We start from the raw sequence: 60948 nt of genomic DNA on the forward strand, positions 1-60948 counted from the left end.
TTGTGTGTGCCCGTGAGTCTATGCGCTGAGATGAGGAAATGCCTCCCCGTGAGTAAATATCCAATCACTATGCACTAAAGTTAGGGGGTGCTTAACCATGCTTGCAATGCTGGTGTCAGATTTCACTATTTCACACTTTGACATGGCGAGCAGTGAAGTGAGGCTGCAGTACAAGGAAGCATCACCGTCTTTCAAATCTGTGTTGTGGGGACATTTTGGTTTTGCCGTTGAGTATAATGCCGAGGAATAAAAAACGGTAAACAAAAAAATGACTGTGCGCAAGCATTGTTTTACACGTGTCGCCTACTCAAATGGAAACACTTCCAACATGACTGCACATCTGTGGCGCCATCACCCAGTGATATCACTGTCTGAAAGCAGGATAGCAGAGCAGGTAATACATTCATCTAAAAAGCAACAGTCCCTCACTGATTCCTTCCAGCATACATACCCAACTGGTTCCGAGAGACACAAAAAAATAAAAAAGGCAGTGCTTTGCCAGGTAAGTGCTTTTATGTCCCTGGACTCAGCATGGCCACGGGGCTTGAGTCCCCTCGACGTGGCACCTCGAGCTCTGCCCCGCCGCGAGGCCCCACCCGCCGGTATGTCCGACGTGATCATTCCTTTGGTCCCCCTCGCCTGGAGTTTGGGCGCATCCATGATTTCCAGCATCCAGAAGACCTGACCCAGCATGATGCTGTTAAAAGGTTGGAGCTGTCCATGGTGCTAGAGCAGCTAGAAAGAGGCAAGTTATGCCTGTTCGCATTTGCCCTTGTCGCCAGGCATGCCGTGGTACATGATGTTTGAGCAACATCTGGAGAGGTCTCGTGTGTAAAAGACCTTACGATGTGTTGGCGGATGCTGCCGCCATGAAACCCAGCACTTTGAATGACTTTAGTGGAAGTGATTTCCCCAGTTTGAACTGAGATAGAAACTGAAGAATGGTCTGGACACGCCTATTTCTGAGATGTGCATGCATGCTAGTGTGCTTTTTGCCCAGTTTGACATTGAGTCCCAGGCTGTACAAATGGCTGAGTAGTAAATTCCCATGCTTGCACAACAGAGCCTCTGATTGGGCTATTAATAGCCCATCATAGAGGTAGTTCTTCAATGGAGCGAGCGCTGCATCGATACACTTCAAGCGTGGGAGCCAGGGAATAACTCTGAGTTGATAAGCTGTTCCTTCGAACGTGAATCTCAAAAATAGCCTGTGACGAGGTGCAGCTTGTCCATGTTTGTGTTTATTGACACAAACCAGCCCGAGGGCGAATGCTCAATAAGATCTGTTTCTGAGATACCGCTTTGAATAGGTGCTTTGCGAGCACATTATTCAAGTGTCTCAGATTTAAAATGGGCTGAAGCCTGCCATCTTACTCCGGAATGATAGAACAGTGGCTGTAGAACACTTATGGGCACCACTGTTCGGAACAATCTCTATCGCATTCTTTGCAAGGAGATTGCGAGTTCCTGTGCACAACATGCGCGCATCCCATGACAGGGACCATAGATGACAGAACGCTGTAAGCAGGATAACGGGCGCACCAGCTCACTCACTAGAGGACATACTGTAGATCGCCGCTCGCAACCGGGAAGTGGTTGTGCACAGAGTGTGGGATAAGAGAAGCTTGAAGATCTTCTTCGGGAGTATGTGCACCTCCTGCAGCGCAACGAGAACTCCCTTATTCAAACACAACACACAGAAACAACATTCTCTGTAATATCCCTGTCCCAATGATCTCGGGTGGGGAGGGGAGTGAAATGGCATGTGAATGTGCGTGCGTCTCTTGAAGGCATCAAAAGCGGATTCCTCTTTTTTTGTAATAATCATTCTTATTGAACACATCTTATGGAAACAACATACCGTGTAACATCCCGGCAAACTCCGGTGGGAAGTGAACAGCGTCTCGGTGAGCGTGTGCGTCTCGTGTAACAAGCGCTTCTCTCTTTTATGTGAGAACATTCTTATGTGAACACAACACACAAAAATACATTTGCATATTATCCTGGCAAACTCTGGTGGGGAAAGTGTTGCATGTAAATTTGTGTGCGTCTTTTGCAACAAGCACTTTCTCGTTTATGTGAGAACATTCTGATGAAAACACAACACACATTTGTGAATAATCCCAGCAAACTCCAGCGAGGAAAGAGTTGCATTTAAATGTGTGCGCGTCTCTTTCAACGAGCGCTTTCTCTTTTATGTGAGAACATTCTGATGTGAACAACACAGAGAAGCCCATTTGTGAATCATCCCGGTGAACTCCGGTGGGGAATGAGTAGCGTGTAAATGTGTCTCGATGAGGTGCAATAAGCAGATTTCTGATATATGAGATGTTTATATGAACACAATCACACAGAAACTACATATATGAGACCTCCTGGTGAACATCGGTGGGGGAGGGGGAGCGAACAGTGTGAATGTGTTTGCATCTCAAGCAGGTGCAATGAGCATTTTCTCTTTTGTGTGAGAACATTCTGATGTGAACAACACACAGAAACACATTTGTCTACCATATCGGCGAACTCCGGCAGGGAAAAATTAGTGTGAGAATGTGTGTGCTTTTTGCGCAACAAGAGCCTCCTCTTTTGTGTGAGAACAATGTTTATGTGAATTCAACACCTAGAAACACATTTGCGAATCATCCTGGCGAACTCTGGTGAGGAATGCGCAGTGTGTGAATGTGTGCGTCTCGAAAAGGTGCAACAACCACATTTCTGATTTCTGAAAGCATTGTATGTGAACACAATCACCCAAAAACAACACATAAGATCTCCTGACGAACTACGGTGGGGAGGTGAAATAAACAGCGTGAATGTGTTTGCATCTCAAGCAGGTGCAATGAGCGGCTCGAAGGGCCTGCGCCAGCACGAAATCCTACTCAACTTCATCCATCTCAACCATGCGGCTCTTTTTTGATATATATTAATACATATATATGAAAAGGATGCAAAATCTCCTGCCCGAACACTGCAGGAAGCGGGTGGTGTCTTGCTGAAGCACTTTGTGGTTCAACAGCGAGCATCTGAAGGGAAGAATCAGTTTACCGAGAAGCATTTTCGATGGCGAGGTGGAGAGAATCTTCACCGGAACACTGCAGGGGAGAGTCTTCTCACTGCAGGTGCCGAGTAGTACAGGTGAGAGTCATCCTGTCTGCATCTGCAGAGAAGATCCCATCTGCTGAAGAAGTGTATTTCAACAGCGAAGCACAGAGGGCTTCGACAAGAGATGATGTCGCTGTCTTGAAGGAAGAAAATTCTGAAGAAATGGTGATTTCTTACTCGCTTATATAGGCCAATTGCGTGCCTAAAGGGACGGAGCTTAATCACCATTGCCAATCACAAGATTGCCATTATTGCAAGTCATCGAAGGAATTTCCCAGTACTGTTTGTCGCAATGTTGAGTGAACTGAATCGGAAGGGAACAGCATTTACCAGCGAGTCTGGTGCCTTCCTTATATGGTGTTTTCATGGGTGAGGATTATGATAATTGTGAATGAACATGCACACGCACCCTTTTTACAAATGTTTGGAATTCACTAACATACACACGTTTTACTAACAAATCTGGGGAGTATGAAGCTTTTGTGAATTTGCGGAAAGTTTTCAGGAAGGTCCGTTTTACGAGCAAATGACTCAAAATTATGATGAGGCAGGTTGCCAGTACGGCTGGCACGCTGACTGCCCCTACTGCATAAAGGTGGTACATCAAGCTTGTATCACTCTGATAGTAGAAACATTCCTTATTACGGAATTTATACAGGTCGGTGGCATGATTAATTGCATTCATTTTTTTAGCACGTTATTTTTCATATAATTAATCGCACTAAATTAACGCGTTAAATCGACTACCCTATTTATAAGATACCAATTATGCAGCTAATTACACAGATAACGCAGGTGACTTTTTGTGTCACTTTTCTTTTTATCCTTTCATCTTTGTGTCTGCATCCACATCTGCTCACTCAAGATATTAAGATATCAGTTTTAAGTTATGCTGTACATTAAAGTTTAAAGTATTATGTGTTTGTGCAAAGTCACATTCAGCAGTAACAGCTCTCTTTGTCTCTCTCTTTTTATAATCCATTTTTAAAAAACCAGTAAATACAGAAATGTTTGGCATAATTTTTGTCCAAAGATATACAAAGAAGAAATGTGATGAAACTATCTGAAAAGCATTTTTTACATGGAGCAAAACTACACCGGAAATTACATGGGTAACGCATAACCAAAAAGTTCCTCCACCTAGAAAAGTAGTCCCAAATGGAAATTTAGACGACTGAAGAGCTCAAATAATAATTTTATTTCACAGAATAAAACCCTCTGGTGCCCATAGACTTCACTGTAACTGCATTTCTGTAAACACATTTCAAGTTGAAATGATTTTTTTATTGTAATTGACAGCATGCCACAGATGCTGTCCATAGAGCTTAAATTGTATTGAACCCAAAACATTTATTTAAAGGTGAAGGCTTCTACAGTTTACATCTTATTTACATTCCATCTTTGTCCACACATGAACTCAGCGATGTCACCCATACTTATAAACGGATCAGCAAACACATACCAGTGGCTGCGTTTAAGCATGAGTCTCGTGTCTGGATCTGTGCCAACTCACCACGAGAACAAAGGGATTCGGAGACAGTAATATGAGCATGCCAGAGACACTGTCATTATCACGTTACACCAAATGTAGGAGACAGCCAGATGGACAGAAGAGTTTTTGCACAATAATGTGGGAAGACTAATTGATAAAGTGAAAAATAAAGAATAAGGCAAGGAATAAAACAATAAGCCATGAGAGGTTGTGTCATACAGTGTTTGTACAGTGTTTGTACTGCAGTTAAAACAGCCTTCCATGGCTTATTGTTTTGACTTACATTTACATTTCAGAAGTGCTTTAGCTTCACATATACAAGTACAAATAAGTATACTAATATAAATAAATCTAGTATGCCTAATAATATTATTTTTTTTATAATTTTATTTATTTATCACACATTATACATTTGCACATATACAGTGAAATTCTTTTTTTTTAACATATCCCAGCTAATGCCATGATACGGCGCCCCTGGAGCAGATAGGGTCAAGGGTCTTGCTCAAGGGCCCAACAGTGGCATCTTGGCAGTGCTGGGGCTTGAGCCCCCAACCTTCTGATCAGTAACCCAGAGCCTTAAGGCTTAAAATAACAACAACTAAATGTTTACACTTTCTGAAAAAAAAAAATGTAAGAGATGCTTGTTAATGCCTGGTGTGCTGCAATATTGTTTAGAAAGAGTCAGAAAAATAGTAATAGTGCTGCTTGCCTTAGCAATTATCACTGATAATTAGTTTATTTAACCCTTTAAGCTTGAATGGGCCCGCCAAGAAAACAATAATAATCAAAATACTAATAACTAAAGTCTTGACCAACACAAAATAGGTATCATTTTAAAGCTTTGAAGCTCTACTTTCCAATGCAAAAATATAGCGTGTAATAGCTAAGTGTATTTCTTTGACATACATGTTACATGTAAACAGGTGTTTCTTATATGCCATGTTTTGGCTTATAACTTAACAAAAAAATAAAAAGAACATAAAATATCACTTACCATTACTTAAAGGGATTATCTTTCAAACGAGCCCACACACAACACAATCAGATGCATAGATCATTAGAGAGTCCACATGAAGCACAATGTGCACACAGCACACACGTTAGCTTTCCTGGATCATATGACTTCATCGGAAATTATGTAGCACTTTGTCCAGCATCATGGAATGCTAAACCAATTGAATTAGGATTCAGATCGCAACTAAAGGTGGAAGTCATCCAAATATGGGCAGAGAGGATAATTTACTCTAATTACATATGACCACCAGGAGATAGAGCCAAGTACATGACACAGACTCAATGATGACTCAAATGACACAGAATGGAACTAAATGAGATCTCGTTACTCATGCCTGCATGCTTTGGAGAGAGAGCATACCTTTAGTCATTGTTGTATTTGCATGTGTAATTATTTCTTATGTACAATTATTATGTTTTATTTGTTTGGAGAGGCTTTTGGACACTTGGAGATATTTTGCGGACAATAGGATAAATTATATTTGTAATGCTATAGCTTTTGATTGCTTTGTCGTATCAACACAAAATTTTACTCAGTGGTCACACTTTATAATAGGTGGCCTTAACTACTATGTACTAACATTAAATACATACAAGACTATGTATTTACTGTGTAACTACATATTGTTCTGCAAAATTCCCACATTTGCTGCTACTGAGGTTGAGGTATGGGTAAGTTTAGGAGTAAGGGTAGGGTTAGGGTTAGGATAAGGGGTTAGAGTTAGGTTTTGGGGTAAGAGTTGGGTTGGGGTAAAGTTAACAGTGTAACTACAAATATAATTAAATGCAAGTACTTTAAATGTAATTACAATGCAACAACATGTATGTACATAATAATTACATAGTAGTTAAGGCCACCTAATATAAAGTGTGTCCATATATAGTATAAAAACATTTTTATTTTTTGTTATAAGCCTTTAAAGGTGCAATATTGAATATATTTACTATACTAAAGCATAAAATTATCATAATATGTTATCAGAGATTTAGGAAACATGCTAAGTTTAAATACTGGCTTCTCCGAAAACAATGCTACAGCCAGTATATTCTACTTTGAAATGTCCATTCTGGGCCGGAATTTCTGTTTGTGTTTTGGCCTGTGAGATCCCACCCACTGCCCATTTCCCTATAGTATTTCGACACCCCGGGTTCCCAGATTTGAAACAAGTTAGCGGGCAAACACAGCGCACCATGGAAGCCATGGAAGCCAGCAGTACATCTAGCTAATATTGACAAAGTTACAAACAATAAAAACATTTCAAACGTATACATTAGCTGATAAACTTGCAGTGTAAGACTCGTTGCTTGCTATTGTCACTTTGCTCATTCCTGTTGCGTGTCCTCAACCTGGCAACCCACGTGAGATTCTAGTCTGCGGAGGAGGGTGCGGGGGAGACAAATCTCTCCAATATTTTTAATTTGGACTGCAGTACCCATTTAAACACTTGATGTCAATGTTACATATTGCTCCTTTAATTTTGGGTATGCCACTGAAATTTATAAAAACACCCTCAGAGCTTAAAGGGTTAATGTAATAATCACAATATACAATTCTTTCACCATGTGATATAGTTTATTTGCCTAATGTTTTGAAGCAACTACTCCCATTAATAATGAATTTAATTGATGTTCTCTATTTTACTTTTACTTTAGCGCCAGATCTTCACACTAAAAGGGTTTATTTTGTGATAATGACCGGTTAGCTGTACATTATCCTGCTTATAACATGGCTACCAAATAAATAACTACATGGACATGAAATATTAATTTGAGTTGAAATTATTTTATTTGCTGACTTGTAGAGACTCCAGAGAGACACGAGATACAGAATGTGAGCAAAGCTATGTTACACAGTACTGCACAGCTATAACGGTCATTATTGATGTTCAAAATCATTGACCAATCAGAAGCAAGTATTCTAGAAAGCTGTGCAATAATTTGGAACAAATGGATGAAAATAAAGGTGCTTTTTTTCATGTTTCTCTGTGTATTGAGATATGGAGTAGGACGGTCACTGGTGGTCATGACAGCATAGCCATGTCTCAGTCAGTGTTGAGTCATTATCACTGTCGTGTTGACCCTTGCTGTGAAGAGATTTGTCAAGTCCAAGATCTACTCAAAACCCGTGAATGACACTTTCATCTCTTTTGCTCACATTGTTTCTCACATTTTTGCTCTTTCTATCCCTGTCTTTTTCTTTCTCACTCTTTTTGTCAACCCCAATGATGCATCTGATCACTCTACATTTTTTTCTTAGAAATTCAAACTGTATATATGCTAATTTGTGTACGTGTTTCCCCTGTTAACCATAGTTTTTGCCAAAATACTGTAATTACTAGTTTTTTTTTTGTTTTTGTTTTTGTAAATAAATGATAAATGTTTTTATTTTTATTTTTATTTAATTTATTTATTTATTTATGGGTGACAGTGGTGGCTTATTGGGGACATTTTCTTAATCACATTTTTGCAGTGCAGTTCTGTGGAAATTTTGGTTGACATGGTAATTTTTTGTTAGGGTCATGTGTGAAAGAGACATGTGGAGAAAGCTTATTAATGTTTGTTGGTATTTTTTCTCTCTCCGCTGCTGCTGTCTGTTTCTCTCTATTCTCTCCTCTTCAGAAATCATAGAGTGTGTGGTGGAGGGCCGGTGGCCATACTTGCGTCCGCTGCTGTGTCCTCAAAGTCACAGTGATGAGATAGGTCAGCTCATGCAGCGCTGCTGGTCAGAAGACTTCAATGAGAGACCGGACTTCAGCCAGATTAAAGTTCTGCTCCTCAAGAATAACCGGTATCTGACACACATCCATACTAATCACCTCACAATACAAAGGAGTTCAAAAATGCTTTGTGTAGTGGATGCATAAGTTAGATTTTTGTATCAACATCAAGATTTTAGGTTGAAATGTAGGTAGAAGAGAACATGTATATTTTAAATTCATCATTTCTTTTTCATGATTTTCACAATTTGAGTTATATTCAGTGTAGTTACTGAATTGTAAATTAATTAGAATTGGTTAAATGCTAATCCAGTTTTTAAAAATACCCAGTGGGCTTTAGTTCACAGCCACACAAAAATACCCCTTTCCACTATGCTTCTCATGTCAGATCCGCTTACTGGGGAAACTTGAGATGCGATCTCAATACCGGTCAGCCTTTCTAATGACTTGAGAACCGAATGATGATCTAACAGCTGACAACATTAATCTATAATCTGAACATTAACTGAAGCTCCTGGCCTGTGTCTGCATGATTTTATGCATTACATTGCTGCCACACGATTGAGTGATTAGATAATCGCATGAATAAGTAGGTGTACAGGTGTTCCTAATAAAGTGTTCAGTGGGTGTATACTGTATATACATGTGCATCTCAATAAATTAGAATGTCGTGGAAAAGTTCATTTATTTCAGTAATTCAACTCAAATTGTGAAACTTGTGTATTAAATAAATTCAATGCACACAGACTGAAGTAGTTTAAGTCTTTGGTTCTTTTAATTGTGATGATTTTGGCTCACATTTAACAAAAACCCACCAATTCACTATCTCAAAAAATTAGAATACATCATAAGACCAATAAAAAAAACATTTTTAGTGAATTGTTGGCCTTCTGGAAAGTATGTTCATTTACTGTATATGTACTCAATACTTGGTAGGGGCTCCTTTTGCTATAATTACTGCCTCAATTCGGCGTGGCATGGAGGTGATCAGTTTGTGGCACTGCTGAGGTGGTATGGAAGCCCAGGTTTCTTTGACAGTAGCCTTCAGCTCATCTGCATTTTTTGGTCTCTTGTTTCTCATTTTCCTCTTGACAATACCCCATAGATTCTCTATGGGGTTCAGGTCTGGTGAGTTTGCTGGCCAGTCAAGCACACCAACACCATGGTCATTTAACCAACTTTTGGTGCTTTTGGCAGTGTGGGCAGGTGCCAAATCCTGCTGGAAAATGAAATCAGCATCTTTAAAAAGCTGGTCAGCAGAAGGAAGCATGAAGTGCTCCAAAATTTCTTGGTAAACGGGTGCAGTGACTTTGGTTTTCAAAAAACACAATGGACCAACACCAGCAGATGACATTGCACCCCAAATCATCACAGACTGTGGAAACTTAACACTGGACTTCAAGCAACTTGGGCTATGAGCTTCTCCACCCTTCCTCCAGACTCTAGGACCTTGGTTTCCAAATGAAATACAAAACTTGCTCTCATCTGAAAAGAGGACTTTGGACCACTGGGCAACAGTCCAGTTCTTCTTCTCCTTAGCCCAGGTAAGACGCCTCTGACGTTGTCTGTGGTTCAGGAGTGGCTTAACTAGAGGAATACGACAACTGTAGCCAAATTCCTTGACACGTCTGTGTGTGGTGGCTCTTGATGCCTTGACCCCAGCCTCAGTCCATTCCTTGTGAAGTTCACCCAAATTCTTGAATCGATTTTGCTTGACAATCCTCATAACGCTGCGGTTCTCTCGGTTGGTTGTGCATCTTTTTCTTCCACACTTTTTCCTTCCACTCAACTTTCTGTTAACATGCTTGGATACAGCACTCTGTGAACAGCTAGCTTCTTTGGCAATGAATGTTTGTGGCTTACCCTCCTTGTGAAGGGTGTCAATGATTGTCGTCTGGACAACTGTCAGATCAGCAGTCTTCCCCATGATTGTGTAGCCTAGTGAACCAAACTGAGAGACCATTTTGAAGGTTCAGGAAACCTTTGCAGGTGTTTTGAGTTGATTAGCTGATTGGCATGTCACCATATTCAAATTTTTTGAGATAGTGAATTGGTGGGTTTTTGTTAAATGTGAGCCAAAATCATCACAATTAAAAGAACCAAAGACTTAAACTACTTCAGTCTGTGTGCACTGAATTTATTTAATACACGAGTTTCACAATTTGAGTTGAATTACTGAAATAAATGAACTTTTCCACGACATTCTAATTTATTGAGATGCACCTGTATATATATATATATATATATATATATATATATATATATATATATATATATATATATATATATATATATATTAGGGCTGCATAATTATGACAAAAATTATAGTTGTTGATTATTTTCCTTGATATTATAATTGCAATTAATTTCGATTAATAGTACTTATTTGGGGTGGATCAACTGCAAGCCGTATTCTTTATGTTGGCAAATTCTAAACAAGCTGAGAACTGTGTGACTTTATTGCTGTTTTATACATCAGTAAACCTAAATGGTCAACTTTACATTGGCCCTATCAGAAGCATAAAAAAGAAAGCTGTTATGCAAATTTTGAACAAATCATATACAGAAGCAAGCAATGGACATGTCTCTGATTGGTTAAAATGATCAACCTGGACTGCTATAACTGACACTTTTCACAATTAGTTAATTGTGGCAGCTGTAATTGTAATTGTGCAGGCCTGATTTATAAACAGTATATAATGTTAAGGTTAAAAAAAAAATTCAGTGTAGTTTTATACAGCACATAATGTAGCAGAACATGTCAACTTTGCAAAAGTATTTCATGTCAAGTTTTTCACCTTTGCAGTTCACTTAAATAGCCTTTGATGTAACAATACTTTGTAGTCCCTCAGTTAATGTGAGGTTATAAAAACTGCATATAATATAATTATATTTTGTTTTAAGTGGTTTTAGATAAAGTGTAGAAAATCAAACAGCAGGACACTGCAGTCACAGTTTGACATGTTATGTCAACTATGAAAGCCAGTTCCAGAAAAAAACAGATGTCCGAATTCTGCGGAAGTCTGTGGAGATTTTTGTGGCAATCTCTGTGCACGAATTATGTGCTGGCTTATTCATAACCCCAATTTTATTATTTTAACCCCAGCGTGTTTTGCCATAGTGATCAGACAGACACCCATCTCATAACTGCCTTTCCCTCTGTGTGTACCACAGTGGATATGGCTCCAATATCCTGGATAACCTGCTGTCCCGCATGGAACAGTATGCCAATAACCTGGAGGAGCTGGTGGAGGAGAGAACGCAAGCGTACCATGAGGAGAAACGTAAAGCTGAAGCTCTGCTCTATCAGATTCTGCCACAGTGAGTACCAAACTGACCTTTGAAAATGAAGTTCAAATTGAGCATACAGCATTGTGGGGTACAGTACACAGCACAATGTGCTCTGTTGTGTACCGTACTTCACAGTTTGGCACGTGTAATATCTCATCCTGGTATTCTATGCATATCGAAAATTCACATTGTGCGCACAGGATACATTATTGTATCTGTATTGTTTGCTATTCTGAACAAAAATGTGGATCATTTTATTGAACCTGTTCAGTGAAGCGAACAGCCTGAACAAAGCGATTCACTAAAATGAATCAGACTTTCCAAATGTGGGTACAATTTTTTTTTTCTTTTTTTTTTTCATTTGTTGACTAGGAAGATAGACTCGCCGAGTCTTATCTCATTGTGTGTATATGTGTGGTGTTCTAGCTCAGTGGCGGAGCAGCTGAAACGAGGTGAGATGGTGCAGGCAGAAGCCTTTGACTCAGTCACCATCTACTTCAGTGACATTGTGGGCTTCACCGCATTATCAGCCGAGAGCACGCCAATGCAGGTCAGACACTCCACCACAGCAGGGCCCATTTACTAAACATTCCACAAGGACACTCACTGAAATAATTACAAGATAATTTTCTATGTTGTTTAGTGTAAACATCATGACTGGTGCAGTATTGAACTCTACCGTACAATAGATTATGTGTGTTGATTTGTTCTTCCCACAGGTGGTGACGTTGCTGAATGATCTTTACACTTGCTTTGATGCAATCATTGACAATTTTGACGTTTACAAGGTAATGATAGGCAGTCATTCTGTTCTCTTTTGTTCAAAGTCATTAGTGCTTTTGTGGCTAAGACACTTCTCGCAATCTCTTGCTTGTCAGTGTGAAGGCACTTTCCACAAATGGGGCACACATCCCGTGTTTTTTATTATGAGAACTAACATAGCATAAAAAGTGGGTAGTTTTAAACACATCAGACACCAAAAATTGTGAATTTGGCCTGCCCACCTCAGAGGTCTTGACCTTCTCGACTAAATCTAACAATTAAAAACATACAACAGTGTCATAATTTTGACAATCTGTAATTGATAGTAACTTTTAGATTAAATCAACCTACAAATGGCATATATTTGGCATACCTACAAATGGCGTATTTTAGCATCTGAAAAATTGCACACATAAACTACTTTTTGTCAGGGCCTAAAAATAAAATGTTTTTCATTTTGGTTAGTTCTGAGCAGAAACTGTATTTTTTCATTGTGGTTCCAGCATTGCACTGCCTCCTTTCCAAATGGTAACCGGTTAGAACAAAATTAAAGAACGGTTAATAACATTCTTTTTAAAATGAAAGTACTCTGTGCTAAGGGTGGGTGATGTACCAGCTGCAGTGTTGCCAGATCTCTAAAGAGAAACAAGCGACCTGGTGGGGTATTTATCAGCTTAGAAATCATAACAAGCATAGTATACAGTAGCCTAAAATAATTTTTAATAAACGTATTCACGTTAAAACATTCAAATATACATCTGGCCATCTAAAATCAATTAATATCCTAAATCTCTCTCTCCTGCAGGCACACACACACTGTATGGACATGTTTGGACTAAATGTCAACTTATGCAAGCCGATTATTATTATTATTTTAAACCTTGGTGTACCCATGTTCTTCTGGAGCTAATACAATTCTGAATCAACGTTACACTGATTTAATAACTAACACTGAGGTTAAACAGGAGGGAGCACACATCCATTGCTCTTTCACTGTAATAGGCCATACATTAAGGTCTATAACGGTATGGATAATTTAAAGGTGCACCAAGTAATTTTTTACTCATTAAAAAAGTCTTACTCATAAAGAAATCAATAGTAATTTTCATACATATCTATAAAATAATGACCTCTCACATGAGATGAAGACTCCAGTTATCTCAGTAACCAGTAAGCAGTTTATTCTATATTAAGAGGGTCCCCTCATGAGGGCTGCCATGTTAGAATCACATGATCAGTCGAATACTACTTGCTCAATCTCTGTAACCTCCCTGTTAATGGACACTTTCACTTAGGGATTAAATTAATTTTGGCTGACTGTGAATAGTACATTTCTACAATGACATTGGTACCTGAAAACTATTGCTTTTGAATGATGCTGCATCCACGCCTCTAGGTGTCAGTGTAAGTTCAAGATGACATACAAAAAAAAATATATATATATATATATATATTACTGAGTGCACCTTTAATTTTAATTACAGATCCGCTTCTCAGTCAAAACTCTGCAGCAACAAATCTGTATTAATGCGTCATATCTAACAATAATACAGTGAAAAATGACAACCTTTTACTAATATTTTTCCATGGATCTGGATTAACCAAGCATGTAATGTAGTAATGATATATAGTTGTTAAAAATGTCTTCAGCATGTCACGGAAGGCTATATCCATAACAATGATTTACGCAAAGAAATGTGTAATGCAAAGTTATTCTTTCAGGATCAAAACACATGCTTACGTTCTACTAAAAAGAGAAAAGCCTAATTTTATCAGGCAAAAGGAAGTGGTGTAATTCTGAAAATGTACTGTGATAAAACCTTTGGTTTCATGAAAAAATATTGGACCAGAATTTAAAATAATGTTTTCACTCCGGAACAATTTAAATGGACTTCAAACACAATTACCACATAATTTTCCCCATAACAGAAATATTTTTACCAAGTAAAGTGTTAATTTTAATCTTGAAAATTGTCAAGTGAATAATCTCAATCTATTTTCTTAATATTTAAACAAATTGCAGTGTTAACAGCATTCATCATCCCTGTTACTCAAGTTATTGTATCAGAAAAAACAAAAAAATGTATTTCATTTATGGGAAATATAAGATTATCATCAATGCTGACCTAACTACAAACCAGCATTTGGTCCTTAACAGTGTTGGGTGTAATCCAAGTATTTATATCACTGTAATCTAATCACTTTTTAGTAAAAAAAAAAAGAAAAAAGTAGTGTAAAACATTACATGTGTATGACTTGTTTGTAACAATGTACAAGAAAGAAATACAGATATTATTTTAATTTATTTAGCAGAAAAGTGTTTTAGAAATTAACTTAAAAGTAAAGTATTTAGTAAAGTAATCTGATTACAGTTTTAGAGAAATAGAAATTTGTAGAGGAATTCCTGTTATTAAGTAACTTACAACCCTGTTACTGTTGCTTGCAATCATGTTACCCATTCTGGTTCTTTTTTATGTTTAACATAAATTATGTATATTTGATTTTGTTGTTTATTTTATATTTTTTTTATTAAAAACAAATTACAAAATCACACAAATCAGGAGTTTAGACATGCTCCATATTTTAGTAACATGGTTGCAAACATTGCAGACCTCAGAAAATGAATAGAAAATTAAAAAGTTCATTTAATATATGGTTTGACCTCTTGAGTGGGACAAACAACATTTTATGAAGGTTAAGCACCGTTTCACTGACCATTTGTTGAAAAAGTTTGACTTTATTTTTACAAGCATTTCAGGCCCTATCATGGAAAGTGCCATAGAATGATGCCTCTTTGTGTGGTGCCCCCAGGTGGAGACCATTGGTGATGCGTACATGGTAGTATCAGGTCTTCCCGTGAGGAATGGCAAACTGCACTCCCGAGAGATCGCACGCATGTCTCTGGCTCTACTAGAGGCTGTTCACTCCTTTCGAATCCGTCACCGTCCAAACCAACAGCTGCGTCTACGCATAGGCATCCACAGTGGTGAGCAGCATGAGTCATAAGGCAAAGTGAAAGAAAGAGACCCTGTATGACCACAAATCTCAAAGCATTTCTGTTGGTTTGTGACTGACTAATGGGAACTATTGACCGATGATGATGATGTGTGTGTTGGTGTGTATTTTGATGTGTTCAGGCCCCGTGTGTGCAGGGGTGGTTGGTTTGAAGATGCCACGCTATTGTTTGTTTGGAGATACAGTCAACACTGCTTCACGCATGGAGTCCAATGGAGAAGGTGAGATGCCTGTATATAGCATTTTTTCTCAGTACACTGTAAAAAGTAGTGTCCTTTAATTGTTATCTTAAAGAAATATTCCGGGTTCCATACAAGTTAAGTTGAATCAACAGCATCTGTGGCATAATGTTGATTACCACCAAAAATTATTTAGACTTGTCCCTCCTTTCCTTTAAAAAAAAAAGCAGAAATCTTGGTTCCAGTGAGGCACTTACAATAGAAGTGAATGGGGCCAATCCGTAAACGTTAAATTACTCACTGTTTTAAAAGTATAGCCACAAGACGTAAACAGTATGCGTGTTAAAGTAATATCCAATTTTACAACTTTGTTGTAGGCTATACATAATTTCATTTCATTTAAACCAACTGATCTCAGTTCAGGAGACACTAGGCTGTCATGAAAGGGTTAAACTTTCAATGCACCGAGTCATGTGACAAAACAACACGGCACCGATCTCAGTTGAGTTCTGGTAAGAAACCTAATTAAGTTAGTACATTGAAACCTGTTTGAGTCAAAAGAGTAGAGTCTCTAGTTTCATGTGATATGCCATTTTAAAAATGTAACAGATTTATCACGAAATGGCACGCTGTTAAAGACAATGACAACATACATGGAATATAGGCTAATTTTCTTTAAAATATCCTATATTCACTGTGAATCAGTGAGAATCAGTGGATGCATCCAAAAGCTGGAAAATGTTGTTCAGAGGCTTTATATGGAGTTAGGATGAAATAAGGTGCATTTCAAACTGTTCTGAGACCAGTGCAGACAGCACAATGGAGGTTAAGTCATTCCCTAATTAGGGAGCGAGGGAGCATCCTATAGCTTTCCTATGTAGCCAAGTGCATTCACTCTTAACATCCGGTCAAAAGTTCAGTTTCAGGCTGTAGATGATGTTTGGATCACTCATCATGTTTTGGAGACATGGGACAATGATAATCAGGACATAGATTCAGAATTTATAATGTATCATTTTATTTTAACGTGGTTGGCAGTGATTGGATGATACTGGCCATTACTTTGAATCAGAATGAATTATGATCATTTCTAATGTAAGGTCAGTAACATCTCAAAAATATGAATAACAAACACTCCTGGAAACAGAATAAACAATTTGATTTAAAAATTCTACCTTTCTATAGCTCTGTATTATTTAAAATTTCTTAACAACTTAGTCCCGCTGTCCACATATGTGGACATACATTTTTAGGAAAACAATTTGGTCTAAATATATATATATATATATATATAGTGATATGAGTGATTATTCGATTATCAGTTTATATTAGTCAGATATCAAATAGTTTATATATATTATTATTATTATTATTATTATTTTTATTTTTTTTATTTTTTTTTTGGCATGTTTCTTAGGCGCTACTAGTTACAAATCAAAAAGGGGAATCGAAAATGCAAACAGCCTTCACACTCGGGTCTCAGGAGGATAAACTCTCCAAAAATTGACCTCATTCACTTCCATTGTAAGTGCTTCACTGTAACCTCGATTTTTGCTCTTTTTAAAGAAAAAGAGGGACAAGTCGATACTATGTTTGTGTAGTCAACATTATACCACAAATGCTGTCGATTCTACTTGTATTGAACACAGAATATTCCTTAATATTTAAGGTATTTGATATTTAATAATACCTGATCTAACTATTACAATTATTTTTGTTGGTGTAACCTATTGTATATTTCGGTTGATTCAGTGATGTTAAATAATATTTTTAACTTGAATAAAACCAGTTAATTTAAATGTTACTGCATGAAGCACATTTTTAGGTTAACTTTTTTTTTTCAGTGTACTTTTAACAGACTTATTCTACTCTTTTGTGGCATTTATCTTCCCCTGAAGTCCACTTATAATGTTTGTCAAGGTTTCTTGCACCAAAAACAGTTGTGTGCTGTCATAAATTGTGAACCTTAGTGTATGGCTATATTGTAGGCTAAACTAATTGATTTCAAAGGGACAATCATATTTTACATGTTATGTCCCCTTTTAAAGACTCTTTTTTTCTTATATTCTTCCATAAGGTTTAGGAAGGACAAATCTTAACCTCCGAAAGATAGGATTAGTTCGTTAGTATTACTTCTACTGACCAGAAATCATTGCGATTATTTAAGGTTTTGAGAAAAGAATATCTGTTATAATTTTATAATTGACTGTGCACCCATCCCACTTCCATCAGCCCTGAAGATCCATGTGTCAGAAGCCACACAGGCCATACTAGAGGAGTTCAACTGCTTCCAGCTAGAGCTCAGAGGAGATGTGGAGATGAAGGGGAAAGGACGGATGAGGACGTACTGGCTGCTAGGAGAGATCACCTCCAACAATGCCTAGACAACAATAACAGAGAAAGATAGAGAGACAACGCTCATCAGATAAGAGAGAACAAAACAAATACATCTAAACAACAGAGTATTGGAGCTGTGTGATGACAGAAGGGCAGTTTTCAATTGCTAATCTCCCAGAGCTTCAGGTTATTGCCTCCCACTACAACTGATTTTGCCAAGTACATGCAAAAGACACAAAAACAATACTTAAGTAGGATTGTTTGGACAAGCAAATGGAAGATGACATAATAGATCATCAGATCAGTGACTGTTCAGCCGAGTGATTGAGCACAGGGCCATCTGCTGGTGTGACATCATACATGAAGTCTAAAGTTTACAGGTCTTCTAAGAGTTTTGAATTTCATTTGTCGTTACCAGTGGCGTCTCAGGGTCATTATTTAGTGTGGGACACAAACAATCACTTAACAATCAATTATTTGACCGATCTTTGAAACATTGACGAATAATTTCAAATTCATTTTGACAGATAAAAAAGAAACAAAAAAAAACATTTTAACCTAGTGCATCAGTTTTGACTTCACTCTTTGTCCCTCACATTCCCGCTGTGCATGTTCCCTGTTTATTCCCTGGTATTAATACACATATTAGATGCATATTAACTGGCACCATCATCATTTACACCTGGTATTGTGCGTCTCTTTTGTGTTTAGATTTTGAGTAGAGGGTGTCTGATTTCATGACTGCATACATCAATCATTACTTCAGCGTGTTAATGTATGATAATAAATTGCAAACTGCATAATAACAAAAAGAAAACACAAATAAAAGTAGTGCATAATTTCAGCCAATTATGCATGCATTTAACAAGAGCAAACATCACGTTTAGAGCAGAATTGTCTGTTATTTTAGTGGTGCAACTGTGTTAATTGTGTTTCACAGATGTGCTTCTCATGTTACACTTTGTTTAAATCAGGGACTATGAAGATTTGTGAACTTGTGCATGTGTTTAAAAAAAAGTTTAAAAACCTCGTTTTAGTGCAGCGGTTGATTGACAGGTAGAAGTTTCACACTAGAACTCATTGGTTTCACCGGATTTAAACAAGGGAGTCAAAAAATCTATCATCTGATCTACTGTCATTTATGTGCCATTATAATAGATATTACGCCCATCAATGCCCTAGTACTTATAAAATGAAAACAAGTATGACTGATAAAAATAGACCATGACAGAAATGTTACAGATAGTGACGAATAAAGACATTTTTGGGGGCAACCTCTGATCATGATGCCACACAAACATCCCTAATAATTTAATCTCAGCACAAAACCCCACTAAGACGCGCACATCCATGTCAAAAAGCTCAAGTGTCCGTGAAAGTAAACCACAAATAGGCAAGTCGTCAAAGGTTGTGCATATTATCTCACTAACTCAAATAGCATAACAAAACTAATCAAAATGACAGACTCCCAATATTTAGCAGTCATTGATATCTAATACAAACCAATGCATCAACAACACAACAGCTCAACGCAATGGCATACAGTTCAATTAAATGATGAATGGTGCTTAACTAATCCAACCAACATCACATTAGAAAAAAAATAGTTTTTAAAACTTACCAATTAAGTTTATTACACAGGTCTGCAGTCAAGAGGGGTAACTTCCGATGTTTATGTCAACAGCTGACATAATTATGATCAAAGCTTTTGATTGGCTCAGGGGCAAAGGCAAACTAGCCCCTCAGGCCAACGTTGAACGTTCTCCAGATCTCCGTTGATTAACATTGAGGATGAAGGGCTAGCCCCACGCATAGCAAATGAGAACGATTAAATGGCTTTTACGCAACATACCTTAATAATAATAGAATTTCTCAAAAGAATATATACTTTTTTATTGTATAATGGACATAAAACACGTTTAAATTGCGGATCATAAATTTATGATGATGCCATGAAATTTGCACAACAGCGCCACCTCTGGTGGGACTTACCTCACTTGTCCCTAATTTAGAGAAACTGCTGGTCGTTACACTTACTGTGATGATAAGTCTTTGTTCAGAGTTTTTAAAGCCAGCTGTCAGGTATAGTTTTGGCCTGTTTGTGGATTTGTTGTTTATGTTGTTTCTGTTACAGAGACACAGTGCTGTAGTCCATATAGATTTTCTGGACACTTTTCATTAGGTGTCTTTAACTACTATGTACTTAAGAATTTGATACAATGTACTTATTATGTACATACATGTTATTACATTGTACTTACATCTAAAGTACTTGTATATAATTACATTTGTAGTTACACTGTTAACCTTGCCTCTAACCCTAACCCTAATATAACCCCTAACCCTAAACCTAACTGTACTTCAACCTCAATAGCAGCAAATGTGAATTTTCCAGAACAACATGTAGTTACACAATAAGTACATTGTATTGTATGTATTTAATGTTAGTACATAATAATTAAAGACACCTAATATAAAGTGGACTGTTTTTCTAGCTATGAAAAATATTCTCCAGAGTCAAGACCTCCTGGGATATAAGCAAATTTAAAACCTCACAGTAATGAAATGATTAGTTGGGTCTTTTATCTGCCACTTTGAATCCACAGTTATTTGAGAGATTATGAACCACTCATTCACATAAGAAAAATAATAATAAATGTCAAGTATGATTAAGAAAGCATAGAAATTACATAAGTTAATGGTGCTATATGTAAGATTGACAACAAGCGTTTGAAATGAGTACTGCCGTCCAAATTCAAAATATGGGAGAGTTGTCTGCCCCACCCCAGACTCGAAGCTCATCCGGGTTGCCAGAATGTTGACACGCAAATTAGCCAACTCAGCATCAGTTTTAAAGGATTTCTTGGCTTTAAGCTGTCTCCATCTTCCAAAGGCATCTCCAATATTTATCCTTATTTTACTACATCTCTGGCCATGGTGGTTTTTAGACGGATGGTGAGGCTTTTTAGGTCGAGTGGAATCTGTTATCTGTGATCCAGTTTGTTTGCTGGCTTCCATGGATGCAGCACGCAGTGTTGTTTGCCTGCAAACTTGTTCAAATCTGGCAACCCGGCGGTGTCGAAATACTATTGGTGAGTGGGCAGTGGGCGGAATCACACAGGACAAAACATAAACAGAAATTCCGTCCCGGAATGGAAACTTCAAAGTAGAACATACTGGCTGTAGCATTGTTATCAGAGAAGCCAGTATTTCAACTTAGAATATTTCCTAATTCTCTAATGACATATTATGGTCATTTTATGATTTAGTACAGTAAAAATATTACATATAGCACCTTAAATGATGGGTTTTGTTCTCAGAACACAAGATTTCCCTGCAGAACTTTCAGTTGAGAGGTATTCTTATTTTGTTAATTTCACTGCAGAATTTACTTTCCACATAAAGACAACATGAAATGGCATTCACCAACACATTTATCATTTGTAATGTGACTTACAGTGGCCCCAAAAGGTATTTGGACATTGTAGCCATGCTTAAAATAAATGCATTTTGTTGCATTGGATAACAAAACATTAAATAAATCAGATTTTAGTGGATGTATGATGTCAGTTCCCCTTAAATTCATACAGGTGTTCTACCAGAGTAACCACAGGTGTAGGTCATCACATTAACTATGAACATGTTCTACTAACGTTTCCAAATACCTTTTGTCTTCATTTTAATATTGCTTTTTTATATTTGTTTTGTATATATTGTTTTATGTTTTGTAAAATGTGTGTGCCATCTTTCTTTAAAATAAATTTCATTTGGTTATCATTCACACATTTTTAAGTGCAACTTCCGTGTCCAGTTTGTTTTTTGGGCCACAGTATTTTAGAGTGAATCTGAGTATTTGCTTTTAAATTGTTGGTTAAACAACATAGCAACCTAAAGAAAAGTAATTTAAGTGGCAGAGCAAGTTATTACCAGTGTTGGCTAAATTACTCCAAAAAGTAACTCACTACAAGAGATTAATTACTTCTGTAAAATAAAAAAATAAAAAATTGTAATCAGAATATTCTACTGATTACTTCCTTGAAAAGCAATCACATAACTAAGTACTTAACTGCTTTTAAATTACTTTCTAAAACGCTTCACAGAACGTTTTGTTTTTCTGCGCAACTAATTAAAAATAATGTCTATTTTCCTCCTTGTTCATTGTCACACACCCGCACAGACGTCCTTCATATTTTAAATGCATTAAATGAAATTTGTATTATTTAAAAAAATTAGGGCTGTCAGTTGATTAAACTTTTTTATTGAATTAATTACATGGTATGCAGATTAATTAATCTCAATTAATCGCATATAAACATATGTTGAAAAAGCCCCCCAAATAACAATAATTCCATATATAATGATTAAATAACTCTAAATAAAATATAAATATATTATAAACAATTTTTTTAGATAATTAAAATGTATTACATTATTGTGGCACACAAGTAAAGCATTGATAAGTACAAAAAGTGGCTTTATAATGCAATATATTGTTTATTTCCATATTATTGAACATAAGCCAATCATTGCCTACAGTTCACTGCACTCCATTTTGCAATTGAATTCGTCAATCAGTCCAAGACTTATTATAAGGGCTTTTCTAAGGGCGCCTCAATGTACACCTGCTTCAGAAGGAGGCTTTTGGAGCGTCTCACTTTGGTTGCGTTGCATCATAAACATACCCGTCAAGGCAGAGTCTCAAACCCGGGTTGGCGGCGACCCGGAACCTCTAGAGACAACTTTCAACCCAAGGCTTGAACACACATCGACCACAAGAACGGAGTCTGTGTCTGAGGATTGTGCTGCTGTGACCCTTTTGAGCTCCCTCACATAGAGCTTTCAGCGGTTGAGTCTCGATCAGACACCTCTGAGTCTCAGGAGTCCACATTCTCAGAGCCCCAGGTTCCTCTGAGTTCAGGTCCACTGCACCGGTGACCTCAAGTGTGCTTCCTGTCTCTAACAATCCTGTTTTCTTTTTTTTTTATAATATATTTACTGTATTGTAGGAAAACATGAATACACAGCACATACTGTATTCAAGACAAACAATTTTCTTCTTTTTACGCCACTGTTGTCCAAAAATGTTAGGACAGGCCCAGAACATATGGGTCAAATCTGCTTTAGAAGCGTGACATCGATCACATGTGTCATCCATTTGTGAGTATATCTTTGACAATCTGGCTTTACTGTAGTGGAGTCGATGAAGAATTTTAAACTGTATTACGCCGAGCACATGAAGTTGTTCCGTTTACTCTAGCCAGTGCACAATTCCAAGTTTCATCTGACACTTACACTCCTGATTCTTCTGTCCAATTTGATCGAATTTTACCAAGAGCAGTTGTTTTAAAAGACATTATTGTGGAATATATATTAGAAATTATCCCCTTTAAAAGTTGGACCTAAACAGTACCATTTTGTATAAACAGAATCTAATTGAGATGGAAGAGATTATCATTACTTATAGGACCGCATATAGAGAAATCTAAAAAACCAAAATATTGGCTAAATTGGAACCAAATCTTAAGAGTATTTGCTACAATTGGACATTGTGTGTACTGTGAAATGGATAGGGGCACCTTAGATTAAACAAGAGCAGATAGAGACAATGATGAGCAGGAGTTTGCCTCTGACTTACACCATTCATCATTTGGGCTATGAAGCCAACAAAGTACTTTAGATATATTTGATGTCCAATAATAATATCTAAGATTGGGAAGCGCTAACCCCCCTTGAGCCCGTTGTCTCTGAAGAAACTCTTTACATATTCTAGCTGTTTTGCCACCCCAAATAAATGATGAGATCTGTCTATCTATTGATTGGAAAAAGACTTTGGAAGACACTGAAACAGGTACAGATATCTGGGCAATACATTCATTTTTACACAATTCTTCCTACTCAGGATAGGGGAAACAAATTCCATTTCTGGAGATGTGGAGTTTTAATTTATCGACCAGAGGGAGAAATGTACGGGATCAGAAATGTACAATAGCATGCCATCTGCATAAAGGGACACTCTGTGTTCTGTACCCCTCCTGATAATACCCCTGAAATGTTGCGAGTTTCTAATCATAAGTGATAGACACTCAATTGCCAAAGTAAAAGGTAAAGGGCTAAGGGGACAACCTTGTCTCATGCCTCTTGATTGGAAGAAAGGTTTGGAGCATGTTTTATTTGTGATCACTGATGCTTGAGGGGAGGAGTATAATAACTTAATCCAAGAAGTAAAATTGGGTCCAAAGCCAAATTTATCTAACACGCAGTACAAGTACTTCCATTCCACCCTGTCAGATGCTTTTTCAGCATCTAATGAAATGATTACCTCAGGAATCTTTGACAGAGAGGAAGAGTGAATTACCCCAGTATTCTCTGAATATTAGTAAAAGAGTGACAGACATTTAATGAAGCCAGTCTGATCCTTTGAGATCACATCCATCATTACTGTTTCTAGTCGTGACGCAAGGGCTTTGGCCATAATTTTAGCATCTACATTTAAAAGTGAAATAGGCCTATATGAGCTACACTCCAATGGGTCCTTTCCTGGTTTTAACAGAAAAATGATTGATGCTTTGTTGAGAGTTTGTGGCAAGGTTTCCTGTCTCTAGGAGTCCTCAAACATATAAAAAAAGAATAGGGGCTAATTTAGCTGAAAATGTCTTGTAAAATTCAACAAGGTAGCCTTCTGGTCCAGGGGTCTTTCCACTCTGCAATTTATAATTTCTTCTATTTTCAATGAATCATCTAGTTTTGTTTTCTGTTCCAACATTTTACTATTTGATTCAAGAAATTCAGAGGTATACAAATCTGAATAATATATCTTAAAGGTGGCATTAATTTCAACTGGATTCATTATTAGGTCACCTGAGCTATTACAAATTTGAGGTATAAGATGGGAGGCAGCTTTAGATTTTAACTGGTGAGCTAAAAGTTGTCCCAATTTTTTCTCCATGCTTGTATATATAACCCTTAGTTAGAATGTAGCAAATAATGTTCAGTTTGGACTGTTAAAATCAAATTATACAGTGCTTGGAGAGTCAGTCTTTCCTTGTATAATTCAGGTGTTGGGGCTGCACTATATTGCTGGTCTAAAGTTCTGATAGACTCAATTAAATGATCCTGTTTCTGTTTACGAATCTTGTTAAGAGTTGAGCTGTGTGAAATAATTTCTAATAACCACCTGAAGTATCTTCCACAATGTGGAATGCGACACTGAATCTGTCTTGTTATTTAACAAAAATATATCTATTGCCGCAGATATGGCTGTGCAAAATCCTGGATCTGATAATAGAGTTGTGTTTAGTCTCCAAGTGGGGCGATGTCTGTATCTAGAACTACAAAAAAGATCAAGTAACAAGGGGGCATGGTCTGATTCTACAATTGCTAAATATTCTATATTTTCAACAAAAGGGAGAAGAGCTTTATCTATGAAGAAATGATTGATTCTTGAGTAAGAATGATAAATGTGTGAAAAAGGAGTAGGCCCTACTCTGGGGAAATTGGAATTGCCAAGGGTCTATACCACCTACTTGAGTCATAACTGTGGAAAAGGCTTGTGCCATTTTAGAAGCAGAGAGCATTTTGGGCTTAGAATGGTCAAGAGCTGGATTTAAAACTGTTCAAATTGCCACCAAATATCAAAAGAGAAGTATTTAAATCAGGTAGTAGAGAAACAAGCTTATTAATAAAGTTCACATCATCATAATTAGGGGTGTGTACATTAACTAGGAGAACAGGAACATGATACAGAGTCCCAGAGACAACAATAAATCTACACTGAGGGTCTGAAATAGAGGCAGAAGCCTCAAAATGAATATGTTGTATGTATTAATATTGCAGTTCCCTTTGCCCTACAGTTAAAGTTGGAATGAAACAATGGCCCCACCCATGATTTTCTAAGTCTAACTTGATCTGCTATGCGTAAATGTGTCTCTTGCAAATATACTATTTCAAATTTTAATTTTTTAAGATTGGCAAGTATTTTACCTAGTATTGTTGGATCATTTAGGCCTTTAACATTCCAACTGATAAAACAAACTGCAGACCCACCTGCAGTTTTCATCAATTTGGCAGACTTGGACATGTGCACAAAAAGTTCAAGTGATGGGCCCACAATCAACGCTGAAAATATTACCTCACTATCAATTTCTGTAAATAACCCAATAAAAACAAAACAACATCAATAACAACAACATTACTATAATGAAAACCAAACATTTCAAACACTGAATTCCTTATGCTTGCTTCTACAACTGAAGCATGCCACAGGCACCCATCTAATCCGTCGACCATCTGAGTGTCCAGTATGTGTCTTCTTCTGAGAGCTCCCCTGACCTCTGTTTAAATTAACTTCACCTTAGCGATAGTACTTAAAGCTGCTTGCTGCAGTAAACGGATAGAGTTTTTTCCTCATAATAATAATATTAATAAAAATAAAATAAAAACAGTTATACAACTGAGCTACTTGCTCTTTCGCAATTGGCAGCAAGAGTCCAACCATGTAAAGAAAATGAGAATGGAAAAATTATCACTGTCACCTGTACATACAATCCGTCCTCGCGCTTTGACCGTATGCCATCTTCTAATCCTAGGTGAGGACGCGTTTGTTATAAAATGATTCGGCAGCCTCAGGTGTTTCAAAGATGAAAGTTTCATCATCAAGTTTCACCCGAAGGCGAGCATGGTATAACAGCTGAAACCACAATCCTTTCTGATTGAGAGCTTGTTTGACATCCTTGAATGTGGCACGTGTCGTCGAGAGAACTGCACTCATGTCCGGGTACATTCTCAATGTCACGCCGTTGTAGTTCAGTTCATGCTGCCTGGCCCAGCGTATTACCTGTTCCTTTTCCTGGAATCAGTGGAAACACACAATGAATGGCTGTGGAGGCTTTCTTTGCACATGTTTTGGACCAAGGGTGCGATGCACTCATTCTAGTTCCAAAGGTTTCTCGAACAAGCTCCCGGTGATGTCTTTAAGCAACCCAGACACAAACTTGATGGGGTCCTTGCCATCTTCGCTACCCTCGGGAACATTGATGATGTGCAGATTAGCCCTTCGGGATCTGTTCTCTAAATTATCCAACCAGTCAAGGAGGGATGCATTTTGTGTCTGTAGAGTTTTAATTGTCGCTTCAGCCACAACAATTCTTTCGATGTTTTTGCCGGCCAAGGTTTCAGTGAATGTTAGACGATTGTGGAATGAAGTGACGGCCTCGCAAAACGTGTCAACTGAAGATTGTAACGGTTTGATTGAGCCTTGTATAAGCAATGCCATGTCCTCCTTTAAGCTGGCACGTTGCTTTGCCAGTTCAGATATTAGTTGGCTCATGGAAAGATTGTCTGTGGCATCTTTCCCAGACAGGTCTTTGCTGGTGGTTGTATCGCTAGCTGCCATTGTTGCTAACTTACCGGCCAAAGTAGCACCTGAGCATGTTGTTGGTGCTCCACTCTGTTTACTCTTAGAATTACTCATTTCACTTTTTAGAGGGATCTAGTGTTATTATCTATTACATTCTAATGCACTCCGGCACCAAGAGCGAAGTTTCTGTGTGATGTTAAAAAGTTCAGTCAGGAGGCTCTCGCCTGTGCTGCTCTCTGCTACATCACCAAAGTGGACTAACAATCCTGTTTTCAAGTGTCCTGACTCTCTCAGTCATGTCCCTGAATTTCCTGTCCCTGTCTCCTAGGAACTCCATGTCTTGGCCCCTCCAGACCCAAAATTCCACCAATCTGATCCTGCTAATCCTGTCCTGGAAAATCCTGAATCTGTTCCCTATCAGGCCACTTTGTCTGTTCCCCCCTGTCTCTCCCGTCATGATCCTCCACATGCTCCTGACCAGCCTTGTTCAGTCCCTCCTCCGTCTGCCTCGTCGCAATCATCAAGACATCCCAGTTCATACTGTACACCAGGTTCCTGTCCTCCATTTAGGTCTAAGCCCTGTTTTTCACCATGGACTCAAACTCACATCAATCCTCTTGGCAGAACCTTTCCCCTTCATTTACCAAGCGTTCATTTACCTGCCGTTCATCCCTTGTATGTTATTCCTTGGTTGTTGAAAATTCAAAGAGACATTATGTCCCTATCTCAGAGTCTGGTAAGGTTTTGTTTTTGGGCGTCAGGAGCCACCCTTTGGGGGGGGTGGGGGGGGGGGCTGCTATGTAACGTTATGTCTGTTCATGTTTATTTAATGGCTTTATGTATTTTAAGTCTGTTTATGTAAGGATTCGTGGATTTATCTAGTTTACCATTTTGCACCGTGTAGATCTGGACTTTTATTTTGAAGTTTAGTTTATTGCCTCCTGTTCATTGTTTAACATGTGACTTCCTTGTCTTGTCATTTGACCCCTTGTTTCATGTGTTTTGCTTTCATTGGTTTATTGTCTTGTTAACTTGGTATCAGTGCTGTATTGTCATTGGTTCATGTTTTAGTCGTCTTGTTATCGTGTTACTAGTTTAGTTTTGTTATTGGTTGTCTTTTGTCACATGTTTCCCTTGTCTGTGTATGTGTAGCCCTCATGTTCTCTTGTTCCTGGTCGAGTATTGTTTTGCTGTTACCTCTTTCTCTTGTGAATTACTGTGCTCCTGTTTGAGGCTTAGTTTGTCTATTCTTAGTTTCTTAGTCTTTGTCAGTCTAGTTTAGTCATCGTTATGATTCCTGTTCCTTGTTTTGATTCGTAGTTTAGTTTTGCGTTTATTTTAATAAAACTGCTCTTGGGTTCTCTTCTACGTCATTGTCTCCAGTTCTGCCTGTTCTGCCTGCAAAATGTGACATAAACAACAGTGATTGGCCCATCCTTTCCAGCGCTGACAAACAGAACATTTACCACATGACAGCACTATCTACACCTGATTAATGATACTGAAAATCTTTAATAACCATTAAATTAAAAACAGACCTTAGACAATTTTACAAATGCTGTTGCATGGTGCCCCCCTGGACATGGTCCCCATGGGCACGTGCCCAATAGCCCATATGGATAATACGGCCCTGGGTCTTACATACATATAATTAACATACATGATTAATTGATTAATTTTAAAAAAGTTATATCGACATCCCTAAAATGTGTAACCCAAGTAATGTACTTAAAAGTAATTACCTTAATTAAAAGTCAGTAAATTACACAAATTTAAAATATAATGCGCAACACTACTTTCTGACTAAAAGAGTAATTATATTACAGTAAGTAATTACTTTGTAATCAGATTACACTAACACTAGTTATTAAATTCTGACAAGACTGTGACAAAAAAACATTTTTGTTTAGAATTATGTGAACTGATGAGTTGTACACAATAATCAGGGACATTTTTAAAGAAGGTAACTCGTGTCCATTATGATTTTATGTTGTCTTGAATGGGGTGTGAAAAAGAATGATGTCTTATAAGGCAAACTATGTCTTATGAGTAATACAAATGTGAGGGACACTTTGAACAATAAGCATCTTCCACAACCATCAATCTCTCTCTGAGGAGCATCCCGAAATCTACACATCATACACCAAGATCATTGCCAGCAGACAATTATTTGAAGATCTGAGAGCTTGTGCCAATCAAATCTTCATCATTTGTATGCGTCCAGTATTTTGGGTGTTAAAATAATGAAACTTTCTAACAAGCAGCATCCTGCTGTCCAATGCAAAATCTTAACTTTGCCAAATATCTACCAAGATGAAAGAAATGTTAAGAATAAGATCAAGATCACATTTCTTTCCCTTTGCAATATGACTGAGTGTTTATGCAGCAACACTGCTCACATTCCCGTGTCCATGTTGAGATTATGAGCATGTGGAAAGGAATTTTTCCTCCTGCAATGACACCTGCTGTGCCATCAAATCTCAGACATGTCAGACATGTACATGTAATACAAGGATTTATTTGATCAATTTGAAATGCAGATTACTGCACACACTACATTCTGAGAGTTAACAGTCCACTCATGTTTAGCACACACCTCTGATGGTATTAAAAGCTTTGGTAAACCCACTGCTCTTACCTTGCTGTTATTTTTTTAAGCCAATCAGTATGTCAGTCCCAGTTGTAAATAAATGAGTGCCACATCACTTAGCTGTACATCAACGCTGTGACAGTTGTCAGTCAAATTGTAGCAATGCATCACGAGGACATGATGTCTGACATCCTGTGTTATGACAACTTGTTATGACAAAGAATTATGTTTGTATTGTTTTCATTTGTCCTGTATGTGTGATTTGAAAAGTTGGGTCTATGGGTGATAATGTTATTATATTACTACAAAGTATTCAAGTGAAGTTTTAAATGATTATTGTATTATTGTTATGTTAGGGAGGGCGGGACATATTATGTACAATAAACTAATTAAAAATACCACTGAGCCACATTCACAAATTATTGTGCTACTAATATTGTAATAATCACTGTATATACATGCAGGTGCATGGATTTGCTATGTCTCACAATGTCTACATGCTTTTAAAGATTGATGAATGTAACTAAGAGGTAAGGACAAATATTGTTAAACTTGAACTGTTAAACTGGGTGCTTGTAGAGAGATAAGGTCAATTTTGCCTTTCTAATTTTCAGTTTATCCCAGAGGAATCCTAGACTGCAAGACAAGTATGTCTTTTCACCCCAAATCCTATTTAAAATAAATAAAGCTACATACACTGGTATAACATTTATATATAGCTTATAGCATACATTCCAACAATATAAGGTGCAAAATGCATCAGATCAAGCACAGACCTTGAGTTAGAACAGGTCAAATAATTTTTTAATGAGTTAAGGTTAACTCTGTTGGATACACCAAAGGGGGGCGCTATATCGTGAAAAGTGTACGCTTAAAACGTTAAAGTCCCCGTAAAAATAAATCAGGGATTTGTGTCATTTGAAAAAGAATCTGAACTTTTCAGAGATAATCATCACTTTCTGCATTTCTGTTACATAAAATAACAAAACAAGGCCTCAAAACATTTGCGTTGAAAATTAGCACCCCCCAGAGGTAATGGGGTAGAAATATTTATATGAAAATAAAAGTAATTTATCAAATGAAAGCTCTCATTCTCAGGAGTGTGACTGCACAGTTAATTTTGTTGCCCTAATACCACAATTCGAAAGATTTTCAAAAGAATCATACAGTGAAATATGATTTCTGAAAGTCATCAAATACAAACGTCTCTTTTATGCATCGGTCACTGCTGCTGTAAGCCCCAAATGGCTAAAAAACTTTATATCTGCTTTTACATAAGGCAGTTTTCGAAATAATGACCCATTTGTTACTTGTCTGTGAGCTTGCTTGGCTGAATAATCTAATGTTATATCTTAGATGTTCAGAACAAAATATGCCATCCAGCAAGAAAAGCATGCCAAAATAATCATCAGAAAAATAAGTTTTCAACTATCAATGATAAAATGTTAAATATCATCACAAAGGGGAGGATCTCATCTTTCTAATGTCACTTATATTGAGCTTCTAGTGCACTCAGAAGCTGAGATATTCACTGAAAAAAGTGGTGCTTGAACTGAAAATTAGACTGAATGTCTATGGACGAGCACATCTTTGAGGGCTAAAATGCGTTGGAGCGCCACCTACATTTCAGATCTGTAAATTGTGAAGGAATGTGAGAGAGAAAAAATCTATTTTCTAGTGCTTGCTGCCATCTAGTGGAATAAAATTTGACTTTTCAAAGTGAGGTAGAGTGAACAGAACCAGAATTTCATGTCTACAAAGTTAGTACAACAATAAATATTGTATTTTTCTGTTTACCATAAGATTATAAACACACAATATTGTTTATGAATAATTGGAGTCTTTTTTTATTATTATTATTAGGGGAGATTTCTGAAAAAAAAAATAGACACATTTTTTGCAATTAGTCCACAGTATGTGTGAATGGTGAGCTTTTAAAATTGAGTGTGAAAAACTGAGGGTGGCAGCCCAAAAATCCACCAGAATTTAAGGAGTTTTAATGTGACTGTTTATTAAGGTAGGTTTCCAAAGTTAATGGAGTCATTGGAAATAGATCAGAGTGGGGAAATAATAGTATTTTGATCACTTTATCCTCCAGGGTTCAGTGTAGGTGAAATATACATAAGGTTCAGCATGGGAGGTCTAATGTTCTAATCAGAGAATGACTAATCTTGTTCTGACTCATACAGACACATACATTGTTCTGTACAGACATGTGCAAAAAGTCTTGAATACAAAAAACAAAACAAACTTTTGAACATTTCCATGTTATTTCCCAGTTCATTTAAAACAATTAAAAATGTAAAGACTGTGTGTTGTCAATGACACTTTGTGGGGTAAGTTGTCACAAAGGGAACCTGCTGTTTAATAGCACCATTTTAAAAATACCTTTATTGATACTTTAAAATAGAAGTCTATCTAAATTTTAAAAAATGAATAAAATTTAAAGGCATCAGTATTTAAAATATATTATAGGCTTTTAATGACTTTTCTGTAATATTAAAGCAATAGTTCACACAAAAATAAAAATCATCTCATCATTTACTCACCTTCATGCCATCCCAGGCATGTCTGACTTTTTTCTTTTGCTGAACACAAACAAAGATTTTTAGAAGAATATTTCAGCTCTGTAGGTCAGTACAATGCAAGTGAATGGTTGCCAGAACTTTGAAGCTCCAATAAGAAGATAAAGTCAGCATAAAAGTAATCCATACTCCAGTGGTTAAATCCATATCTTCTGAAGTGATCCAGTTGATTTTGGGAGAGAACAGACAAAATATAACTCCCTTTTTTCCTTTTTCATCTTTCCATTGCAGTCCTTGGCATGATCATGAGTTCAAGTTCGATTACACTTCCTAGTTCTGCATGCATGTGCGGAGCATTAGATGGTGCTATAGGAAGTGTAATCAAGCTTGAAAGGAGACTGCTGTCAAGATTTATAGTGAAAAAGGAGTAATATTTTTGTCTGTTCTCACCCAAAACCAACTGGATCGCTTCAGAAGACATTTATTAAACCACTGGAGTCTGATGGATTATGTATGATTTTGGATTATGCTGCCTTTAATTGCTTTTTGGAGCTTCAAAGTTTTGGCCTTCATTCACTTGCATTGTATGGACCAACAGAGCTGAAATATTCTTCTAAAAATCTTTGTTCAGGTCTCAGCAGTAGAAAGAAAGTCATATACATCTGGGATGGCATGAGGGTGAGTAAATGATGAGAAAATTTAAATTTTTGGGTGTACTATCCCTTTCAAACAAATATGAAAATAAAAATAGTACATGCAACAGAACAAATGAAAAAGGTACAAACAAATATCAAACCATAGTTTTGGAAAACAGTAATTGCAATTTGAATTGCATACAATTATTACAAATAAAACACATGTGACAACCTGCCCCAACCTGACATATTTGGAAAAGTACAGTTGTCCAACCTATATATTTATACTATATCATATATAAAATAATTAATTTTGAATTGTCTTATTTTATGTTCATATATTAATAAATACACAAAAATTGCATGTTGTGTGCAATAATATTTAAAAAGAGAGTGCCCTCATGCAATGATGTATGCGTATTAACATATTTAAAACTACATCAGTACGTTTTTACACAGGTTTCTTTTGATACAACACATCTCTAATGCTGTTTGAGTGTTTTTTTTAACCCACATGTCATGTTTACAAAGAGGCAGCATTCTAGACAAGTTAGTTACATGGGCTTCTTTTTGTCTAACGGGTCTCGGTGATAGTGCCACTGGCGTGATTGGGTAAATACCACGTCGATCAAAATAACCAGCTCACGATTGGTATAAATAGTCGCTTCGCTCCGCCCTCCCCTCGGCTTTCGGAACACTTCCGCTAGGCCACCATGCCCTGCGGAAGTTGAATTGTTACATTCGGACACAGTGGAAAACACTGGAGTGCTCGTGCGCGGGGGGCAAATAAGAGTAGTAAACACTCAGTAGGCGCCTACGACTAGGCGGAGAGAGGGTTAACTTGTACATAGGTCCAACAGACCCACATAAACTCTAAGAGAAGGGTTTCAAACAGCGCCCTTAACCCCCGTGAGCACCTGACCGTGTAGGCGCAGCGAGGCGGGAGGAGATGGAGCCCTCGCCGGCGAAGGGTAAAGCACAGGGTCGCCTTCTGGTGTCCACCAGTCTGGACGCCAAAGATGAGCTAGAAGAGGTAGGGAGCGACCCTAAACACATATGTGTCTGTGCCTCCTCCATAACACCCTTTGTGTCTGAAAAACAAGGTGAAATGTCATGAAATTACAAAAGGACATACAGAATGGAGAAGTTGACAATGAGAGTAAATTGAAAGCTGATTATGATCTTTGCAATCTAAATGAGAAATGAGTTGTGGCAGCAGTGTAAACAGATCTGACACATTCAGACAGTATGTGACAGTATGCAGACAGTAAGAAATGCAATAAGAAACAGCTGATTGTGTCAATGACACTGTAGATGTGCTGCTAAAGTTATTGAATGGGGATGCAACCGGGTCCTTAATGTGAAATCAGACTATGTATGCATGAAAACATGAGGATTTTGCTTTATGTAAGCTGATAGTGATCAATGAAACATTAAGGGATGTGTTGTGGCTGCAGTGTAAACAGATGTTGAGTGGAGATCTGACACATGATGTCAGCATGTATTGAATGCACTAAAAGATATCCCATAATGTCAGGGACCATGTAGATTTGCCCATAGACCTTTTAAATATTTATGCAACAGTGTCCTTAATGTGAAAGACAATTTCTGTATGAAAGCATGAGCATTTTAGCTGTAGTATTAGTTTGTATTTTTGACATTGCATATTTTTGCAGATCTTTGAAATATTTGGTAATGTGCTCATCAGTTGGTGTGTGTTTGTATTTATTTCAGCGCCTTGAGAGGTGTGTAAGCATCACCACGTCTATAACCAATGGTCTGTCAGAGCGAGAAGCCAATGATGCCCTTACTGCCCATGTGAGTGTTTATCAGTCACGTCCACTTTTAAGACATCCACAATAACACACAACATTCATCTACACATTTATGTGATTCATATATATCAGAAATTACTCCTTATCCCTCTTATGGTCTTATTATTCATAGTGTAGAGTTCCAGAAAATACCCTTTATACCTTATAAATGCAAGATTATTTTAGATTTACCCACATCATACAGTTGAAAAGCATGACATTAAAGAAAACAACATGTCATAATTAAGCAATAAGATATGAGAGGCTGTTCTATATTTTGAATATAGTCATGGCTATATTCTGTGACTATATTCACAATAATAAGGACTTTTATGACATTTTTAAGCTACGCTTTAATTAATTGTCATCCTTCCACTAGAAGGTATAGTGCCTACATGGAAACATTGGTTAATAGTAGGCCTCTATCAGTGCACTCTATCAGCTCCGACAAATTGAGCCTTGGTGCTCATGTGGGAAGTGTAGTTCAAATCTGGCCTGCAACATGTCCTGATCCCATTCCCCCACTTTTCTCCACCATTTCCTGTGATTTCTCCACTCTCTGTTTTAATTAAAGTGACAAAAAGGCAAAAAATAACTAGGGATGTCCCGGTACTGGTATCGGAATCGGGTCCGATACCGCACTCATGTAAAAATGCTCCAAAACCAAAAACCGATATAGTACCATCTGATGTACAAATGTCATTCAGTAAACATTCAGCGCAAAAAATTACAATCATGTTATGCCCTAGTGTGATTATTAAACCGCAAAGGTGGCAATTTAATGAGATAAATATTTGTTTGCATGTGCCGCATGCATACAAGTGAATATATGGAGCCGGTGTTGTGCCAGTGGTGGCTGCTCATACCTTTTAGAGCTCCTTGGCTCATACGTGGAAGACACCATCATGAGCATCACAAGCTCTGTTTGTAGCAGAGGACAGTGAGCAAAGCGCTACTTCACTTTGTAGCGCAAGGCACATATAGACTACATATTTATTTAATTAAATAGCAGCCTTTTGTGGTAAAAAAAAATAACATTGGGTCTCTACGTGTTTCCGGCAATTTGCGCTTATGTGTGTGCGTCATATCACCATGCTTTGGACTATGTGTGTGCATTTTCTTTTTCTTTTTTTTCGGCTCATATCAGTGTGGATTGTTTGTGAATCGGTCATAATACGATTCAAGCTTTGCAAAGGAAATTTTATTGAAGGATGGGGCAGTTAAAAACACTTGGACCCGATTGAAAAACCGTGAGAAAACCGTTTCATTCTGAATATTTCAAATGTTTGATAGTTTAATAGTTTGTGGTGCTGCTGTGCTTGAGTGAACAGTTTAAGATATTTGGATGCAATGTGTTGGATGTGCGCTATGTGTAAACCCTGAAATTTAGTTTTATAATGTTGTGGAGCTTATTCATTCTCTTCTGATTGAGTTTCAAATATGGCTGTTTTTGAGGGTCTGCACGATGTTAGCCAATCATAACAGTGGGCGTTTACGTTGAAGTTTGAAATAATAAAAATAATACATGAAAATGTATTTTTATTTTCATTTAATTCAATTTTTTTGTTATTAACATTTTTATTGATTCCATTCATAAAAAACCAATAGACACAATATAAAATACAGAATCAGATATATAAATTAAACCCTTCCCTCCGAACATCCCCCCCACCCGACACAAACTTGCATTACAGTGGTCTCTTACAATTATAACAAAAAATTAGAAAAAAATCAAAAATCCCTCTCCACTGCCCCTCCCCGAGAACCCTCCAAAAAATCCAAATATCCACCCCACTTCCTATTAAACAAATCCCACTTTCCTAACCTTCTGAAGATTGCCTCCTCAAATGCCGCAACCTCGCTCATCTCCCCACACCACTCCCGAAACGAGGGTGCCCCAGCCGTCTTCCACCCCCTGAGTATTATTCGCCTGGCCACCATAACTCCGGCCAGGACCCAACCTCTCAAGTGGCTGTCCCCAAAATGTATGACTTCCCCATCACCCAAAATGCAGAGTCTGGGGCAAAATGAAAACCTTGTGTCCAACAAATCACACATAAATCCCTGAATCTTTAACTAAAATTCCTGTATTTTAACACATCCCCAAAAAACATGGGTTGTGTCCCCGTCTTCTGATTGGCATCGCCAGTAGGTGGGTGTGTCTTTAAGACCAAGTCTATACAATCTAGAGGAGGGTCCAATATAATCGATTCAAAATCTTTAATTGCATCAGATGCACCCTCGAATCTCTAGATGTAGACTTGATGTTTTTTTAGAATCTTAGCCCACACTCCCTCCTCCAATACCAAATTTAAATCTCTCTCCCATAATCTCTTGAGAGAAGTTGAACATCCATCCCCCAGACTCAGAATTAACAGGGAGTAATACACTGATGCCTCATGACCTTTCCCAAAAGCAGTAATCACCACTTCTAGAGTATCTGCCCTTTTAGGGGGGTCTATGCTACTCCCAAAAATAGTACAAAGCAGGTGGCGCAGCTGTAAGTACCTGAAGAACTGAGATCTAGGAATCCTGAAATGTTGGACCAAATTTTCAAACGATTTCAACCCACCACTCTCATATGTGTCACCAAGTGTATTAACACCACTCTCAATCCACTCTGACCAACAGAAAGGGGACTCACCAATATGCAACTTTGGGTTTAGCCATATGCTTGAGGCAACATTTAAATAAATGTCTGAATTAAACACTCTGGACACTTTTGTCCATAGCGCGTGCAGATGCGAGATAATGGGGTGCGACTTAACTTCTCCAATTAGTTTAATAGAAAGGCTTTGTAATAGTAAAATAGGGGCAAGAACTTCCTGTTCAATTCCAAACCAGGGAGGGGCTCTCTCAGGTGGAAGTGACCAATGAGCTAAATGTCCGAGACCGAACGCACAATAATATAATAAAACAAAATCTTGGGTAGGCCTAGCCCACCTTTGTTAATCGGCCTATGTAACTTGTTGCAATGTAACTTCCATTCCAATGATGCTTACCATTCCAAATGAAGGACTTCGCTATACTATCAAATTGCTTAAAATAAGAGAGGGGGACACCTACAGGGAGAGATTGTAGTAGGTAGTTGAATTTTGGAATACAATTCATTTAAAAAACATTAACCTTCCCAATCATCGATAAATGTAATGAAGCCCACCTGCCCACATCATTCGAAAACCTTTTTATTAAGGGGCAAAATTAACATTTGATTCAGTTGTATTCATTTATTCAGACACCATTTTGATGATGCAGTTGCAATAAACTGTTGATATGGAAACAAAAAAACAGGTATCGGGAATACCGAAAAGAAAGTATCTGTATTCACACTTGTTCTCACAAAAATGATATCAGGACATCCCAAAAAATAACATTTCAAAAAGAATTCAGTGTGTATATCTTAACTGCAAACAATGCACTCATCACATTTGTCTTGCACTGTATACTTTATTCAAATCCAACTGCACACTTTTTCTCTCTAATCTCATATTTATTTCTTTGTACATTAAAAAATGTACCTTTTTATATTCTCTTTTCTATTTATAGATACAGTATTCACTTTTCTATATTTTATGCCCAGTCTGGGGTTTTTAATTTAAATTGAACTAATTGAAATAAATTGGCTTCACTTGGAACTTGATGTTTGAAAACATCTGATGACTTTGTGTGTCTAGGTGTGTAAGGGTCCACAGCAGCATGAGGAGGCATGTTTGGGTCTCTTCACACTTCTGCTCACAGAGACCTCGCAGGCACAGAGGGTACGGCAACAAAACACACTTTCAGAAGCTCCTCTTCTCTGAAACTGTCAGTCCCACAGTCAAGGAATACCTGGCAATATAAGGGAATTTTAAAATTTTGATTTCCAGGCCTGGAAAACTCAGTTCTATACATTTCTATATTTGACTATATACAAAAAAATCTAAGGCACATTAGATGTTACACAAAAACATTTGTCTTAAGATGGTTATTTTATATATTCTGCTTTAGTGTGTCAATAGAAAATATAAATGTTAGATTTCCTTTCCAAATAGAATACAATAGAATTAGAACAAGTTGTCCTGCAACAGATGGTATGGCCTTCACAGAGCCCAGAGCTCAACATCATGAGTCAGTCTGACAGAATCTATTGAGACAGCATAAATACATAGAACTGTGGCAAATTCTCCAAGATGCTTGGAACAACCTTTCTGCCAACAACCTTGCAAAACTGCGCACAAGTGTATGTTAAGTTTGTATGAAGTTAATTGATAAATACAAATGATTCTTGGTATTATTTTTGAAAACATCCTCCTCATACAACATTTTTCACAACTGCCAAAAACTTTTGCACAGTACTGTACATGTTTATTTTTTTGCTCCGCAATCACAATATTTCAATGGCTACATAATGACCTTTGAGTCCTTATGTTGAGTAAAAATTCAAATCTCAGACATTATTTCACTAACAAGTGTGATTGTTGATATGAAATTCCAATGATTGGTAACTGGAATAAATGGAAATCTGGCCCAGCCGTCTCAGTAAATGATTTGTAAAAAATCTTTATCCAGTAACCTGAACGTTGTGGAAAAGTCATGGAAATTCACTGGTCAAAAGGTGTGGAAACCCTGCACTATTTACATAACATTCTGTCCTGCAGTGCTACAGGGACTTGACGCTGGTGAATCGGGATGGCATGAATGTTGTGCTCATAAAAATCAACCAGATCCTCATGGAGAAGTTCCTTAAACTGCAGGACGTGTGTCGCACGCAGGTGGGCTCCCGTTTGTTGTCTTTTACTCTGGTGGTAGTGAAAGGATCAGTTGTTTTTGTGATATTTATAAGTGATATCTTGTCGTGTGTGTGTTTGGGCAGCTGGTATGGTTGGTTAGAGAGCTGGTGAAGAGTGGAGTCATTGGTGCGGATGGAGTCCTCATGACACTTATGAAACAGATTGCTGGTGCGTTTACACAAACATGCAAATCATAACACATATTTACAGCATATCCCTGTACCATGTGTCTAACCTACGCCAATCTGCAGGAGGAGATATTTCCAATAAAAACCTGTGGTTGGCTGAGAGCGTGTTGGAGATCTTAGTGGACCAGAGGTGAGAGGAGTTCTGAATCAAACACCATGTGACATCAATCTCTTGCCTTGTGCGACGTAGCTACATACAGTGGGCTTCAAAAGTCCACATTGTAGTTCCCATAATTCCATGTAATTTAAACATAGTTTTATGGATTTGGAAAAATGTATTTGTTTTTAAATGTACACTAAAATAAACTAAAACAAAGAAGGGTTAAGTAGAAATATTACTATTACTAGGTCAATAATCAAATAAGAAAATTTGTGACATTGCCCATTATAAGATTTCCTTGCTTCCATTGGAACATACAAGGTGCTCTTTGGAATATTTTTAAATCATGCTGCAGAACATGGATCACCAGGTTTGGCTCAAACTTGTGAAGTCTGTGCCAGCTCGAGTGCATGCTGTCAATAAAGCATAAGGGGGACACATCAAATACAAAGAAATTCATGTTAATTGTTTTTTAAATCACATTTTCACTCAAATTGTGCTGTTAATATGATTTATAATGGGGAAAAACTTCAAAATAGTAGCATTGTGAATATTGACATTGTAATGGAAAATTTGTTGTTCCATGTTCTGTTTTTTTCTACGTTGTGTTAATATACTGCTTCATTCAAATTTCTTTGATGTACAGAGAGTGGGTGGTTAAGAGTGGAATGTTAGTGGCCATGTCTGTATACACATATCTGAGGCTCATTGTGGACCATGGGATCCCCAGCCTGCTGTCCCTCAGACAGAGAGAGGTGGACTTCTGCATCGGCCTGCTCAGAGAGAGGGTAAGTGACCCAGAAGTAGAGGAGAACAATCTAATGAACCAGATCAGGACTTGACATTGGTTGAATTCGAACCCACGTGTCCCACTGGAGCACCAAGGCTCAATGTGTCAGGAGCATGTTGAATGTGCCTATAGCTCTCTCTTTGTTTTGTGGATTTACAAGCACCTAACATATGCTTTTCATTGAGAGTGACTCACGATACACTAACTTGAAGGATGCTCTCCTTGGAGCAGGGTGGAGTGAAGTGTCTAAATGTTGAAGTGTTCAGTAAAGAATACTAAAGCGGGATTTTAATATCTGTATCTGGATCAGCAGTTCCCGAGAGTCTTTTTAGGACTCAACTTGTGACTTCAGCTGAACCAGCAGGAATTGTTAGACTGCCAGTGCTCATCCGTTCAACTTTATGTTGAGTAAATTAAGATCAGGAAATCACAATTGTACATATTTGCTCTTTCATTGTCTGCAATTCATTATTGCTTGTGATGCTAAAGAAAAAAAAGATGTCAGTTTTCATAGTCTTTTGTCGAAATGTAATAACTATTTCTGCTAATGTAATTAAGGCCACGTGGGAGGGGAAAAATAATATTAAACAATAATATCACAACCTGTTTTATTCAAAGTTCTTTATAGATGTTTTAAAAAGATTTTTTGAACTTTAGAATTTCTATCAAATATCAAATTAAATGATCTTAGGCTACGTCTACATTAATCCGAATACATCTGAAAACAGCGTTTTCATTTTCAAAACGCTCTCCAGCTTGCGCTGGAGAGTTTCCAAGTCCCACCAGCATTTTCCAAAAGTTGCTCGTCCACACTGAAACGTATGAAAACACTCTTAAAGGAATAGTTAAAAATGAAAATTCTCTCATCATTTACTCACCCTCATGCCATCCCAGGTGTCTATGACTTTCTTTCTTCATCAGAACACATTTAAAGAAAAATAAAAAAATATCTCAGTAGGTCCTTAAAATGCAAGTGGATGGTGATCTGACCTTTTGAAGCTCCAGAAAGAACAGACAGTCAGCATAAACATCATCTATACGACTCCACTGGTTAAGTTAATGTTTTCTCAAGTGAAACGATTGCTTTGGCTGCTAAAAAGGTAAATATTTAAGTACTTTTTACTATCAATCTTCACTTCCGGTCAGCAGCCCTATGCGCATTCACGAGAGGGCAGAGTTCACACGGTCTCGTGTGACGTATTCGTGTTGTCATGTTATGGATCTAATCTCACAAATTTATCTCAGTTGAAACATCCAGGTTTAGCACACAAACACCTCATTGTGAGTAAACAAACAGATAAAACCAACAAAGCTTCTGTACAGCGTTCCTCCTACTCAGTTGTAAACAGCCCCACTCTTCCGGGCGTGTCGCACGTGCTTCTGTTTTCGCATAAACATGCCAACTTGATTACGTCACACGCACTTACTGCTGGTGACCAGAAGCAATGATTAATAGTTAAAAAGTACTTAAATATTGATCTTTTTCACAGCAAAAGCGATCATTTCACTTTAGAAGACATTAATTTAACCAGTGGAGTCGTATAGATGATGTTTATGCTGACTGTCTGTTCTTTCTGGAGCTTCAAAAGTCAGATCACCATCCACTTGCATTTTAAGGACCTACTGAGCTAAGATATTTTTCTATTTTTCTTCAAATGTGTTCTGATGAAGAAGTCATACATTCTGGGATGGCATGAGGGTGAGTAAATGATGAGAGGATTTTCCTTTTTGGGTGAACTATCCCTTTAAATCGCAGTTCCATGTACGGTCTGAAACGCAGTTGTCCATGTGTTTTTATTGTCAGACAGCAATTCCGAGTGAACTTCCTGTTGCCTTTGAAGGAATGCAATGTGAAGGTTGTACAAAGTAACATTTATCTTTAGCAACGCTATCAATGTTAATAGCAGGCACAACATGGGCTGGCATTGTTATTGTTTTGGGTTGAATGAATCAACTGCGTCACATGACAACAAATACGTCATTGTTTTCAGATATCTCCGTTTCCCCTCTCCACACTACAACGCGAAGTAAGTGTTTTAAAATGTATCCACTTGGGAGAGCGTTTTCGAAAAGCTCTGTTTTCGCTGTCAAAAACGCCATATCTGAGTGGTCGAAAGGCCAACGCGTAGAGAAAAAGATGTTTTCAAACAAAAATGTATTACTCTGAATGTGGCCTTATAAGAATTTTATTTATTTATTGTTTTTGATTTCTTAACTACATTGATCTTACTATGAAAATAGCCTTTGATGCTGATGTGACATAAAGAATATAATAATACTAACCTAACATGTTGCATCCAAACAAATCCCCATAAAATCAAGTCTGTCCTACATTATACCCCACTGAATATTCAGTTCCACTCAGAAATATGTTGCTTTCCGGAAATTGAATGTTTTGTGAATGCAATTAAATTTTGTATTTAATTGCTTATTGATATTAATGTGTTTTTAACAGTTCATGGAGTGTTTTATTATGGGAAGGGATCTGGTCAGGCTGTTACAGAATGTGGCTCGTATTCCAGAAATGGATTTACTGTGGAGAGACCTGCTGCACAATCCTCAGACCCTCAGCCCACAGTTCACAGGTGTGTGTATGTGTGTGTGTCTGGGAATTCATACAGTAATACAGATTAATAGTGAACCTAGTGGTGAAAATAAATGTGCAGGTTTAAAATTCAGTAATCAAATGACTGTATGTGAAAAAAAAATTTTTTTGCAGGTATACTACAGCTCCTCACCTCTAGAACCTCACGCAAATTTCTGGCCTGTCGCCTCACACCTGACATGGAGACCAAACTACTGTTCATGACCTCGCGGGTAAACACACACACTTTAATACTACATGACATGAAACCACATTGTAGTTTGTGGCCCATGTAAACGAGATGCGCAATCACTCCAGTTACACATCATACTAAATTGACTCATCCTGGCTGTAGGTTCGATTTGGGCAGCAGAAGCGCTATCAGGACTGGTTTCAGAGGCAGTATCTGTCAACAGCCGAGAGCCAGTCACTGCGCTGTGACCTCATCCGTTATATATGTGGTGTGGTACATCCATCCAATGAGGTGCTGAGCTCTGACATTCTACCACGCTGGGCGATTATTGGCTGGCTGCTGACTACCTGCACGGTAAACAGATAGTAGTAATTGTTATTGATTAGAAATAATGACTGATCATGAATTAGTAATGCATTTGTTCTCTTTTAAGAGAACAAGACATGGAAGAGGTTCACGTTTCCTAAAATAGCTACTTCTAGAATTGTTTACATTAAAATTTATATCCGTGTAATAGCTTTAATTCTGTCTCTGTTTCCCCAGTCTAATGTTGCCGCATCTAATGCCAAACTGGCCTTGTTCTACGACTGGCTCTTCTTCAACCCAGAGAAAGACAGCATCATGAACATCGGTAAGAGAGACAGGAGCCCATTTGTGTGTCTTTCAGCCGTGACTTCATAAACAGACACACACAATCCTCACTGATGCTGTTTTTGATTTCCCTTTGATCTTGCTCTCTCTTTTTAGAACCAGCTATTTTGGTGATGCATCACTCCATGAAGCCTCATCCTGCTATTACAGCCACGCTACTAGACTTTATGTGTCGGGTAAGAAACTGTCTCTCAGTATCCACCATATATCTATGAGCTTGTTCATTTCATCCAAGTTAGAATGAGGGATGGAACTGAATATGATTTAGAATTTATAGAATTGATTGTTTATAAAATTGTCTAAGGGAACACTCTTTCCCTACTGTTTTACTTCAGATCATCCCAAACTTTTTCCCACCTCTTGAGGGTCAAGTGCGGCAGGGCGTCTTCAACTCTCTCAACTTCATCATGGAGAAGAGAGTTCTGGCGTGAGTTTCACACACACACAGACCTTTTAGGCCATATTAGTGAGAACCTCTTATTGACGGATTGATTCTAATACTACGCTAATATTTGCACTAAACTAACCCTCACAGAAACCTGTTGACATTATATGTCCGATTTGATCACATAATAATTCCCTACATCTCTACCTCTCTCAGTCACCTGGCACCACTGTTTGACAACCCTAAACTGGACCGTGAGTTGCGGTCCATGCTGAGGGAACGCTTCCCAGAGTTCTGCAGTTCCCCGTCCCTGCCCACAGAAGGTCAGAGCTCCACCCACTGTGCTCGTCACATGTTGAAATGTGACATTACAAGATGTCTTTAAAATAAAAGGCCAATGCTAAAAGTGCTGAAGAAATGCTGACAATTGTTTAAAATCTGGAGAAACACCAGATGGTTCACATGTTTTAATTCTGGAGACTTTTACTCTACTCATGTAGTAAAAATGGAGGAATCTGCTCCCTTGGACATGGACAATCATGTGCTGGAGAAAGAAGACGGTTGCTATGACAACACAGATGCTACCTTTAGTGATGATGAGGAGGAGTTGAACAACAAGGGTAAGATGCACTTTTAGCACAAGTGTTTTTACCACAGAAAATAATTTTGACTCGTAAAAACAATCAAAAATTGCATTTACAGTAAAGCACTTGCAACGGAAACCATTTCAAAAGTATCGCCATGAGATTAGTGTGACGAAAATCACTCACTAACCTTGTCTGCCTAAAACTACTGTCAAGATCATGTAAAGCTGATAAACCTTTTAACTTCCACATTATATGTACAAGGATACCAGAAAGAAATGTTACAGACACAAAGCATTGTTTACATGAAGCAAACTACACCCAAAGGAATTATGTCATAAAAATAAGTTCATCCAGTGTTTCCCCTTGGAATTTTTTCAGCAATGCCCCTATTTACGCTTGTTGGTTAACAGCTCAAAACAACCGTAGAATCATTATAGAAGGGTTATTCATGTTCGCCTTGTCATGTGTGTTTATTTATTGGGAGTTTTTGACACTTGAAGGGAAGACCAGATAGCTCTAGTAATAACTGTCAAATAGTGAAATGCCTCAACCCAGAAAATTACTTGCACTATGTTTTTTAAACATAAATACAAATAGATTATATAAACCAGTGGCGATTCTAGGATTTCAATCTTAGGGGGGGCTCAGCCCCCAATGACACTATAAAATGTATTCCACTCTGTTGAATAGATGATGTTTTTACATCATTGAAGCAAGCCTGCTGATATTAATTCAGAATATTTTTTTCTATAATAAGCATTTATAAAGTTATATAAATAACCAAAATTGCTTGAAGAATACAGACAAACCATTGTAATTGTGTTAAATGTTTATTTATTGGTAATATGTTTCATCTGTCCTAATCATTCCATTTTATTCTCCATTTATTAACAAAGAAATATAGAACATGGATCAGTCATTTCACTACTTCTATAGTTTAAAGTTATATTAAACACCACAAAAACATATTTCTACAATAAATGTCACATTTATTTAGTGGAGTGAATTCATTTTCGATGATGTTTCTCTGTCTGTCATTCAGATCTATTCGCTGATTTGTTCTGTGACACTTAAATCACATCTTAACCAGTAGGTGACAACAAATGAACGTCTTTTATGTGTTTTGAGTGAGTAATTTAACCATTGATAAAGCACTGAGTTGTTAGCAACCGAAACAAGTCTAATTATACTTTATTGAAATTTGCATGTCAACAAATCTACTTGGAGAAATTTTGTGAACTGCAATGCATGGGTTAGGTTTAGGGTTAGGGTTAGGGTTAAAAAGGAAAACAATATTAGCCTAAAATTAATTATAAGTAGTGCTGTCAGTCAATTAAAACTTTTAATCGCGATCAACAAAAAAAATTATGTGATTAATCGCAGTTAATCACAGATTTTGAAAGTGCTGAAATTTGACACTATATATAATTCTTTTTATTTTTTTATTTTTTTGTCAAAATGTATTTATTTCCATCTTATTAAGAAAACAAAACAATATGTAGCAATATAATGCTTAATTAACATTTTCCAAACAAAGCCTTCCACAATATAAACATAGAAATGCACTAAAATATCACCTATACAAGTAACATCAAACGTTTTCCAAAGTCTAAGTGGGAGTTTGACTCATTGAAAACTAGTCCCCACATAGGTTGCATATTCACTGCAACGGGCATTAAATCCCTTAAACTCTCATCCTCCACAATATTAACCTGCCAGTAGACTGCTTTGTTACAGCAGTCGTGAAGCTGCATTCATGATTCATGTCAGGGCGGTAACATGGTGAGTCCAGAGAGCGGTGCTTTGAACTCATCATGCGCCTTACATAGGCTGAAAAATACTTGATTTTTATCACAAGTCCCACCTGGGCTTGTTTTGTAAATTAAATAGTGCTAAGAGATCCTTTCTCCATTATTTAATCACTGACTGGGAAGCGCTGTCAGATATTCTTTTATTTAATGAGATAACCTCCGCAACTCTTATCATTGGAGAGAGCGTAACATTAAACTTTAGCGTGTTAAGACAGTTCTGCCCATAGAACGCTATGGGACCGCCGCGTATGCTAAGCTTGAGGCTCTCCTTTGTAGAGGGGCTCTGGTGCTGTGGTGTGTGCATCAGTGTAATGACTCCAGGCGGGACACATTATAAAGGTTCCGCCCTTCCCACCAGTGTTTATGCTGTATTAACGATAAATGCGTTAATTGCGATTAAGAAAAATGAGTGCATTAAACTTTTAAATTAATCGAATACGTTAATGTGTTAATTCTGACAGCTCTAATTATAAGGGATTTTTCATTGTAATGTCATCAGTCACTTTTACTCCTAATTTATCCAGCCACTTTCTCTCCTTGTTGTTTGAGATTACCGAAGTAAATGAACGGCATACCTCCTCCTCTCCTTCAGTCGGTCAGTAGATTGTGATCCTCAGTGGGTCAAACCAGTGGTATGCTCCTTCCCAGCTCCACACTCAAATGCTATTGGCTCATGCTAAAGTCAGTCTTTAAAGGCATGAAAAGCACCAAACAAGCTCACTGGCTTCAAAAGGGAGAGACTTCAGTGAACAAGAAATAGGAGTCAGTGAATGGAGGTGAACGAGAACAATTAGTCTGCTTAAAAGATTTGTACAAAAAGACTGATTAATTTACAAAAGAAACATCACTACTGTGCGCAGTGTGGAAAGCGTGCAACTGACTGGGGCTAACAAGCATTACATTGCACAATAAATATTAATGTGACATTACAGCAGCGGTGCTCAATTCTGCAGCGGTGGTGTGCTGAATGCATGTAGGGGAAACACTGGTCCATCCCACAGCTAAAAGAATTCTTTAGACAACTTTACAGCTCAAATAACAAACATTTTTGTAATGAAGTATTGAAGTTTCACATTTCATCTCTTAAACCCTGCAGAATACCTTGCCCAATAGACTTCCATTCTAAGTGCATTACTGGAAACACAATTTTCCTTTGTTTCTTACAGATTGAGAGAATTCGAAAATCCATTTTAGTGGTAATTGACCACAACATCTATTTGAGATCGACCAATTAAAGACGAAAGGCTCAGTTTTACAACATATTTCCAGTTTAAGTGGAACTTGTATTGTAAAGTCCTCATGTACACTACTCATTTATTCAAAGTCATAAAAGAATCTAGATCAGTGGCTCGACTTCAAATAATCCCCTTGACCCAGTTGTGTTTCCAGTTAATGTCACTGCCATCATGAAATAAACTCTTGCTTTTGCCTGTTTATCCCAAGGTAAAAAACGTGAATTTAGGTTCCACCAGCTCAAGGAGACCTACATTGATGAACCCGCTGACATTACACCTTTTGTAGACCAATTAGATGAAGCGCTAAAAGAGAGGGTCCTGCAGCTGCAGAAAGGGAGGTGTGTCCGGATGCACATGATTAATAAACCTGTATTAAAACTATATTAGGATACATTCTCACATTTTCTGCTCTCTCTCTATCAGTGACACAGAGGCGCAATGTGAGGTCATGCAGGAAATCGTGGATCTTATTTTAGAGGTGAGCTTTGCTCTGGGTAAAGCATGCAGGATGAGCTTTTAGAAATGGCTGATGATACAAGTTTTGGTCGTGTGTTCTCTTTCAGGAGGATTTTGATTCGGAGCAGATGTCCACTCTAGCTTCCTGTCTGGCTGAGCTGTTTAAGAGTCACTTCAGAGGAGATGTGTTGCCTGAGGAGATCACAGAAGAGTAAGAATGTGTCTGTCTGACTCTGTGACCATGTTTCCACCTGGTATTAAGATGCTTTTTTGGTGATCTGATCTCAAGTGGTCTGTGCTAAATACAAGTAGAAACTGGGGCCAAAATGATTTGTGATCGGATCACTGAAACCACATAAGGAGGTAGTCAAAAACGCATGTGACCACATTGCATTTAAGGTGTGAAATGCTAATGCATACTGAATGCGTCCCAGACAGCAGCTTTTATGTGAAGTATTTTGGAAGGTCATTTGAAAGTAGTAATTTTATTACTTTATAAAAAGTAATCTTTAAAGTAATCTGATTATAATTTTAGAAAAGTAATTTGAGTAACTTACCCAGCACTGGTTAGCACACATGCTCCAGACATATTGAGCAGTGGTGGTTATCTGGGAGATGTGGGGTTGAATCTGGCCTGCGTCATGTTCTTTGCCTTTATGGCCTTGAAAAAAAAATACCGCACAGGGTAGAATGACATGGAAAATAATATTTATAATATTAAGGAAAAAAATCTAAAATGTTAAATCTGTAATATAATAAATCAGACAGTTATGTAGTAATCAAAAACAGACCTGCTACTGCTCTCCATCTGTCATTTCATTATTATTATCATCAATAAAGACTAAACTGCAAATAAATACATTTATCTGGATGTTTATTTTACTCAAATGATGTTGCTGACTTGTATTTAAACAGCCTGTTTAACCATCTCACTGTCTGTGTGTGTGCAGGTCACTGGAGGAGTCAGTCTGTAAGCCGGTGTGTCTCATCTTCAGGAACTTGTGTCAGATGCAGGAGGATAACAGTGGCTTTTCTGTTCTGCTGGACCTGCTCGCTGAACTCTACCAGAAACAGCCAAAAATTGGTTACCATCTGCTCTACTACCTCAAAGCCAGGTTGGGGCCAGACATTTAGAGTTTAGTCCAAATAAGAGCTCTCTGTGTTATGGGGCATTTACGCTGACAGCAGTTTGCTGTGACAAAGCTACAGGATATCATTCATTATTGATAGAGAGATGTCTATTTGAGGAAACGTGATAAAGGCCGTTCGTGACATTGCAAAAAGTTCAACTAAATGCAATTGAGCAACAACAGGAAATATAGCTACAAGAAGCAATAACCAGGGCCAAGCACTTAAACAGCAGAGTAGCAGCTAAGCATAGCCAAATAATTAAACTAGACCAAAATCATAATTTTAAATCAAGCTGTTTGAAGGTTATTTGTAGGTATAACCATTTTTTTTTTATATAGCTTTTGACCACTAGACTGTGCTTGGCCCCTAATTACGGGGTCAATTACACCAACTGCATGTAGGGTAGTATGATTCCACATCACTGAGTAAGATTGTAAGAAATGTGGTATAAAACAAATACAATATAACTTTTGACCAATAGGTGGCGCTGTCCCCCAAAAAAATTTATATATGGTGCTGTCAAGGTGTGATGACATTGACTCATACAATGTTTCATGTCAATATGCCAAAGCGTTGCCGGGATACAGCCTCGGATCCTTTCGTGTCAATACGTTAAAATGTTGCAAGGTTTAGTCTATCAAAAAGCTTTTGATAACTTTTTGTCCCTAGATGATACATGACAAATTTGGTCCAAATCAGACTTACGGACCAGGAGGAGTTCGAAAAAAGTTTTTCAGAAAATTAAAAATGGTGGAAAATCTAGTGTGCAGAGCTTAAAATGACGCAACCTATTGAACTACGCGAAACGTGTGTGAAAATTTGAACAGTTGGTGGTGCTAGAAGGTATAAGTAAGAGACCCCAAATTTGGGTGAGTCACATTTCAGACTGTCCTCTATCAGTGTGCCAAATTTAATATCTTTCCTATGTACGGTTCTATGGGCTGTCATAGACTTCAATGGCAGAAGAATAATAAGAGATCTAACTAACACTATAGGTGCCTCTGCACCTTCGGTGCTTGGCCCCTAAAGAAGACAGTGGAGCTCATGTGATCTGCCTGTGGATTTTGCCAAGTAGCACTTTTTCCTGGTTCAACATCCTTGTTGGTCCTGGAACAACATTTCTGTCAACAAATCAGAGTTTAGGCTTAATGTTGGGTTTGTCTTAGGGCTAGGGTTTGGGGCTTGTATACCATTCTTATAATCATATCATTTCCCCTCTGATTTTAGGGATAGGTTATGGTTAGGGGTTGGGATAGGTCTATGTTTGACAGAAATGTTGGTCCAGGACCATCCTGGAACACGTCCTACTTGGAAAATGGTGGCTGTATTATAGCAGTGGTTCTCAAACCGGTCCTGGAGGCCCACCAGCACTGCATATTTTGCATGTCGCCCTTTTCTGACACACCCAATTTAAGTATTGGAATCTCCACTAACGAGCTGATGAGTTGAATCAGGTGTGTTTGAGGAGACATCAAAAATGTGTAGTGTTGACGGGCCTTTAGGACAGGTTTGAGAACCACTGTATTACAGGACACTCTATTAGTGTTACTTAGAAGAGTTTTTCCTCATTTGTTGGCTGTATCACAGTGCAAGGCTACTGTTTTCATAGTTGACTGTGCATTTTTGCTTTTGCATCCCTGCAGCAAAGCAGCAGCAGGAAAGATGAGTCTGTACGAGTTGTTTGCTCAGGCCACAGCTCTGGGTGACCTGCACACATGCTTGATGATGGACATGAAGGCCTGTCAAGAGGATGATGTGAGGCTACTGTGCTATCTCACCCCTTCCATCTACTCAGAGGTAACCAATGGTTACATCACTCCAAATACCTTTTGCCTGCAACAGATTCCCTTTACACCCTTGTTTTGGTCATTATACCAACATTGATCGGCAACACTTTCAATTGCTCTCATACAGTTTCCAGATGAGACCCTGCGCAGTGGAGAACTTCTGAACATGATCGTGGCTGTCATTGATTCTGCACAGGTATGAAATAAACACCTTTATTGTTGATCATGTTCAGATTCACAGTGCTAGACTTGTTATTCCAATCTCCGTTCACCTCTTGTTTTCTGTCTCTCTTCTCATCACAGCTTCAGGAGCTGATGTGTCATGTGATGATGGGTAATCTGGTGATGTTCCGCAAGGACTCAGTCCTTAACATTCTCAGTAAGTTTAAGGCCGGTTTCTTATGTTACAGGCATCTTCACACTAACTACGTTTCCATCCAATGATTTTTTGCAAAAAAAGTTTTAGCGCATCAAAATAAAGCTGATGGAAATGCTAAAATTTCACAAATGTAGACATAATATTTTTCCGTTTAACTCTAACGCATAAACTCTTATGTCGCTACTTCAAATGTCACGAAAAACTGGTTTGGAAACACTTTTTTTTTTTTTTTTTCTTTTTGAGAAAATTGGCATTAACGCAAACATTTAGTGTCACTTGACAGAGTTTACCCCAATCGTTAGCCTGTGTTAATCATGATCACAAGGTATACTTCCTTGAAAGCCAATTTATTCTACGTTATTATGGATTGATCTTAACAGCATATAAACCTGATGCTGCAAACATGACACTTCCAGGAGTGCCAACACATATCTTGTATCATGCACATCGACAAGTGCACAGAGAACAAATGAATGGCCACTCTTTGCGATTAATTTAATCATGGTAGACATCCGTTTATTTATTAAAGTTGCTTTTCCACACCATTCAAAATAATAGACAGCAGTCACGGAATTAGCCCACAATACAAAAAACATATTTATGTCCACAAAGATGTTTTAAATTAAAAATAATTACAATACTAGGAGGAAAAACATCAGTGTGCTTTTTTGGAACACTAACATATAGCCTAATTCTATAAAATTATTGTTTAGTTACTTCTGAAAAAATGCTGGCAAAATTCCCTGTATTAAATAAATTACCAAATGAAAAAAGCATTAAATAAAAAAGAAATACAAAAATTACCAAACGAAAAAAGCATTAAAGTCGGCTGAATTATATTCTCAGAATGTTCTACACTTTTTTCAAGACTATAAACTATCAGAACTATTTGTCCAATGCTCAGTTCACCTTCAGAAAACGAGCTTTTGAACATCTTAAAATGTTTAAATATTTGAAATCTAACCCTTTTTACCTCGGATCACATTTGCTGAGCTTCTTCAGAAAATGTAAATTGCATTATGACACTAAAATTAATTTTAGATGATAATCAAGTTCAGTTGGTCGTTAAAAGTTGCTGGACAAATATGCAGGACATTATGCAGCTGTGATGGCAATGCTTTAGATTAGATGATTGTTCAAAACTATTGTTCCTATTGAATATCAGGAATGTATCATATGTAAACCCTGATATTACACCGCATCAGTTTTTCTTTAATAGTTATGCACACAGCATATACACATGGTTGGATGGTCCTTATACTAAGTCCGAAAGTTTCCCCCACTACTTGGTGCAGGTTGCCAGCTTGAACAGGGCCATGACGATTCGCTTTCGGGTTGAAACCAGTGGCAGCCTGCGATTAGCGCAGCATCAGGACCAATATTACAGTCCTATCAGAAGGGCAACTGCTCCATTTTGATTGCAATTCAGTCTTCTGATTGCATTTATTTGTGAAATTAAAATGACAGTAAGCTGGCTAATTTCAATGAAATGTCTCAATACTCTTCCCCATTTTACCAAAACTTGAGGAAAAAAATTAGGGACATCTGGGATGCAAAAGGTACATAATTAGCGATATACACACATTTCTGTATGGAAACGGCTCAGGGTAGATTTCTTTTGCGATAAACCAAAGCTTATGCGACAAAGTGTTTTTAGGCATGACGTCATCACGCACACCATATTTATCGATAAAAGTCCATTTGAATGGAAACAGGCAGAAGACGGTAAATTTCGCAAAATTTGTGTAACGCATTTTTCACTTTGTCGATAACAAAAGCACGTGAAAAGTGGATGGAAACTAGGCTACTGTTAGTTGTTAATGTTAATTTCACACTCTTAGTCCAATGTTTCTAGGAGGACTACAATTTCTTTTTGTGGGTTCGAGATCCATTGATTTGCACATCTAAAGATCTTACTTTGGAAAAGAAAGAACTTGTCGAATTAGTGAGTGACAGCAGGTTAAAACATCTATTTGACACTTGCTCCCTCTACTCGTTTGGGTGTCATTAATAGTCGAGTATCCTCAGCTGTGTGACACAGCTATAAAATTGCTTCTGCCTTTCACCTCCACATATTTGTTCGAAGCAGGGTTTTCTATGTCGACGGTGCTGCAGAATAAATACCGCAATCGTGCACAAGTCAAAGACGATCTCAGACTGTCCTTGACCAATATTGAACCGTGGCATGAGCTGCTTTACAGAACAATGCAAGCTCATCCTTCACACTGATAGGCAAAAATTGACTGCATTCTAGAAGCGTATAATTAAGTGTATACAAAATAATTATTCACTTTTATTGATTATTCTTTTCTAACAGTTCATTGTTCTTTATTCAAGTTCAAATTCTTATTCATTTCATGTAGAGCCTCTCTGTTTGAGAACCCCTGATTTTAGCATTAAAGATGCATATTTCTCAGACTGTTAAACATGTGAGGATGTGTGTCCATCAACATGTTACATGTCAGACATAATCATACCAACATATTAAACTAAGTTCAAACTTTTTTGTCGATAGTTCAGAAGGAATGTACATATATTTCTTCACCATAAACCATAGATATCCAATAATAATAATAACTTTTGTAACACTGTCCAAAAAAGGTTCCATTAGTTAACATGAACTAACAATGAAGAATACTTTACAGCATTTATTAATTACGGTTAATGTTAATATTAATAAAAGTTATTGGTAACACTTAACAATAGAGTTCCATTCGTTAACATTAGTTAATGCACTATGAACTAACATGAACTAACAATGAACACAATAATTTAACTACCATTAACAAAGATTAATAAATGCTGTAAATAAAGTATATTGTTCTTTGTTAGTTCATGATACTTAATGCATTAACTAATGTTAACGAATGGAACTTTATTGTTAAGTGTTACCAATAACTTTTATTAATATTAACAAACATTGTTAGAAGATTATTAAAAGTGCAGCACTGCCCACATCCATTATTGAAATCTGCTGCTCAAAAGATTGCCCGCAGTGTAATTTCACGGTAATTTCATCTTTAACTTTGTAAAATGTAATATTGTGCTGGGTGTGTGTGTGTGTTATAGTTCAGTCTCTAGACTGGGAGACATTTGAGCAGTACAGCACGTGGCAGCTCTTCCTGGCACACAGTATCCCTCTGGAGACGATCATCCCCATTTTACAGCACCTCAAATACAAGGGTGAGCATCATCCTCCATAAGCATACCAGTGTTGGGTGTAATCTAATTACAAAGTAATGGATTACTGTAATCTAATGACTTTTTTAGTACAAACAGTTTAGCGCATTACATTGCAAATTCTTGTAATCAGATTACAGTTACTGAAGTTAATTACTTTTAATTACTTCACTTGGGTTACACATATTTCTAAAATAATATTCTATATGTAGAATAAAACATGAAATAAATTTAAATTAAAATCTGTTTGTGTTATTTTGGCTGTAGTGCATGCATCCCCAAACAAGGTAATGATCAATGAGAAAATATAGACATTATTTTTGATTCGTTGAGTGGAAAAACAAAAGCTTTTCTGTGAAAAGTGTTTTAGAAAATAACTTGGAAGTAATCAGTAATGTGATTACCTTTTCGAACAAAAGTAATCAGTAATGTTTACTTTTTCGATGAAGTAATCAGTAAAGTCAGAGTAGTAATTTGTAGTAAAATCTTTTTTTTGAGTATACTCACTATCTACCCAGTCACATACTCAATCCTTCTAACATTTCCTGTAATCCTCTTGTCTCTCTGCTCACAGAGCATCCAGAGGCTCTATCCTGCTTGCTGCTGCAGTTGCGCAGAGAAAAGTAAGTCTCGTGACAGATGGGTATTACTTTGTTCTCTGTTTGGATTAGTTACTGACTGTCTTGCTGTGTTGTGCTGAAGGCCCAGTGAAGAGATGGTGAAGATGGTTCTGAGCCGACCTTATCACCAAGAGGACCAGTTCACCACCAGCATCCTGCGGCACTGGGCGGCTAAACATGATGACCTTCTGGGAGAACACATCAAAGCCCTGCTCATCAAGAACAACAACATGCCCCGGAAACGACAGAGGTAACTACACATTTATCTCACCACACGCTCTTTACGTTTGCGATTTCTGGAATTAGAAAAAAAAAAAATTCCCAAACAACGCAGTCCTACCCCAAACTCGTGCCATTGGTTGAGCCAATCCTCTGTTTGTTTGTGCGCCTTGCCATAGAAACAATGTTTTGTGTCTAATGTATTACACTTTTCTGAGAAGAGCCTCAACTAGCTTAGTTTTTTTTTTTTCTTTTGGTCTGTTGATGTATTTCCTACTGAAAAATCAATTTGGGGTGGGACATGTTGAACAGATTGTGCCTTTTTTTAAATAGCCAAGAGGCTTTATTTTACATTAAAAAAAAAAAAACTGTACTTGTGACCTAGCACTTGGCCTTGTGCCTTGGTGCTCATGTTAGCGACACGGGTTTGAGTCCGGCTTGCAACGCCATCAGTCTTATTCCCTTCTCATCTCTCTATCATTTTCTGTCCTCATTTCACTATGTGTATAAATACCATTGCCCCACAAAGTAAAATTTGTATATACTATATATATAATGTACGCATGAGCAATGATCTGTTGTTTGTGTTGTGTTCCACAGTTTGAGGAGTTCCAGCAGTAAACTGGCTCAGCTGACCCTGGAGCAGATGCTGGAACAACTAGACAGCTTGAGACTCAATCTCAGTAACACCAAGAACAACTGTGAGTTCCTCCTGCAGTAAATCTCAGACTTCTCACAGTCCTTGGGAGATGCATCACTGTTTACCTTGCCAGACTTGTGTCCGTTTCACTGTACATATTAGCCGCTTTTCCACTATCGGCCAGGGCTATCAACTGGTCAGCCAGGGCCAATAGCCTCAGACCTCGAGCCACATGACCAAAATCGAACTGCCTTCCCACATCGGGCCAATAGCTCTGCAGCATTGCCCTAAAACCTGCCCTTAATATGCCGCCCTGGTGCCAAGGTCACACACCCTGCCCATTTCACAAGCTGAGGTATCAGACTCTGGAGACTAGCTAGCCCCCGAAATGAACATGAACCTGTACTGTGTTCACATTTTTTTTGTTTTGTTTTCCCTGAACCTGCAACGTTGTGCTCTGGATACCCAACTTGTTAAGTTCTGCGACAATATACTTAATCACGACTTCGTTTTGGCAGACACAGTCGATCTGAAGTTGCACATTTTCATTAGCCCAAATATTCAGAAGAGTCCTGATTTTGTCTACTGGCCAGTACTGACGATTTCAATACTCCTTTGATTTGTTGAGGTAATCTAGAAATGAAGGATTGGGAAATGAGTATCTTGGTGCTGAAACCTCTGACCTGACTCAGCAAAACTCAGTTTTTGACATTGACCCCACCTCAATCCTCAGTAGGGCTAGGCAAAATGTAAATAAGAATTTTATCGATAATCGCCTTAAAAAAATATCGCGAGATCCGATTATATTGTCAACCCTCCTCCCGAGGGTCACTGAATATTTTTGTTTTATTGGTTTTGCTTTAAAAATTAAATTAATTTAATGAAACATGAAAAACTTAAACAAAAGGTATTTCTAAATTCACATTGCACTTTAAACGAAACTAAAAAAGCAATTAAAATAACAAAGTGATCAAAAAATATTATATAACCACCTTTCCAAATCTAAACATTTACAGTCTCCAACGGCCCATTTGCCATCATGCTTGAGGTCTGCAACCCGACCTGGGCCCAACGGGACCCGAAAACCCGACGGGTTCAGGTCAGTTTTTCAAGTAGGACTTCGGGTTTGGGCTTACCGAACTTGTTTTGCGCACGTGCTCTCACTCACTCAGATGAGTTAGGGGCCGTTCACACCGAACATGTTTTTGCACACATCTGTTCTGTTTTCCTATGTAAACACATGCTGGACGAATGTCTTTGATATTTGCACCTCGTCTTGCTTTTTCTTCAGCGTCTTGCACATGACCGGCACATTTTAAACACCATGTTAAAAAGAACTTCCTTTAATACAAAGATATACTTGAGGGAACCTGCAGTTGCGTTCACAATGCATGTTAAGCACAAACTGATCCATGAAAATAAAGCGAACTAAACTTCAAGCACATCCTGAGATGGTCTTGGGTCATTTGAAGCATTCTAATACTTGACACTATTCTTGCAAACAGTTTTCAGATGACTGAAACAGAGTGATAACTCTTTACATGCGCGTGTTCCACGAGACGCTCCCACTGCACGCCTTTAAACAAACACCGCATCGGACACTGGCATTGACACCTTTTGTCTGTTCTTAAAAATATAATAAAGTGTGTTTCTTCAAGCAGGTGTCTTTGTGTTTAACAGCATTTATTGTCATGTGTCACTCAGACGTCTTACAGGTCGCTTACCACTGTTGCGGGTAGATGAGCAAACTTACCCGCTTATGAAATACCTGCATTTGGACAAAGAGCTTGCGAATAAGGAGCTGGATTCATACTCGTCGCAATGGGCGGATGGCGGGTACAAATCTCTCACCCTGGGCTACTGTTTAATATATCTGCCGACTTCCCAGATCCATTTTTTGCCAATTACTGATAGTGTCGATCATCGTCTGTCAATGAGTGTCAAAATCAGCATTGGGAGATTTGTAAGACATCGTCAATATCCGATTACATCGTTCTATCACCCAGCCCTAATCCCCAGTTGGCCTTCTTTGGCCCAGGGGTAATCGGTGGGCCAGTGTGCATGGCCGTTGTCCCCAAGGAGGCACGATGAAGCCCCGGAAGTGACAGTGGGAATGCAACTGGGCCTGGCACACACTAGCATGCCCTCATTTGGCCTGATAGTGGAAACGTGACTATTAATTTACACATTGATCCCTTAAGTATTCTTGTTTCTGTGTCAGTCTTTTCCCAGACGCCCATATTACAGGCCCTGCAACATGTTCAGGCCAGCTGTGATGAGGCCCACAAAATGAGGTACATGTTTATTGGTCCTTATTAAAGTAATAGTTCACCCAAAAATTACAATTCTCTCATCATTTACTAACCCTTATGCCACCCGGATGTGTGACTTTCTTTCTTCAGCAGAACACAAATTAAGATTTTTAGAAGAATTTCTCAGCTTTTGGTCCATAAACTGCAAGTGAATGGGTGCCAAAATTTTGAAGCTCCAAAAATCACATAGTTCAGCATAAAAGTGGTTAAATAAATGTCTTTAGATGCAATTTGGTAGGTGTGGGTGAGAAACAGATCAATATTTGCTATATATTCTCCTCCCTGCTCAATCTCCACTTTAACTTAAACATTCTTGTGTTTTTGGTGATTCGCATTCTTCATGCATACGACCCCTACTGGGCAGGGAGAAGAATTTCTAGCAAAAATGTACTTAAATATTTATCTGTTTCTCACTCACACCTATCATATCGCTTCTGAAGACTTTTTTTTTTTTTTTTTACCACCAGAGTCATATGGATTACTTTTATGCTGCCTTTATGTGCTTTTTGGAACGTCAATATATTAGCACCCATTCACTTGCATTGTTTGGACCTACAGAGCTGAAATATTCTTCTAAAAATCTTCATTTGTGTTCTGCTGAAGAAAGAAAGTCATATACATCCGGGATGGCATAACGGTGAGTGAATGATGAGAGAATTTTCATTTTTGGGTGAACTATTCCTTTAAGGCAAGCATCACTGTTACAATTGCTTATACAGTACTTCGGGATTGGAACAAACTCCTAACCATAAGTATGAAACTTCTGCAGATAACTTGTCAAGCACTACGAAACGGAATAAATCCTCAAATTGTGCTGCTTGTTTCTATTGTGCTATTACATGTATAAGTGATTTTCACATGGCGAATGATAAAATGGGTGAAAAATACCATAGATTTCCATAGAAATACTAGTGACCAGAATGCCATAGAGATTTCAGGGTGGGCTCTTTTAAATTAGGCCTGTAAGTAACACCTAACAACCACTAGGTAATTTCAGAAAAGATTTGAATCATATTCTAAAATGCAAAATGAAAAAGTGAAATGTGATTTTGGAGAGACTGATTTCTGCCTGTTCTTATGTGACTAACTCTGCTACTACGTCCTGGCAGGTTCAGTGATCTTTTCTCACTGGCTGAGGAATATGAGGATTCCTCCTCCAAGCCATCTAAATCTCGCCGCAAAGCCCCAGCGTCCTCACCGCGATCCCGCAAGGGTGCAGCTCCACAGGTCTGCAATGACGATGAGAGCGCCTCTAGTACTGCCTCGGTAAATACACAACCACAGCATAATATTTCCATTAACACATCCTCAAAAAGGATTTTAGACTAACTCCCATATTATCATCATTTTATTTCCAGGAGGAAGAGGACTCCAAACCCAAAGCCCCCAAGAGGAAACGGAAAGGCTCATCTGCCGTAGGTTCTGACAGTGACTGAGAGGACAAAGCCTGGTCTCCACGCCAACCACACCCCAGCAAAAGCACGCCCCCTCCACGATTGTGACATCACTGGAGACTACCTGCCAATCATCTACTCCAGCCACTCAGGAGCAGCCTGCCCAAACACACTCTCCTATTGTAGGGGCAGAACTCTTTTTCTATGGACTCAAAAGCCATTGGCTAGAGCCTGGGAGTCCCAGCTAGCTTGAACCACTGGACTCGGGCTATTTTAAGCCTGAGAATTTGGTTAAGTGTAAGGATGGGTGCAGTAAGGGCGGCTAAACCTGGAGAAACTAGATCCAGACTGGCATAGACTGACAGACTGCCTTAAACAGGAGGGATACTTGCTCTTCTCAATGGCCCAACCATAAAATTTCATGGTAATGTACTTCAAAGAGAGATTATTCACATGATAACGATAGTGAGCCCAGATTACAGACTGTAACTTGAAGTACAGGGATCTTAAACTGATTAAAGATTTTACTGCATTTGGAAATATGGAAAACAGATTAGTAACATCAGGTTCAAGCATTTTATCTGATGTTGAACAGAGCTTCCCCATGCCCATCGTAAATAAAGATTGACGGTCTGTCCTGTTTGGATGCTGTGGCTCTTCAGAGTGGAGCCCGGGACTTTACAGAAGGAAACAAACTTCTCATCTGCAA

The 60948-nt window shown here is 37.9% G+C and overlaps 2 protein-coding genes across 2 annotated transcripts in view; both read left to right on the forward strand.

Moving 5' to 3' along the window:
• LOC127425577 (atrial natriuretic peptide receptor 1-like) overlaps window positions 1-22020 on the forward strand; it is a 184632-nt gene extending 162612 nt beyond the window's left edge. The window contains exons 16-22 of the mRNA XM_051671711.1: window positions 8228-8396; window positions 11500-11646; window positions 12043-12166; window positions 12336-12404; window positions 15190-15364; window positions 15516-15614; window positions 17805-22020. Of these exons, the coding sequence (XP_051527671.1) occupies window positions 8228-8396; window positions 11500-11646; window positions 12043-12166; window positions 12336-12404; window positions 15190-15364; window positions 15516-15614; window positions 17805-17956 (935 nt within the window). The 3' untranslated portion in view covers window positions 17957-22020. The remainder of the gene's footprint in view (window positions 1-8227; window positions 8397-11499; window positions 11647-12042; window positions 12167-12335; window positions 12405-15189; window positions 15365-15515; window positions 15615-17804) is intronic.
• An 11726-nt stretch (window positions 22021-33746) lies between these two features.
• Window positions 33747-60476, forward strand: LOC127425578 (integrator complex subunit 3-like). Its single transcript, XM_051671712.1, has 29 exons — window positions 33747-34047; window positions 34749-34832; window positions 38503-38586; window positions 39466-39579; window positions 39681-39765; window positions 39849-39915; window positions 40532-40673; window positions 43131-43260; window positions 43395-43492; window positions 43615-43806; window positions 43996-44083; window positions 44200-44279; window positions 44439-44530; window positions 44705-44811; window positions 44989-45108; window positions 48330-48459; window positions 48545-48599; window positions 48685-48788; window positions 49528-49692; window positions 51352-51505; window positions 51623-51691; window positions 51799-51874; window positions 54944-55057; window positions 55629-55677; window positions 55757-55924; window positions 56494-56594; window positions 58755-58827; window positions 59955-60111; window positions 60204-60476. Exons 1-29 carry the CDS (start codon window positions 33964-33966, stop codon window positions 60279-60281), a joined length of 3060 nt encoding a protein of 1019 aa, XP_051527672.1. The 5' UTR covers window positions 33747-33963; the 3' UTR covers window positions 60282-60476.
• Window positions 60477-60948: the final 472 nt, after the last annotated feature.

Source organism: Myxocyprinus asiaticus, chromosome 34 (genome assembly GCF_019703515.2).
Source record: "Myxocyprinus asiaticus isolate MX2 ecotype Aquarium Trade chromosome 34, UBuf_Myxa_2, whole genome shotgun sequence".
Lineage (NCBI taxonomy): Eukaryota > Metazoa > Chordata > Actinopteri > Cypriniformes > Catostomidae > Myxocyprinus > Myxocyprinus asiaticus.

Coding starts and splice junctions, on each gene's coding strand:
- LOC127425578 (XM_051671712.1), top strand. CDS start 33,964: ATGGAGCCCTCGCCGGCGAAGGGTAAAGCACAGGGTCGCCTTCTGGTG. Junction 40,674..43,130: donor TCGGCCTGCTCAGAGAGAGG/GTAAGTGACCCA, acceptor TGTTTTTAACAG/TTCATGGAGTGTTTTATTAT. Junction 51,506..51,622: donor CCCCTTCCATCTACTCAGAG/GTAACCAATGGT, acceptor GCTCTCATACAG/TTTCCAGATGAGACCCTGCG.